This window comes from Lytechinus pictus, chromosome 3 (genome assembly GCF_037042905.1).
Source record: "Lytechinus pictus isolate F3 Inbred chromosome 3, Lp3.0, whole genome shotgun sequence".
Taxonomy (NCBI): Eukaryota; Metazoa; Echinodermata; class Echinoidea; order Temnopleuroida; family Toxopneustidae; genus Lytechinus; species Lytechinus pictus.
In genome coordinates this window covers 23,556,367-23,628,455 of record NC_087247.1, presented here as the reverse complement: position 1 = coordinate 23,628,455, position 72,089 = coordinate 23,556,367, and the positions used below count along the sequence as shown (strand labels likewise).

Here is a 72,089-nt window from a genome sequence, read left to right as displayed (position 1 = left end):
TGATTAGTTTATCCACAAAATATTGTGTAGTAAAGTTGTAGGAAATTTCATACCCCTTATAATGGTGTCCTCATTATATGGATTGGTTATTATCTTTACCGCTAAAATATGAGTTGTATCAAGTAGTTCCATTTTGTGGAGTGTTTTGTATGGATCAAAAAACCTAGGTCTCTTCCCTCTCGGAGGCGGAGCCATATCTTGTAAAAAATGTAGAAATACTCGAAAAAGTCGAATGTAAACCGCGTGAGTAAGTTGATCTGTCAGAAAGCAGAGTTCGCACTGCACACAATAGTGCTAATTACGGCGTGCATGCGATGCGCAATACAATGCAAAACGGCGTAACAATGATTGTAATTCCGAATGTGCGCAGTCATGCACGAAGCAGGCGAGGGTAGGAAACAATGCAAGCACAAAGCAATCAATAGTAGGCGTGCGAGCACGAGTGTGGCATGTTATAGTAGGATACGTAGTGTGCACGAAGCACTCAATGAGTTAAGAAAAATCTACAATTTATAATACATGTATTGTATTGAATTGATTTGAGCTCCTCAAGGAGAGCGATTCTGAGGAGCTCAATTGAGCTCCTCAAAAAAATAAGGAGAGCAATTTATTGTGCTCCACGAAATTATTAACGTGAAGGACTGCACTTGATGTGATTTTGAATCATTCGTCTTTTCACATTTCTGCTCCAAATATGTAAGAATTAATTTATGTAAATCCATTATTTACCCAGAGTATATAGCTATCTAATAAAACTGTATAATATTTGTAAAATTATGGGGGTTTTTTTTAAAGGAAAAATTTAATGATTAACCAAACTTTTTATACAATTTGATAATTTTGCTGGAAAATTAAAAGATTTTTGTATTTGAGTGCAAGAACAGTTTTGAGTCTTACTTTTTTATAGCCCTGAAATTTTGTTGATTTACCACACTTTTAATAGAATTTAAAGAATTCTGCAAGGAAGAAAAGAATTTAAAAAAAAGGGAAAATGAGAAGTACATGCATAGTATACTAGTTGCTACATGGTAAATCTTAGATTGAGCTATTACCATTTTTCTTTTCTTCATTAATTGACTTATTAAATAAATATATTACTTGAAATATCTTTAAAAGTGATGGGGAAATGTTTGCATATTTCATGTGTATGACTATGACACAATGTATTTATTCCTTTATTAATCAATGAACGTGACATTCTATTATAGCCTATACTCACATTTACAATTTATATATACATGTAATGTATATGACTAACGATTCAACAATGATGATATTGAATCTTTGTAGTAATCTTTAAGACTTTTTTTATCATTAGTCATTTTAATTGAGATGGCCTATTATAACAAGTGTATTGTAACATGTTATGCATTTATACCCAAAATACTTACATGTAGACCTGATTGTAAAAGAAACGTTTTTGCATATTTTCTATTATCTTATAATGGGATCAGGTTCACTCTTTCATCTTGTAATCCCGGTTGCAAATTATTCACACTAGAGTAAACCAGATAGAAATTTAGATCCTATATCTAATATCTGTAATGAAGTGAGCCCTCTCTTGACTACTTCCCAAACCAGTACCTGTTTCACTCTGTCTGTAGATCGTTAGAACGATGAAACTGACTTTGCCAAATAATTCCTCGAAAATAAAACCTGACCATTAAAAAAAAAGGAAATCCAAAACAAGTGCCATTGAGGCCATAAACCTGTAAAGTAAAAAAAAAAATCACTATAAAGCAACTTAAACTAGAATTTTGATTAAAAATATACAAATTTCAAATATTCCTGTTTGGAGGCTTTGTTATGTTAATTTTCATGTGGTTACAGCATGAGAATAATAAAGGCATGGCTAACCAGTTTATAACACATTAAAAAAAATAATATTATTCACTCTGAAATAGAGGTGAACATAAATTGTGTAATAAGTTCTTAACAGGAGAGAGGTTGAAATGTTATTGTTTTACTTGTTCTTCCCTGGCAAACAGACTGTTGATGACTGAAACCTCTCTCGTCCTCTCCGTCTTTCTCTTTCTTTGTTACACTAAAATGTAGGTCAATGCATCCATTTCATTTATATTATCCTCATACTTTTTCCCCCACCCCAGTGACACCACCCTTATTTAAGATTTAATAACTCTATGTTATTTAGAAATGCCCCTTCCCCTTTCTTTGCTAAAATAGTCATATACATGTAGTCACATTTGTTTTGTTTTTTTAGATCTAATGAATTACTTAATCATGATATATGGGGACAAAAAAAACAAATGAAAACTTGTGTCAAAAAGGTAGTATGAAAAGTAGGTCTTTGCCTTTTTGTCCCCTAGTATAAAGCTACAGCTATAAATCCACAGTACATACATGTACATTAATATTGACGTGGAAACAACTTTCTTGAGGCTCTGATACCTGCCAAAGTCGAAAATGGGGGCTCAAGAACTAAAGATTGGTCGTAAAACGGGTATTCAGAATGCGGAATAGTTCTTGGATCTACTATCGCTAAAAATGCAATGCTCCTCTAGAGGCGTAATTGGTAGCAGCTATTTTAAAACGTGCACACGTCTTACTAGATTCATATCGAGCTAGCACAAGCTAGCTACGGGTGCTGGAGCTTCAGCGGCCCGGAACTATGGCTATGCACTGATCGAGCTCGCCGCTCTGACTGGTGATATGCACTGTAACAAGAATTCAAAAATTTGAGGGTCTTCAGAACGGGAAAAATAGGAATTTCTATGACTTATTGAATTGGTGATGCTCTGGTACGGAAATTTAGGCTGAAAATGGGGGTCTCAACCATGGCACATATGTATCATACATATATACTAAGTACCCCTCCCCCCTCCCTGCCTGGGGCTCTGGCCCCCAAGTACTACTATCCTACTCTTAAGTCTTTACCTTAAAGCTACTCCATGTCAGTCTTCTGCAAAAAGCCATTGACTCACTGTTAACTTTACACAGTGTCTTCAAGGCAATTAGTTCAATTACTAATCCCCCTGCTATGTCCCACACATTCTATCTGATCCTACCTTGGCGCAACCTACATGAGCATGTGTGCCTCACGAGCTCACGCCCTGTCATTGGTAAGCCCCAACAATTATCGGGAATCCAAAGGACAGTGGCTGGTGATTGCACTGTTCCCCCACTTTCACTTTTGGTGATTGTGACCAAAGGGAGTGTTACTCAGGGAATTACCAATGGTGTGCGGTACAAGGCTCTGTTTCCCCACCAACAAGGACAAGTGGCATGGGGAGTTCTACACCCGTTGGAATGGCCACCTCCTTCCCGCCATCAGTATGGTGAGAGTCGATCAATTCTTATTTCCGTTGAACAATATACTATGTGATATTTTAGTAATCGTTGTGCAGTCTGTTTTCCCATAAAATGGTAGAGAGAGAATGTCAGTGTGTGAACCAGAGATGGATGCTGAGCGTGTTGGGTTACACATGCAGCAAAGTGCAACTAGAATGGAAGTATGGAACACACATAGAAGTCTGCTGGAATTGATGAGATAGCTTCAGCTGCAAGGAGAATGAAACCCTATGAATAAGTTAGCTTGTTTGTACAGTATGAAATCAGAAAAGTAAAAAAATTATTAAATAAAGATCAATGAAAGTTTGAGTATAGTTGAACAAACAAAAAGAAAGTTATGAGCATTTGAATTTCATAGTCAATATGCTTTGGAGATCCTCCCATTGGTAATGCCACCAAGAGTTATGGTGTCACAGAAATAATACAACTATTCCCATTGTACACTTAACTTTACCCCCATGACATGTATTTTTTTCTCATTCTATTTCTAATGATAGTTCAAACTCTTTTTCCATGATTTGATGAAACCTCTGTTACAAGTCCTCATTTGAAAAAAAAAATCACACCTGATCTATTGACAGACTTGATAAAAGTGACAATTGAAGTAAAATCATTGTAGGGAAGTAATTGGGGAGTCGTACAAGTGTGACATCACACAACTTGTTGGTCGCATTGCCAATGGGAGGATGTTCACATCATTTGTTATTTCAACATTTAAATTTCTCATAACTTTTTAATTGTTTGTTCACTTTTTCATCCTTTAATTTTGCTTCATGGTTTAACTTCTTGATAAGCACGTGAAATTAATATAGTTTAATGATTCAATTAAATTATTCTTCATTACTACATGTATATCTACAATAATTCAAATATAGGTATTTAAATAGAATAATGAAAAAAATTGTGAGTGTGATTTTATTTACTTTCTCATTTGCAAGTTTGGATATCTGTTTTATGATAATGCTGTGTTTTAAATTGATTTAAAAAAATGTTATGAATTCAATCCAAATTTTATGAAATTTCAGCATTTTTGCTTGTTTGATTCTTTATTATTCAAAGTCCACTCATGCTGCTGAGCAAACTTGGTCTTTACTCAAGATAATTTGGTCAATTTGGAATCTGTTTCTTGTTATTTCAGGAAACTTTATACCAAAGTGGTTGAATTGAGGAAAAACCTGACTTAAACTTTAAATCAAGGATTCTAATTTGTTTTCAGTGAATAGGAAAAAGGATCCCTTGAGAAGTGTGCTGGTTTCAGTGATTCCCTTCAATTGTGCGTGCAGCAGTACATGTTATCAAGAGTAGGGGAGACACATTGCAACTTGGAAAGTATTCAATGAAATCTTTAGATTACATATAAAATAAATTCTAATTTGTCTTCTACTAGGCTTATTCTAATTCGATCTTTGACCCAATATCCATGCAATTTCAAATTCCATGTGAATAAGTTCAGGTAATGACCTAAAAAAAATCAAGGACCAAATATAGAATCATTAATAGGAGCTGATATATATATATATGTACATCAAATATATAGATTAATAAAAACATGCCAAAGATTAAGATGAAATACAAACAATATTTGATAATAATTGGGCCTGTATAAGAAATAGAATAGGATTTCAAATTTCAAAAGCCAATAGTGGCCTTGCGGGGGAAATATTTGACAATGTCTTTTGCAAGCTTAAAAAACAGACATACACTTTTGTATTCAGTATTCTCATTTCACAGGGATGACAAAATATATTAGGAAAAAACAAAATTCTTTCGTTATTTTAGTTGGAATCTCTGATGGTATTATGTAGACACTGTAATGATTTCAGGTTACTGCAAGGGTATGAAGAAAGCCAATAATTTTGTTTTGTCATGTTTCCAAGTCGGTAGAGTCATGGAGGTAGAATCAGAAAGAAATGCAGCTCAGAAAGTACGGATCAGGGACATGGCCTACATCTATTCTTGGTTTTTTCACTATTATGAAGCTAAGAAACCCTGCTTTTGACCCATAAATTTGACCCCTTTTTTTATGGTTTCCTTTAATTAAAATGACCTCGATTCATAAGATTTCAAACATGTTTGAAAGAAAGACAAGCAAATTTGCTCTACTTGAAACTGTTTATCTTTCTATTTTAAGCATATCTCTTTATTAAAGCTTCTTTAATATGCTATTTTAAGCGCATTATCTCTGTAAAAATGCTAAATAAAAATCTGCAATTTATTTATAGCAGTGTATGCATGTACAATTTAGGTTTAGTATTTGACAAAAAGATTATGAATCACAGTAACCCAAATAGTTTTCCAAGAACAACCTGCAGGCTGCAGATATCTATTTTAAATAGAAACTCTATCAAAATTGCAAGCTTTTCTTATCCAGAGAATGAAACAGTCCTGAGTAGGCCTACACATCCAACAAAGTTTGGTTATGAAACACAGAAAATTATATCATTAAAAGAATAAAAGATGCGATCAGAGTTCCTTTAAAGTGCTTCATTGGACTCATGTTTTTGTTGGTTTTTTATGCATTTCTTTCTCCCAGGGCCCCCTGGGTGGGTGTTTAAGGGTGTATTCAGTATAAATATACATGGACATTTACTTTGTAAAGAAACAAAATTCATTCATCATATATTTCCCCCTGCATTTAAGTTTTCAGAATTATCTAAAAATGATTCATCAAGGAGGCCAAGTATGTACATGACATGTACCATGTGAGGTACTACACACTTCTTCCCTTTGAAGCTCGGAAAGGTTATGATTGGCACGGTATGAATGGAACTGGGAAAAACTTCCTTGCTGAAATTAAGCAGTGAACTTCTCTACCCCACGAGAGAAAGGGACAAAGTTTTCTTTTAAGGGGATTGGATGATATTTTTTCAACATCAATCATTCACCTCTATTTTTATCATCTCTTTTTCATGGCTTTGGACACAGTATATGCTATAAAATTGCAAACAAATACTTGGGACAATATACATGCATGTATATAGGGTACAAGTCACACGTTAGGTACACAGGATTGAAATACAATCAATCAGCTTGGAACCTGATAAGCCTATGATGATACTTACTCAATTAATGGTAAACGTGTTAATTAGTTTATCATCGGATCCCTGGGTCCCTCATATTGATGGAGAGCTGCCAACAACCCTAAGAATGACTTTTTTAACAATTCACATTGACCAATAATTGATACTACATGTATGTGGGCTGATGTAAGTTCAGGATTGGTTACAAAAGGGCCAGGGGTACTGCAGTTTGATAGGCCTGTTCTCATCAGTCCAAGATTTCTTAAAGACATTATGAACCATCAGCCCCCCCCTTAAAGCATCACCTCAAGTACTCAGACAGTGACCTTGAGGTGATTACGCAACAATATTGTTAAATGGATGGATCAAGATAACTTATATGCTTTTGACAGTGGGAATGAAGGTACATCACATATGTTGTGTACATTTACACTATGCACATTTTTAGTCAGATGGAATATCAATATTAAACTTTGTTACATTTGAGGACTTCGTAATTTGTATGTTTTCTAATGATTTGTATTCCCACTCCCAAAGTTCAATGCGATGTATGGCCATTGGAATAAAACATTGATTGTAATGCAGGTTAGAGTTCATTCAAATTATCTAACCCATCCTCATTATGGTTAATTAGGAAAGAATGCTATCTCGTACAGTTGCCTAGATCCTGCCAATAATTAGCCTTTCAAAAATTGTGAATGAATAGACAAATAAAAGGAAGGAAATGCAATACGTCTTCAGTACTCAATTAAAAGAATTACTCCAACCATCCATGCTCCAACTGAGTGACAGTGCTAGTGACAAGAATTACCGAGTGACTAAATATAGGCCTACAGTGCCTCTTTTGCTTTGTATTTGTGGTTGGTTTTTATTTAGGAAAATCTGTTGCCATATCTTGCAAAATTTTATGCAATGCTTGGTGTAATATCAAGGGATAGTGAGTGTTTTAAATCCAATACTATTAAGAGAAATGCTTTAAAATAATCTAATAGCAGTAGATTGCAATATTACTTATATTGCAATGTATAAGGGAAAATTTACAGAGATCCACAGTAGACTGTTGATAACTTCAGTAATAGTTGGAATAAATGGCATGAGTAATACCTTGTGATTCTTAGTTTTTGGACTTTAATAATGCAAATCAAACATGGTTGTTTCTATTGTCAAATGTTCACTTTTGGCCATATCTTACAAGGTTCTGTGTGCAAAGTGTGAACATTTAATATCCTTCAACTGTTTGACATACATTTAGGTCTTCAAATATTATATTCAATTTCAATGCGAATGAGTAACATTGAGTTGGGCCACTTCCGAGAGTGCTGAGAAGTTTAAAACAGATTCTCCCCGTGTTTTAGGAGACTAGTCAATGATTCGATAACGTGAGAAAATCTTGTAAACAATCCGGTGTCTGGTCCCAACTTAGCGCAGACCACTTCCTACCTGCAGCCAGCGTCCTGTTCAAGGAAGTCACCCGGACATAATCAATCTTTAGGGATATCTGCAAGTATTTAATACAACTCACCTTGAATGAGCTCCTTTTCATGCCCTTTGAAGGCTCTATTGCAGAAGTGGATTAGAAAAAATGGTAAAATTGAGATAACGTCATTCAAACAGTAGGAAAGGGATAATTTAATTCTTCAGAGCTCACCTCGATGAAAGTTTGCTTGTAAGAGACCGATTCTTCAGTTATCAGTTTGGGTGATACATCAAAGCCAGGAGAGCAATGGGTTGTAATATATTCTATGTAATTAATTAATACAGTCTTTACGATGATGATTTTACATCTTTAAAATATTGTCAGATGAGACTGAGAGACACATGTAGAAAAGATCAGGTTTCCTAATATCTCACCTAAAATCTTCAATCCTGTTGCATGCAGGTTCTAACTTTAGTTTCTGTGAAATCCTATTCTACTCATTGCCAGCCCATCAGTAAACATTTTCTTCTCTGTAAATGCAATAGAATAATGGTAGCTGGACAATAATCGGCAAGTTTAAGATGCACAGTGTACATTCATGTATGAAACTTATCATTGCCATGAAAAAAGGAAACAACTCAGATCGTATGTTGTTGACTCTATTGCTATGTATGAAACGCATTGTAACTTAAGACTTGTAGCTGATGATGTAATGGACAATCTTACAAATAATATTTTGAAAAAAATTATTTTGTTTACAGATAAGTCATAAACTTTTGACGTCCTCAGAGAATGTCAGTCTACTGAGACACGACTTTTGTGAATTTTTGTAAACTACATGTAGACATCAATGTGCTCTTCAAAACACAATTTACAATCGTGGGTCTTGTTGTTTTTTATTATTTGAACGTAGACGCGTACCTGTGCTAGAAGCATCAATTAAAAATGAGAACTGTGACATCAGGTTAGCCAACAAAACAGGAAAGCTATCAACAAACCTTGTGAACCCACATGTTATTGTCGACGTCAATACGTGTGTTGGGAAATATACAGGGACATGTCTTTCCTATTATCTTCTAACCACAGGGTATTGTTTTTGTGCAGGAATATCTCATAAATTTTGGGTTGATTGGTGGTTGTTATCAGCAGTGTAGTGGGTAAAAGTACTTCAATACCACCAAATTGTTAAAGGACAAGTCCACCCCAACACAAAGTTGATTTGAATAAAAAGAGAAAAATCCAACAAGCATGAAAATTTCATCAAAATCGGATGTAAAATAAGAAAGTTATGACATTTCAAAGTTTCGCTTAATTTCACAAAACAGTTAGATGCACATACTGGTCAGTATGCAAATGAGAAGACTGATGACATCGCTCACTCACTATTTCTTTTGTATTTTATTATATGAAATATTCCAATTTTCTCCCTGTTGTCGTGTGAAACAACGATTAATTCCTCCCTGAACATGTGCTATTAGCATTGTTTAATACTATATGGTTCAATCAAGTTGGTTCTTATTGTCAAATTTGTAAAAAAAATGAAATATTGTATAAATCAAACAATAAAACACAAAAGAAATAGTGAGTGATGGACATCATCGACTGTCTCATTTGCATGTCACTGAGTTGTGCATATCACTGTTTTGTGAATAATACGCGAAACTTTAAAATGCCATAACTTTCTTATTTTACATCCGATTTCGATGAAATTTTCAGCATTATCCTAGCTTGATTTTTCTCTATTTATTCAAATCAACATTTTTCTGGGGTGGACTTGACCTTTAAAGATTCTAACCACTGTGAGGGTTTAACTGGTATGCAGATAATCTGATTGCCTTCAAGTGATATTTTTTTTTTACCCAGAATCATGTTTTGAGTATTTTAATTAGGTGAAATAAAAATATGATTTTGGCCATTGTTTTCATGTACATGTAGTCGCCACAGACACATGAATCACCCTTAATTGATCCAGGCAGATTTCCTAATGATGTTTATATTGAATGAAACATGGTGTCCTTCACTAGCAAGCTTGGACCTTATTAAAACATGGTGTAACAAAATTGACTTACATAGAGGATTAGAGGTACATGTACATGTACATACATGTACCATATGTTAAAAAAAGAACCATGGTAAAACTTGCAAACAAATTAAGAATTTATTTAGTGAAAATTACTTAATTTGATCTGATGAATTAATAAACATTGTTTTATTCCGTGATGTATGTTTGGGCTCAATATTTGTATGAATGCACCTTTAAGTTTATTCAATGTTGTTTTAGTAGTTTTGAGGGCTATTAGGCATTAATGACTTAATTGTCCTGCATGGTGTAAACACCTTTATGAGGTAGACTTTAAAATGAAAGTAAGTGATTTATATGTGAATGACAAGATGGGGGAATTTGATTGGTTTTGTATCAAAGAAAGACAATCCAATGCATATTTCTAGACACCTTAAATTGAGTTAGCTAGAATTAACATTACAATAGATCTTAAATTTTGTTAGAGGATTGATGCTACATGTATCTAGATTCAGTAGTATTTTCTGAAACAACTTTTGTCCTTTTTTGTCTGATATTGATTTAGATTAGAAGAACAGAGTAATATTTCTAGAAATTTATTTAAGCCAGAAATTACTTTCTGGCACTAAATAATTGATTGCATAAAAAACAATTGCCTGACCTTAGCATAACAATTGGTACAATTGGTATTTCAATTTTGATCATTCTGTAAATTCATAAAACAAGAATTTTCCTGCAATTTAACAGAACAGGTCTGTTTAAAAAGGGGAAAAGGGTGTTTCATTTAAAGAAATTTTTTAGGTTCCATACACCAAATACCAATTTCCTGTAATTTGACATGATATAATGTAAGATTACACAATCTGGTAAGATTACAGGTGTTCTCGAGACTCTGCTGCAGGAACTTCTTTTATTTTAAGGATACATTTTCTAACAGTGTTGGGTCAGCATTTTCATGGCCTAGTTACGTGCGGATCCATGTCTTTCTTTCCTCTTTCTCATTCAAAATCCATTTATATAAATTGTATTGTATTATATTTGCCATCTACAGGGGAACAAACGGAACCGGTCCCTGGTCAGGGTCGGTTCTCTGGCCAATATCCTCTCACCTGTGTCATCGGTCAAGAAAGTTGGACAGGCCATCCAGGTAAGCATCTGTAATGGCTATTTCATGTAAATGGTGGATTTTTTTTTAGGAGGGGGTGGGGCTGAGATGGAATTCACCTCATTTACAACAACATATATAGAAATCTTATGTGTTTTAATGTGCGTTCATGTTCTTCTGTCATAATGCTTTGATGTCAGTATGACCGAAATCATAGTCTTTCCTAGACCTATTCATGCTCGACGATAGGTCGCTGCAGACAGAATTGCATTTAAGCCCAACTAAAAAAAAATCAAGCACAAGTCCTTGATATATGCATTTCATTAATCAAGTTACATTTGAATTTTTGAGTTGCATTTTTAATAATCTGAAGTATTTCTGTAACTGGCCCCTCTTTCATCAACTGATCTAGATATATAGTTGTCATAATTAGGGATCAGTTGCAAATGGGATATTCCAGATCTTCTAACACTGCTTGTTAGAGCGACCATCTGATTGTACATTCAGCTGACCTTTAAATTATGTTTTAATGATCCCTCCTCTGCTCATTATAAACTTTTCATGAGATGTAAGACACCGTTCTCATTATACTTTCTAAAACTGGCTTACTGAAACCGGTTCAGGAAACCAGTTTGGAAGATAGCTTTGCTAGCGTTACCATTTGATCACCTGAAAGTAGTTTTCAAAACCACTTCACGTAAAGAAGTCTTGTTGCTATGGGAACACTTTCAGTGGGGTGACATGTTTCCGCGAAATATGAAACCGCAGCGTAGGCATTCCACATACAGTGTGTGGAGTAGCGCGCTCAAAATGTGTGAAGATCGCTGTGTCCTCACTTACGCTAAAACCAGTTTAATGAGGAAAAGCGATCTTGAAAACTACATCGCGAGGTGGTTTTCTAAATAGGTTTTGAAGATCGCTTCCCAGACCACTTTGACCGTTCTCATTACACGTTAAACTAGTTTCCACCAAACTAGTTTTAGGACATTAGTTAGAATGTTGTATATCTATTTGACACTTTCGAAAGTGTTCATCTAAAGTTGTTTGTCAATATCCACAATATCTCATCTTATTGGGGAAAAAATGTATGTATATGTCACTGGAATTGATAACCAATAAAACCAATAAAACTGGTAGATCTACATGTATAAAGTTGAACAAAGTTTTGTACAATCGTGTTTGAGTGCTCTTAAATACATGTACAGTGCCTCCCTATTTTATGATTATGGTTGAGTTAACTTTTTTTGTCATGTTAAAAGAATAAGAAAAGGGCAATTGATTGGCAATACAAACCTTGATCGAGATATCTATTTGTCAGGTGTTTCTTTTTTATGCCCCCCCCCCCAGACGAAGTCCGGACTCCGGAGGGGGCATTAAGCGTTGCCCCTGTGCGTTTGTCCGTCATTCCGTCTGTCCCCCACTTGGTTTCTGCGCAATAACTCGAAAAATATTTAATGGATTAAAAAAAATCTTGGTGTGTAGGTAGATGACACCAAAATATAGGCTAAGTTCAAATATGGAGTCCGTAGGTCAAATGTCACAGCTCATTAAATATGCGAGTTGGTTGCCGCGCAATATTACACGAAAAATATTCAATGGATTTTTAAAAAATTCGGATGTAGGTAGATGACACCATTATACAGGCTAAGTTCGAATTCAGAGTCTGCAGGTCAAAGTTCACAGCTAATTAAATATTAAGAGCGAGATGGTTTCCGCGCAATAACTCGAAAAATATTTAATGGAATTTAAATTTTTTGGTGTGTCGGTAGATGACACCAAACTACAGGCTAAGTTTGAATTCAGAGTCCACAGGTCAAAGGTCACAGCCCATTAAATATGCGAGTTGGTTTCCGCGCAATAACTCGGAAAATATTTAATGGATTTAAAAAAATTTTGGTGTGTAGGTAGATGACACCAAAATACAAGCTAAGTTTGAATTAAGAGTCCACAGGTCACAGCTCATTATGCGAGTTGGTTCAAAGGTCTAAATTTGTTCATTATATGCATATTGGTTTCTGCACGATTAAAGTTCAATCATATTGAATGAATTTTTGATCACGTTAAGTGGGGGCATCTGTGTCCTTTTGACACGTCAAATTTCTAAATTACCTTGATTTGAGAGCATTCAAACTTATCTCCATGTCTAATTGACCTCTATCTTACCTTGATACAACATGAAATCCTGCAAGATTACCCTTCTCCATGTCAAATTAACCTCCATGTCAAATTGACCTCTATCTTACCTTGATCAGTCAGACCGCAGGTCCCTATGCTAATGAGCAAAATGGCCAGATTCATCCAAATCATCTCGTGGCTGAATCCTCCTCCTTGCAAAATCTCGTGATTCGTGAGATTTTCTTTCTCTAAGAATTTACCTGTTTTAACCTCAAGTTAAATGAAATATTATTGCACCATCAGATAGAGTAAATGTTACCCTTTCATATTGGTCATTTATTTTGTATATAATATTTTGTTAAATAAGTAAATTTCTGGCCTGAAAATGTGCCTCAAAACTGAATTTTCTTCCTCTGTTTTCTTTTGCAAATTGTGCAAAACTTTTTATTTTGAGCCTCAATGATATTTATATCACCATAAAGCTGAACTTCTGTACTTTCTCACAATGCCACTCTTGATATGCGGCACCTTTTAATCGGGTCAAGATCACACTTTTCCCACCAAGGTACAAGACGAGATTTCTGAAATTTTGTACTTGCATGAAATCCAGAGTTCTGATTGGCTGGATAAGGTTCACAGAACAACAGGCGCAGGGTATTTGAGGAGATTACCACATGGGAAGTGTGACCTTCCCGTGAACCCAGGCACTGGAACCTTTGGAATGCGCCAGTGTGTGGTCTCTTTGACCAATCAGAGTACAGTATTCTTGTTTTCAAGCTGCTTTATGTACTTGGCAAATGAAAAGTGTGATCTTGACCCGATTAAACCAATTCTTATTTTGAAACCTATATCATTTTAAAGCATACATATTCAGCTTTATCATGATCTAAAAATCATTTGGGCTCAAACAAAAATAAAGTGTGAAAATAGCAGCTTTTGTCAGGTGAAAATAATTATTTTGTAGCATATTTTAGATCAAAATTTTAACCTATATTACAAAATCTTTGAATAAATTCAAACACATGACCTGAAAGAATGATTCTTCTTCTTTACAATGATACCAAATTTCATGAAATTCGATGCGCAATTAGAGCAGCAATGACCGAATGAAAAGAGGTATTTTGGTCCGCATCAAGCTCATTAAATATGCAAAACATCTCAAGTCATGAATATCACTTGGATGAAAGAAGCCACTTTCTTGGGACCTGCCATCTGACTGTGATATGACTTGAAATCCTGCAAGTTTACCCTTCTCCATGTCAAATTGACCTCTATCTTACCTTGATACGACATGAAATCCTGCAAGTTTCTCCTTCAACAGATTATCTATGGAACCCTTACAAGCCTTCAGGTCATTATGGAGCTTGCAGGTTTCAGCAAGAAAACTTAGAAAAATCGGCAAGATACCATATTCAGTATTCAATAGATATTGTAATTTTGATAAAATGAAAAAAGGAAAGAAAAAAGGAAAGAAAAAATAATGGCTTTTGGTCAATTCCAGCCAAAAGTTGCATTTTTCCATTTAAAAAAATTTCTTTTCTGAGCAATTTTGTTTATACTGTTTATAAGTATACAGTTTAAGGTTTACAAAAGCACATTTATATTTACTATACCCTGATTCATTCATAAAATACACAATGTGCACTCTGTTGCACTTTGGTACTAAGATTTCATAGAAAGTGTACAACTTTCACCCATCTCTGGCTCCTGGCATGCAAAGGGTGCTGATGAAAAATTCCACTGTCCATGTGACCTCCAAGCAGTAATTTACCATTAGCTGTATTGTTTTACATGCTGCAGTGAAACGGTGAGGCACAAAATACATTTCAATTTGTGTATATTCGATGTCCCATAAGTCACAGTTTTGAGCATTAAGTTTACCTCATATGCTGCCATAGACTCCTGCAGACAAGCATTGGACTTTTTTATCTACTACAGTACATGCTTGCATGAACAAATCAAGCTGCATCTGCATTGGACTTGAAATAGCTCTACTGGGGGGACATACATTTAAGTCCCATAAGTCACAAGTCCCATAAGTCACATATACAGTTCGTAAACCATGCCACCTTAAAGCTGTCCATGACAGCAAAGAGAGAGACACGAATGCTTAAAAGCTGGAGGGCAGTCTGCTGACTGTCAGAAAAAACAGTCGGAATATCATAGGCAGTGCATGGGAACAAAAAAAAACTTGCAATGTGTGCACAGCCCAGAAAGAAGGAGAAAACTGAATATGATCGCTAAAATGCAAAGCTGAGTACAGGTGAATTGGGTTTGTTTCACCCTAGCTTTTATTCATTTTTTTAGGTCCAGATCAATCTCTTGGTTTTCTTGTCCCTTAGAGTATGCATCTACTGTTTTACATATGATGTGAACTTGGTATATAGTTCCATGGAAACTTGACCTATTGCAATGTCCCATCAGTCACAAATTTTGTACAGTAGTTGAGGGACCCTCTGGATCCTGTCAAAATAAGAGCACCAGTCCTCAGATGCATAAGGCTACCATGAACAGAGCTGTTAAAAAGGCACATACAGCACTCCCTACCAGCCCCTGTAAATGCCAAAAAGTTGTTCAGAAGCTTGCAATCAAGTTTTCTCAGAATCATTCCTGCCGCCTGTCAATAGAAAGAAACATGCGCATATAGAGTACCGAAGTGTGACGTCACGATGTCATGACATCGAATCGGCTGGTTCTAAACTGAGTTGCAGCTGCACAATCGTCTATACACATTTGTATTTGCAAAAATGGTGATGTGTGTTGTCCCTGGTTGTTACCATCATTCTGAGAGTCGTAACAGGGCACCGTTTCATAAAGCTATTCGTAACTCAAGATCGACTTTAAGAACGACTGGTGATCCTTGTGGTAAATGTTATCATAAATTGGCAATGTTTTAGCGTGCATAAAGAAAGGATCACCAGTCGTTCTTAAAGTTGTTCCTAACTTACGAACAGCTTTATGAAACGGCCCCCGGGTTCTTTTGTTTAGAACCAGGCCGCCATGACACCATGGCCCTCGTGTTCTTTTGTTTAGAACCAGGCCGCCATGACACAATGGCAACTGACGTCATTGCTTCAGTACTCTATAAATGATGATGTCCTTATAGGCATTCTGAATTTCTATGAAAGAGATGACATATCAACTCAAGCAGCTCGCAAAAAAGAATTTGTGATAGGGTTCACATGCACCCCCATGATATATTTTTTAACCAACTTTTTTGTATTGCCTGAAGTGTATAATTAATGAATCTTGATGTTCCCTTTGCCAAACCGTGTCCCATGGGGTTCCAAATTGGCAATTTTTGGCGGCCATCTTTGAATTTAATGAAAATCCAATTATTTTCATATTTTTTGCACAGACCATGGTAAAATCTTCCATGTAAATGAATACGCTTTTTACTATACAAGTATAGATAGTAAAAATCAATTGCAATTGTTTCTAGACAGTTCAGTTAATAATTTTAAAAAGGGTAAGAATTTATGCCAAAATATTCATGTTTTTGTCAAAAATTTGCTTGTGCACTGATATCTGTTTTATCATAAACATCAACAACTAATGAAAAATATCAGCATTCGACACGAAAGAGAATATATTAACGAGAATATTGATATGCTTCATGGCAGTAATAATGTGTTAATTTGCTTACATGTAACACACTGAAAAGGTAACTTTCTTACCATACTGTACGAGACGGATAGAGAAAAGCAACATTTATTTGTCCCATATCTGTAACAATTATGTCCTATCATTATGTCCCATCAGTCACAATGGAAAGTGTGTACATTCTTATTCTAATTGTTAATTGTTCATCTCTTTGCTAAATATTTATGATTGTAATTGTTTATTGATTATTTTGTACTTGTTTGATTACAGTTCTTAAAGCCTGCTGACAAGTTGAGAAGCTTTTTTTTTTTGGGGGGGGGGGTTAATGTTCCCTTTATATACATGAAGTGCATGAAAAGATGTTTCTGCCCTTTGTTTAATTTATTTTTGACACAATGGCATGAATTATTAAAGGTGTCATCTTATTAGGGAATATTTTTTCATGCTGAAATTAAGTTTGACTTAAAAAGTCATTGAGAGGAAATGTAAATTCCATGAAATGAGATAGGGTCCCATCAGTCACATTCACTTGTCCCATAAGTCACACACGATTGCACACAACTACTGAAACAAATGAAATGAATCAAGTCCAATTCAAGTACAGTTAGTGAGCCCTATCACTGGTTAATCTCCAAGCCCAAATCTAAAAACATTGTCATAAAACTGAGATAGTTATGGCACTTTGAACAAAAGAGCTCAATTTGTGTGGTCCATCGATGTCCCATAAGTCACAGTGACATTTCTGAAGATCTAGCACCCTATGCAACCAAGCTGAAAGCATACATTTTTTTATATAGTAAGTTTCAGCATTCTTCTTACAGTTTAATAAAGTAAATCCATGTTTGTGCAGCTACTATTCCAGATATGCACTTCAGTTACGTGGAAAAAACTATCAAATGTCCCATAAGTCACAATGGAATTGACCTTTTGATTGTTCTCAATCATTTCACATTAAACTGGTTTCCACTCAACTGGTTTAAGAAAGTACATGAGAATTGGGGGCTAAGACCCGTGTTCCTTCTGGAAATCGGTGCCCCGGGGCCAGCCTGAGTCCAGTTGCAATCTTGACGAGAAAGAGGATTAGCTTCGCGAACGGACCTGGTCTGTAAATGTGCCTGTTTACATCAAAGCATTTTTCCACCCCTCTTCGCATTGCGGATGGACAGGTTTAGCTACAGAAATGAAAGAGTGGGACATGGGACCGACAAGATTTGTTTGTTTGATAACACGATTTTATCAGTTTATTGTCTTCTCTCAAATCAAATAAGTCTCCTAAGCAAATCACTGTAGGCCTACAATCACTCATCTAGCTTTTTGGATGTATTGTAGGTTGGTGATTATTGTACAGAAGTAAATCTTATGCCTTAATGCAATATTATCTTATTCATGATACTATTCCACTCCCTATACTTCTCTTTCCTCTTCTTCTTCTCCTTCCTATTCTTTTTCTCCTTCTTCCTTTTCTTTTTCTCCTTTTTCTTCTTCTCCTCCTCTTTCTTCTTCAACTTTCTCTTCCCTTTTTTCTTCTTCTTCTCGTTTATCACACTTTTCCCCTCTCCTTTATAATAATAATAATGAATAATATGAGATTTATATCGCGCGCTTTCCATTTGATTAGATGCTCAAGGCGCTTCAGAGCAGAACAACAACAAAAAGTTTACATATAATACATGTCTGGACAATAAGTCAATGTCTATCAAAAAGCACTCTTTATTAAACAGGTATGTTTTCAGGTTGCCCTTAAAGGTGGTCACTTATGTAAGTCTGGGTTTTCAAACTCTGTGGGAGAGAATTCCACAGGTTAGGCCCAGCATGAGCAAAGGCCCATTCCCCAAACGAAGAGATTACATGTAGATGATGAGGATCGTAAAATTATCTGGAAATTTGCGTGCTATGACGTGATTTGCGACAACTGGCGAATGGACCGAGATGGGTTCAGGGTAGGTTTGCGTTTACATAGACCTGCGATTCGGTGGACCGGGGCCTGCCTGAGAATACCTCTTGAGGTGGTCTCGGGTAGGTTCGCTAAAAGGTGGCCTGAGGTTTGTTTGGGATGTTTACATCTGATTTCTTTCCTACCCGGGGCCAACGATTTTCTAGATATAACAGGGGTCTTAGAAGGTAGATGAGTCCGGTAACAAGAGATGTGTCCATGCAAACTGTGCTTACATAATTTTATCATTTTGTACATGTACACTTGTACAGTACATGTTCAATAATATGGACATAGAGGCTAGTCGTGTAGGACCTTCATGATCAGGCTTTTGAGGTTCTCATTATCGACATGAATGTATCTAAGCCTATTTTGCATCCACATTCACACAATGCAGTTGTTTTTGTTTTTTTAGTGTTTCTATGCGACTCAATTACTCAACTCATATTGTAGTTGGACGTGGCCTCTAACATTTTTTTTAATTGAATTTTGGAAGCTTGCTTGTAACCATTTTTGACCTGCAGTTATACATATTGAATGAGCTTTGACTCTATTATTAGCCATCATTGGTAAGGTCTTGCCCATTAAGGGGGATCATGTGCTGGCAGATCGCGATGTTTCTAGCTTAAATAATGAGAAATGATCGCTAATGATACTGTGGCTGGCTGTTTTAAGAATAATTAACCTACATGTATAGCTGGTTTTATTTGAGTTCACTTTGCCATTGACAGATCTTTGTGATATCTGTCCAAAACCCAAGAAATGGTAAGGTCTATTTTTAAAATGCAAAGGGATTGGGTGTGAAGATAATCGTTAAGCTCATTCAGTCGATGAGCTTGCCATGGCATGATGTCTGGTGTCCCTGTTTAATCAAAATTAAACTCCACAATATGAATTTCTATATGCCAGATTATAGTATTCATCTTATCTTATGGTGAGAAACATTCCAGTATGGCTTTTTCAGAAATTCAGGTTTTGATTAGTTACTTATTCAAAGATGAAATACTCATGGAAAATCCCACATATTTTTTTTTTAATGTAAAAAAGTTGTTCAGGCACAGAAAAACAAAAAGGAAAGTCAGATTAATAATAGCAATAATAATGTGATATAAGAAGTATAATGCTAAATTTTCAGAGTTATTTGAATAAATGCAGTAGATTGTAAATTCATCACTGTACACACATACAACCAGTAATTGCCAAATGGGATATACCGCCCCCTATTTCAAACTGCACGCAACCCCACTTTCACGAAGTAAAATTATTCAAAGCTGATAAATCTAAAAAGAGCTGTAAATTGATCAGCTGTCCGTACGATATCATTTTAAATTGCTCTCATTTCTTTATTTCTGCATCATTTGTGTTTACACTTGGTTTCAAATAACCATTAGGTAATACCACACGTGAGGATGGTAAGGTCAAAAGATTATATTCATATTTTATCGATCGTGATATCAGGCAAGACTCGTGGTTCGTGAACCACCTTGTTATCACATTTTGCCAAAATAAATGCTTTCATAGCAAACTTAATTAATTTGTTTCTTTGAGTTTACTGAGCAGATTTGATGCCGCATCATTCGAAAATATCAAATAACATTACATGCATTTCTCATTTAAAAGAAACAAGACCTGGATGATCAACATGAATTAATTCTATGGAGCTTGATGTATGGAAGAAAAAAAAAGAAATGGGGGGGGGGGCTTGGTAGGAAATGGGATTGAATGAAGATCATTATCACAATGTCATAATAATGCTTAATTGTAGGTCATTGTCTAGACTAATCCAACCACTTAAACCCTGTCTTCCTGTCTTCTGCCATAATATTTCCAGGAACCTTGATACTACTTTCATTTTTCAATCAAGGCCTTTGACTAGAGTAGACCTATATAGGCCTGCAGTGTGCATATATGTCACATGCTTTTACTTGTTCTCTAATTTAATGTCAAACGTTTTCAGTGGACCCTACCCTCACCCCCCCCCCCCCTCCAACCCAACTCAATAAAAAGTAAAGGGTATAAAGTTACATTCATGAGTCATACATAAAATTTAGGGAGCAGCTCTAGTGCAAGTAATTTTGGAAGGAAATGTGTGGTAGTATGACCCGACAATGTATCACTTTTTACTCCTACTGTGAATGTATCTGTTTATTCCAAGGACTTTGAAATTCATACAAAAGCATGCGTCGTTGACAATGATAACAGAAAGAAGTACATGTAGAGCTCAACATGTAGGCCTAGATTGTATGGTAGATTCTTCAGAGAGTACTTAGAGTTGGGATGGAATGGAGGCCGTGCATGCCATGCTTCATAACTTCATATTACTTGCAATATCAGGGATTAAATCAATTCTTTGCCATCCAAATAAGCCCACATCCCCGGGATATTTCTTTTTCACTTTTTCCCATTTGTGCTGTATAATATTCACATTTTTAAAGTTACCTTGCCCGAAAGGTGGTTGGCTTTTCAAATTGGAGAGGTGTATCTTCGAGTGTTTTCTTTTAAAGGACAAGTCCACCCCAGCAAAAAGTTTATTTGAATAAAAATCCAACAAGCATAACACTGAAAATTTCATCAAAATCGGATGGAAATAAGAAATTTATGACATTGTAAACTTTCGCTTAATTTCACAAAACAGTTATATTCACATCCTTGTTGGTATGCAAATGAGGAGACTGATGACATCGCTCTCTCACTATTTCTTTTTGTATTTTATTATATGAAATATTCCAATTTTCTCCCTGTTGTCGTGTGAAACAACGCTTAATTCCTCCCAGAACATGTGCAATTAGCATTGTTTAATACTATATGTTTCAATCAAGTTGGTTCTTATTGTCAAATTTGTAAAAAAAATGAAATATTGTATAATTCAAATAATAAAACACAAAAGAAATAGTGAGTGATGGACATCATCGACTGTCTCATTTGCATGTCACTGAGTTGTGCATACCACTGTTTTGTGAAAAATAAGCGAAACTTTAAAATGCCATAACTTTCTTACTTTACATGCGATTTTGATGAAATTTTTAGCATAATGATTGTTTGATTTTTCTCTATTTATTCATATCAACATTTTTCTGGGGTGGACTTGACCTTTAATTATTATTAAAATATTCCTGTCCCTTATTACTTGTCTTGTACATATACATCTCTTCTTCTCCATACCCCCTCCCTTTCCAGTGTTTCATTTTTCAAAGATATTATCTGGTTGCACCTAATCATTGTCTAAAGTTCATCCTCTTTTTATTGGGGTCATTGACCATGAATTGTGGTAATACAGTAGAAAGTGCCAAATAGATTACTTTCTCATTTTCATGCCGGCAAATTTCCTTCACAAAAATAGCACAGTGTACTGATTCTTCATTTTTTTAATACAAAATACAAGTTTATTATCTTGTTTTCAAAAGCAAGTCTTCATTATTTTAATACACTAATACTCATAGTGTATCAATCAACATATCTTGTTAGCACATTAATTTTTGCAGCAGTTCAAGTGGTCATACCAGGGAGCTGGGAGGTCATGCATGTCCACTCATATTTATTTAGTATATATGTCTGTTCAGGATCTAGTAACAAATTACTGTGCGGATAGCCTACAGATATTTTTTTCTATTTATTTGTAAAGTTTTTTTTGTGTGTAATTTTATTTTTTGTGTGTGTAATTTGTACTTGCTGGTCATTGGTCAGTGTTATTTAGGTCATGTATGGCAAATACTTGTGATAACGCTTAAAAAAACTTCTATTCACCATTGGTAGGTTAAATACATTAAACTTCAAATGGGCTCATTAACATTCTACAATAAAAATAAAAATCAAATTGCGATTTATTTTTACTTTTTAAAGATATTCTATGACATGTTCATTTGAGATACTGTAAATAGTGAACACTGGCGCTGGCAGATTGAAGGTAATATCCAGATTGGACATGAGTGAGCAACTGATTCTACAGACTGGTCCCTCAGGAAATGTATGATGGGATAGGAAGAATTTATTTCAAAATAGGATTTATTTTGTGCTAGAGCTGTGTTAGGCCAACACATGAGAGTTTCCACCCCAAAAATGATAGAAAATAGGACAGTTTGAATTGCTATTGACTTCATGTACATGCAATTACCTGCACACAAAAAGAAGTTATTATGATTACCCTTTTCTTTTCTTGCTGTTAAATTACATCCTTGCAATTCACTCCTCATCGACTTTAACAAATTAGTTTATTACTTTATTGTTTCGCTTCTATAATGCCCCATCCTGTTACAAGACTCGACTAATAAATTAAACCTAAGTAAAAAAAAAAATAGGCCCTATTAAATTGTTAGATTTCCTTTCAAGTTGCTGATTTATTGCTACTTGAGGCATGTCTGGAAGTGATGCAATCTTTCTCCTGCTTTTATCAAAAGAGCTGATAGAATGATTCTTCCTTCAATTTCAAGTTTTATTTACAGCATTTTGGGGGAATTGTGACTGTCTGTCTACATTGCTTTTGATCCATTATTACCAATTATGTTCTCCACTTATACTGGTTTTGATGTTATTCCAGTGAACATTAAAAACCTTTGATTAATGTTCCACTCTACAAAATCGTTCCCCACTTCTTCTGGTTATAAAATGCCCAGGGTTCAAAGTTACTTTTTTATTATTAGGATATCCCCAATTTAGGCTTTATAAATCCTGAGATCACAGTGACAATTTAATTCAAACTGAATGAAATTTTACAAAGTTAAGCATTTTGGAGATTTGAATTTTTTCCCAAAGGTTGTGCTTACTAAGTGTTGAAATTTTGATTTGGGTGGCAAAATTGTTGCAAAATGCTTGAATGTACCCGTTTTTATTTCAATTGACTAAAAGTGCAAGGGAAATGTATGAGAAATGTTTCAGAGGGTAAGTTTAATTTTGCTTTTCCCCTGGACACAAATTTCGCTTTTCCCCTTGACACAGCATGAAACACGAGCATTTCTGCGAGCTTTAAAAAAATGGACAGTGCTCACTCAAGTGAAACATTCTGTCAAAACTTTTATTTTCATTAGATAGATGAGACCCAAACCCAAGATTATATGTGATAAAAATACCCATATGTTGTATATTTTTTAATTCCCAGGGCTTTTTCAAAGTGTTAACTTTTTTTGATATTTTTTAGATGTGTCTTAAAAAACACCAAAAAATTAATTTTTTTTTTCCTTTTAGTAACTGATGTCGGGGCTTTGAAAGAACAAAAGAAAAACATTTCTTGTCCTTGGCATAACAAAAAAATTGGGGAAGAAATTTAGGGGAATAGTGAGCTTTAAAACCTTTTTCACCATGAAATGTAATCCCCAACCCCCCCCCCCCTCCATATATTTTCCGAAGAATTAGAGTCGTATCAAGTCGAACTGATGCTATCATTCAATTCATGTCCAAAATCGGGTCGCTGTATTTGAACAGTCAAGGACGGTCCTCTTTGCTGAGAAATGTACCTCATTAGAACAGCACTGTCAGGTATTCCTTACATGTTATAGAGGAGAGAGCGCACGATTAGTGAAAAAGATTTGAAGTGTTTCTTGGGAATGTTACAGTACCTTGAGAGTACTTGAAAGTCAACATGCCTTGAATTGTCTCCTCTCTCTCAACTGTCAAGTGTGATTATGATGCCAGTAACGATGATGGCTTTGTTGGAGTCTCTGTAATTGACACTGGACTGAAACTTCTCTCTCCCTCAGCATCCGGGAGAGGCAGGTTCCTCCAGGGTTTCTTTTTCATACTAAATCTTAATTGGGGAAAGAGAGTACCAAGAAGTACTAGTGAGTTTTATCCCTATTTTTTTTATTAACATTTATATTTCTGTACTAATTTACATGTAATTCCCAATTGTAATTTTAATCTTATTCATTTATTATTCAAAATTAATATCTTGTACATAAATAGGCTTAATTCTGTCTTCTGCTTTCCTATATTTTTAATGTTGTAGACCATCTGTCTACAATGTAGAATTGCTGAAATATAGAGGCTCCTCTTTAGTAAAAAGGAGTACTTGAAATATTGTTCCTGATTTCAAGAAGTGACAGACGCAAGTGCAATCAAAAGAAAAGAAGTTAATTTGGAGGTTCTCACTTTCAAAGATTCATGTCTCAATATCAAACTCTTGAAGGGATGCTCCGGGCTGAAAATATTTATATGTAAATAAATAGAGCAAATTTCACAGAGTAAAATGCTGAAAATTTCATCAAAATTGGATAATAATTAACGAAGTTATTGAATTTTAAAATTTATCAATATTTTTTTAAAACAGATATGCACCTCGTCATGAATATTCATTAGGTGGGCTGATGATGTCACATCACCACTTTCCTTTTTCTTGCATTATTACATGAAATAATAATTGTTTCATTTTTTCATGTGTAAATGATGTGTCTCAATTATGATGGAATAAGTTCCAGCAAGAAATATCTAATGCACTTAATCAGTTGTCAATCCAATTGTTTAAGTTCTTGGTAGAAAATTTTTGAATAAACCTAATTTCATGTCATAAAATACAAAAGTACAAGTGGGGATGTGACATCATCAGCCCACCTAATGAATATTCATGAAGACATACCCAGAACTGTTTCACCGGAATAATGCATATCTTTAAAATAAACCTTTGTTATTTGTTATCCGATTTTGATTAAATTTTCAGCATATTGCTATTTTACTCTATTTATTGAGATATAAATATCTCCAGCCTGTAGCATCCCTTTAGTCCATAAAAGTTGAATGAATTTTATGTCATGAGATTGGAAGTATTCAACAGAGCTCTATTTTCACATGTGTATGTATGATGCGCAATATTTATGGAAGTAGTGAGCTGATAGGGAGTAGGAAGACACCAATCACTTTGCAAACATATGTAATTCAACTTCACACTGCATTTTATTTCTCACAAAGTGACAGATTATAGTCAGTTGAACCATGGAGGTAGAAAGAAACATGCAAAAGCGTATGATACACACTAATAGCTGCTACGACATCATTGTGCATACCGTATGCCAGATACATGAAGCAAAGTGGCTCAGTTTGGGATTTCCATGAAGTTAATTCAGTGGTGCTCTGGAAATGTATGTGAAATTTGTCAGCTGTCAGGTTGTGAAAACAGAAAATCCTCTTTAGCTGTTTTTTCTCTTATCAATTATTATCATTATGGTCTAAAACTCTGTGAGGTAATGTTAATGAAGGATGTCCAAAAACTGAAGAAAAATAAAAATGAAAAAATACATGTTTTCATTTTCTACTGTCACTTCTTAAAATGAGGGACGGTATGTGACAATCATCAGAATAAAAATGAATGTCATCTTTCTGAAACCACTTACAAGTTGCTTTTTAGCAACAATGTATAGTCCTCCATGCCCAAACATTACTTGTCCCTAGCTGGTACAATATTTTCCGATATGATCCAGTTTCTGGAAATTGGCCTATATATGATTGAGTTGTAATATGTATGAGTTCAAGCTGTTAGGTTTCAATGAAACTACGTGCCAAGATCATTGGTCTTCTTCAGTCCTTTCCCAATTCCCAGAAATAAAACCAAATATAACCGAGGAACGAAGAGGAGCTATTTGGTTTGTTCAGGAATGTCAAGATTGGGATATTATTTCATTAGCTATCGTTCATCCATTTTCTCAGTGCTGATCGCAGTAGGGAGTTTTGTGCTACAGGAAAAAAACAACTATATTTAGAGAGGTTCAGTCTGAACCATGCCAAGTGGTCCAAATGTCCAGCAGGGATTCATCTTACGCTTTGAAATTCTCAGGATTTTACCTTTTAGGTCAGAAATTGTAGGTCAAAAATGTGTCTCAAATTGCGAGTGAATTTGGCATTTGAGTGGCTGTAGATGTAGAGAAAGTCTCTTATCTAGCAAATCGCATAGGATATTTTGTAGCCACAACAATACAATGCATCCTTCGATCATCAAATTCAGGATTTGCCAGCAGAAAAAAAAAGTTGTTTGTGTTATTCTTGATTTTGTATTAATCCCTGACTATATTTCAAGCATTTGGCACAATTTTCTTTTGTGGATATTTTGCTACCTCTACCTCTTACATGTATGTATACCTTCTGTTACAACTTTGCAGATTCTGATGAAAAAACATGGAATTTGAGTAAAGTGCAGCATTTTTGTCAATTTTGGTGGAGATTTCAAAATGTAAGGGTTTTAAAACAAATTTTTGCATGTTTATTTTTTTATGAAAGCTCTACTGACTTAAAGAATTCATTAGCACCCAGTGTGAATACCTTCTCCATGTCTCTCTTTTATACATGTATTTACATTCCTGAACTAAATTGGAAAGTTTGTTAAAAACTACACTGTACATGTTGTACATTGGTTTTGGCAGAAAACTGGGAATTCTCACTCATTTCAGTGATTCAGTCTTGTTTATGTCATTCTACTTAATTGTAAATTTAACAAACTTTATAAGGTCTGATATACAAAACATGATCTCATGAATCTATACTGTTTTTTTTTTTTGCAATGTAACTTGTGCATAGTTTGATGAAAATGGCATGGGTTCCATTTACGTTTATAAACCTCTCTTTAAGAATGTCGAATAATCCGTTCCTCTGATTGGTCAAAACTGAGGTCATGTCAGCGACCATGCCTTCAAAATAACAAACTAAGGTGGTAACCAAGGGCAATAGGGATAGTTAACAAGATTTCTGCCCGTTGCCCCCTGACCCGCCCCTTAACGACGGGCATAGCAAAATTTGGCTGAAATCCCCATTTGATTGCATGCAAAATGTTGCTTTCTGTGGTGATTGCGGATACCATAAATATCCGCGCGATTTGATCAAAAGTTTTAGACAGTTCGCGCACTTACGCGCTTATTGCGCAAGTGCGCGCAATGGATATGACATATCGATGGAACGATGCTGATCTTTGACTTTTGCTTCTTAATTCCTGTTAAAATATATGGCATTTATTGAAAAGAAAAGTAACTTATTAAGGACATAACGGATGTATCAATCATCAATTCTTGTCGCAGTTCGCTCAAATGCATGCTCGCAAAAGGTGAGTCGGGTGAAAAGATTAGACGGTCACTGCACTTTCTAACAGTAAACGTTACTCGTTCAACTTAACGTTAGGACAGCTAGGTATGACAAACGACAATGTTAGGATGGGTACGGTAGATCTAATGTTAATTGTTGTTAGTTAGCTTAGAGTAGACTCTAGATCTAACGTTAGGACGTACGTAGGTTTAGTCGACTAGATTACACTCTAATGGAGATATAAGACTGAACTTTAGATCTAGCCTAGAGTCACCCTATTCAGAATCAGACCCTACTTTGGTTCCTAAAGATATCTAGCCTAGGCCTAGTAGGGCCTATCGGTATGAACTGCTTTGATATTCGATTTTGAGACCTAACTTCAGGGTCAGGGCTAAGTTAGGGCCTAGACCTAACGTTAGCTTGGGGCCTAGGCCAGGGGCAGGCTTTTAGATCTAGACCTAGAGGCTAGACTAGGCCCTAACATTAGATCTAATGTTTAATAATTCTGTTCATAGAATATATATGGACTGCTTTATATTCGAGACATGGTTGTTTCAATTCGGCTCGCGGGTACCGCATCGGCCAGACCATGCCCGAGGGCTTTCGCGTTGCGGTCCCTTTGAGCCTCTAAAAACAACCATGCCTCTCAAAGCAGTCCATATATCTATACTGTAACCTGCAATGTGTGCGTATTCCAACATGAGTGGCAAATAAGGTGTGTTTCACTTCCCTGGTCAAATCTAGGTACATGTAGTAGCCCTCAATGACCATGGTATTAATCATTCGTCAGACAGGCAGACTCCAAGACAAAACCCCACCCTGTCTTTAATTATGCAAGTAAGCTAACGCCTCTCTACTCATCAATTCACTTCATGACTGATGAGAACATTGATATCTCTGGCTTCCTGTTGCCATGTTTCAGGTATTTTTGTCTGTGCTTACTACAGCATTGTTGAGGAGCGTGACGCCAAGTTGGAAGATGCTAAGGCAAGCCTTTGAGCGTTTTTTTTTTTTTTTTTTTTTTTTTTTGCAGCTTCAACTTTTCTTAAGGATTGTACTTTAATGATGCTATTATTGTCAGCTATTTTATAATTGACCTCCATACTGTATGTAAGTTTTCCAAGTAATTATTATATTTTTTTTGTCACGATGCAAGTCATGCAACACACATATTAGATAGTCGTAATGCCTTGATTTTGAATCTCGCTGAAAATTGTTCTCCTGCATCTACAGTCCTGCTTTAGATCAGAAAAAGGTATCCAATTAAAATATATATATATATATGTGGTGAAGAACTACAAGACTCCCTTTTCTTTTCTTTTCTCTTTCTTTTCGCTTGTAATTCTTCCCCCATGGTTGCTGGGGGCAGTATATCATTCTATCCCGTTTTTGTTCAGAATAAAATATAGATAGAGAACTGTGAGAGGGATCGACTTAAAATTTGGTCCAAGCATTTACAAACGATTGACAATGATCTGGTCACTTTGGAGTATCAAGGTCAAAGGTCACAAAGTTCATAAAATACATTTAAATATCTTGTTATTTTTTTTTATAAAGTGAGGAATTGATTTGAGGGATTAATTTCAAACTTGGTTCATTTATCTAAAGGAAGGATAAAAATCTAATTAGGGTGGGGGTCACAAGTAGTTAGAATTTTAAGTTTTTGATTTGTGATGTCATATACAAGCAGCTGCCCATATGTTATGTAACATAAATGGATACATTAAAAAAATTTAATGGTTCCTGATTACTAAAAATGTTCTCCTTCAGGAACGGGTGTGATAATGATGTACAGACTTCAGGTACAATAAACCCCATTTTCAATTTTTTGAGAAAATGAAATTTCATTGATTTTTTTTTCATTCACTATAGGCCTACATGTATACATGGGAAGCTGCTCCCATATGACTTCACAAATAAAAAAAAATTAAGATAACTTTTTGAATATTTGACAAAACACTTAAATTTTTGCATTTTTTCATGTACTCATTTACTGTTTAAATATATAAACCTCACACTCACAAGGAATTTCAGATATTTAGAAAATGCCAAAAGTACGGATATTGTTTCTGTGTTTATTTATTTTAAGAAACAATCAGACAGGTCTCTATTGTTTGATTTTGCATAGTGGCGTATTAGTGTGTATGATAGAGGGAATAGTGGCTAATCTTCTTTAAAGAATAATCAAATTTGGGGATTAGATTGATACACAAAGTCTCCAAATAGTCAAATATTGGTTTTCCGCTCCACCCCAGTGCAGAAACACTGGAATCACATGTATGTTAGGAATTTCAAAAATCCTTTGTTTGTGCCTGGGATGTGCAAATAGTTCTCTTTCAAAGAAGAAAATCAATCCGTAAACCATGGGTGAACTCCCAAATGAGGTATTTTTATTTGTACATGTCATGCATTTGCTGTACATAAATGTAAAAAAAGTTCTGCAAAATAAAGCACAAGTTTACATCTCTTAAAGGTATTGTTTAACTTTGTGAGCAGCCGATTTAAAAAATTCTCAAACCAAGATGAAACATGTGTACAAGTGCATGTATTAGAACTAATAAACCCTGAAAACAACCATTATTGAGAATGAAAAGCTAAATCTACAAGGCAAACCCCGATTTTGTAAAAAGGCGTCTTATAGACGCCTAAATAGTACACATAAGTGTATGGGATGAAATTAAGATGGTGTTTTCGGTCACTTTATATTTCAATTTTTGAAGCACTAAATAATTATTTTCGAACGCAATTTTTTCTGGGCTTCATTTTTGTAACATATCACAGACACAGGTGACAAGTGTGACCTTCTAGCTCAGATTTTTAAAAAGTCAAACCAATGTTAACCAATCACTTTAATCTTAGATTTTCCTTTCCCATACTATAATATTTTCCTCTTATTTTATATTTATTTATGTATTTATTTATTTTTATTTTTTTGCTTGTTCATTAAAAAAAATTAGTCTAGTTCTGATCATATCTAGCTTGTTCTTATATTTAAAAAAACCTGACTGTAGTTTTTACTCTTGCATTTTCTATTTTACTCTATTTACTCTTGCATTTTCTATTTTCCCTGTACTATTAACATTGTCTCTCTTTGACTGGCCTCATAAACAAACTTGATGGCTGCCCTCGGTGCCTTGTACGTACATCACTGTGCATATTTATATCATATTAGAAAGATTTATTGTGTTTGAAGAAAATATGTACAGTGTAGGCTTATGCCTAATAATTATTAGAAATATATACAAACTATGAAAAAATTCTTCACAACAATGTTAAACCAACAATGTGATCTAGAAATGAAGTCTCAATTTGTTGATAAAGAATATTGCTTTGCCATTTGGCATCCCCCCTTGAATAATAATAATACAAAAAAAAAAAATCAGCACCCTAACTTCAAAAGAAATGAATGTGAGGAGAATTTATAGAAAAGTGTACATGATTAATTCATTACATGCTAATTCGATGGCCACTATAAGATATACTTTATTAGAATGCAATTTATGCAAATGTGAATTTTGTATTATGGCATATGGCTGCTGTAACCATCATTCCACTTCATACTTGATTTAAACATAACACTATCATGAACTATCATTACATTTTGGTTTCCATGTTTGATGTAGGGTCTTGAAAAGGAAATATAAACATGAACCCCTTGCTTATTAAAAAAAAACCTGCATTGATCCTCTGTATCTCATCATCTGAGATAGATGGTCCCTCAACCTATTTTCCTTTCATACACCCCCGCCTCTATAATGAACACAGTCCAGCATAGTTTCCACCATAGATTCTACCAATCACAGTACAAGGATGTGAGGCTCGCTTCTCACACTGTGCTACTACAGTATACAGTGCAGGGATTCTCCCTCCATCAGTCCATTGCGCTCTGACTTTGTAGAAGTAGGAATTCAATCAGGAAACTGGGAATACCTTTTCTGTCATAAACTGTGCTGTCTGTCATCAACCAGGCGTAGTTGTCAACAACCTGCCTGTGTGATAGGTAGTCATGCAAAGTTTCTTTGTCAGTTGTTGAAGTGAGGAGTCTACCAAAGCAATTATACACACTCAGGGATTATTTATAAGGATTTTTGTCACCAGTATTCATAATTTGTCTTCAGTTGTATTCATGATGGCACCACTCTTTCTTCTTGCCGAGGTATGTTGAATGTGATGTTCTATGATATTTCAAACCATCGACACCTGGATCCCGATGGTCTGTGTATCATATTCAGAGGAGAGATAGAATTTATTAATGATAGTTAAATGCATCACCAACATTTTTTTTCAAGATGCTGCCAATACGGGCCTATGTATATTTATTGATGTTTTGGAAGTTAAGTTATAGATATGCCTACCATTTTTTTATAATTATTAATGACTGTGGAAAATGTATTAGCATGATTCTGAATTGTTCATGATATTACCCCCATAAATATGAAATTGTGATTCACAGGGCAGTGACTGATATGACAAGGATTTTTGTTGGCACTTTAATATTGCAAGTCAAAAACACCCAAAACATTTAGGGCTTTTTGTCTGATATATTTCCTATGACGTATTATGTTTGTAAATTGAATTGATCAGTTTCATAATTACTTTAAAAATTGGACATCACATTACTGAACTCTTTAGGACATTGTTTCTTCCTGCTGTCTGCAATTGTCTTCTTAAAATGACAGCGTGGATGAATGCACATGATAACTGAAGATACACAACTCATACTGTTTCATGAAGATTTTTGTATGGTACTCTTTTTTTATCTCACATTTTGCCTGTACCTTTGTTTCATTTTATTTCTTGCTCATTTGTCATCTGAGCTCATTTACTCATTCTCAGACAACATTGAATTATTGAACATGTGATGCCTAGAGCTATCATTATTCCATCCTTAACTTAAAAAATCAAGGGATACATAGGCACACTATTCATGCTCATATAGACAGATTCTGTGGCGATATTGACACATTGTCATGGGACTCTTTTGTTTTTTGTATGTTTCAGCGCTCCATGAGCTTTAAAGGTAGCCACAGAGGAGCAGTAACTATCAAACCATACTGTAAGCCTCCAGCCACACCCACCAAGCGACGGGACAGCAAACTCTGGTCAGAGACGGTCCAGGGCAATATCAACGAGGCTCTCACCAAGATTGAGATCAAGAAACAAGAGGTGGGTCTCTTCACACTCTTATCACAATATATCACAACATGAAAATGGGGTAATTCCATAAAATGATCAACCTTTTTGTACGTCCGACCCCCATTTACTTCACTTACTTACTTCATACTAATTCACTTCATAAACTGACCAAGTCATAGTCATTTGAGAACATTACAGACTGTCAAAAGAACAAGAAATCAGAGACAGAAAATTTCATGAAGGTCCCCCATGTACACATCGTATGGAATTGCCAAATTTTTAAAAGAATGATTTACAATAATGTATTGTTTGATATTTCCAAACTTGCACACATAAAAATCAGGAAAGGAGGTATCTCACTACATTAAGTACTGCTACTTAATAAAAACCTTCATTGATTATTCTGATAAAAACTTACACCTGGTAATAAAAAAAGAGGGGGCATTCAATGATCGTTAATGAACGATGCAAGGTATTGATGTCTTTTCCTCTTTTCTCTATGCAGGCCATATTTGAGCTGTTACAGGGTGAGGTGGACCTGGTGGATGATCTCTACCTTGTAATGAAGACATACAGAGATGCTATGAGATCCCTTCAGATCCTTACTGATCAAGATCTTAACATTATCTTTGGTTCTCTTGAAGAACTCCGCATGATACATGAAGGTAAGCAATGGATCATGTTTACCGTAAGTAACGGTGTATTAACCGCACCCGTGTATAAACCGCACCCCCAACTTTGGACTAAAAAAAAAAAAAAAAAAAAAAAAAAAAAAAAAAAAAAAAAATCCTCACATTTACATGCATATTTGAGGTACGAAGAAACAAAAACTAAGTTAAAGATTTCAAAGTATTCAAAGAGATTACCAGTATGCAGAAATCTGCTGTTCTTGATCAATTCATCTACAAATGTTATTAAGAAAGAAAGGTCCCGCCAATATTGGCAATTTACACACTCACTCACCTCACAGTCACAGTGTACACACACACAGCACTGCCTTTCTTGTACATGTACATTTCAAACTTCGATACGGTACCACTACCAGTACATCTTATCAAATTGTGATCTGTGTCTTTCACATTTCTTGCATCACAACCTCACAATCACTTTTAGAATTTGTCTAGCATTCGATGTCTTAGCATGAATTTTGGATACGGGATTACAGGAAGGTTCAAGAAACAAAGAAATTTGTATTTTTTCCAGTTGTTTGACGGCTTCGTGCCGTCTCTATCGTGCGTGGTGCACGGTGTACATGGTACAAACGGGAAAGAAAAAAATAAGCTGGCGCGAAACGGGACTTTGAGGGGTTAAATTAAATGAATAGCGCCAGCTTAAGTCGCACTAAAACCAAAATACAACGCAAGCTAGCTCTTGGCTCTCGCTCAGCTGTGACAAATTATTACCGAGAATGCTTGGCGTCTCTATGAACTTAGCCAGGGAACTTCGCTGCTTTGAATCGAGAATAAAGTCGAAATTAGTGTCATGAAGGTGGGTGCATTTGTTACGACAGTATTTGATCATAAGATCATAATAATCGCTACCCATTACCCGCGGCTCATACCCCTCTAAACGACATTGCACTGGGCGGCTACGGCCGGCCACTCGATGTGTTGTGAACTGGCAGACTTCTTACATGTTCGGGAGTGGCTACGCGGGCGGGCTCAGACCCGTCACCGTGTATAAACCGCACCCCCGACTTTTGCTTATATCCCGCCGAGAAAAAGGTGCGGTTAATACACCGTTACTTACGGTAACTAATTGAGTACTTCATGTAAACAATATGGAGAGAAAGTTGGGGTCATATTTCACTTCCCTCTCTTAAATGGGCTTAACGTTGGTAAATACTGTTACAATTGTGGTTTCTCTCATATTTTTTATTTCAAAAAATCCCTTAGGAGCATGGGAGATTCTGTCTCTCAACTTTTTTTAAAATAAGCAATTATTATTCTTGTCTGACTGCATTTTCCAATTAGATGTAAGTCCAGTTATTCACAAAGAAGTTTTTAGACAGAATGGTTGCTAAGAAGTTAGTTATCGACTTCACCTTTTTTGTTAGTTTTCCAGTTCATGCTTCATTTGAAACAGTGAATAGACTGTAAACATGCCAATTATTTATGTGTTTTGGGTTATGAATTGAAGTAACTCAAGCAAACCACACTAATACGTGGGCAGTGATCCTAAATGACTTCAGTGTGAATTACGAGTGTAATTATTGTGGGTGTGGAACGTGGTTTGCTACGTTTGATTACTGTAAATAAATTTGTTTGGTTGCCATAGAAATATTCCATTCTTTCTACTCATTAATAGGATGTGTAGATATTATAATGAGGAAAATATGCAAGAATCTGTGTGGTTTGATATATATTTTTAGAACATTGAGCACTGAATCACACACAAACTAGTAAATAACAGGAAGAAATAAACAGTATGGGTATCACTTCCGTTCATCCTGGTCGATATCACTGCCACTATGTTTGTGATTCTCACAAAAAACGACATTGAAGTTTCCTGTGTATTTTTTTAGCAGGAAGGAAATTAAGTTGTATTTTACTCCTCTGAATGGTCCAGGGTTTCTTTTTTTTTTTTGCATGCAACATAGGATTACATGACGTGGGAGGCTAGACCTTTCATGTTGACTCAAACTTTCCGGATAAAATTTAATGTCACTTCTTTGTTAAACAGTGCTTGATGGAATTTCAATAGAATAATTGTTTTCATTGGCATTTTTCCAAGATTCTTTTCTTCTTCTTTGGAAAAGTTATTAATGTTCAATGTGACAAATGATTTAATGACTGTCTAAAAGTTATCTAGACAGAATCTATAAAAGATTAATACCAATTTGAAACTGAAAAAAAGTCAATGCCCACACTAATATAAGAAATCAATGTTTACCTTTAAGTTCTTAATTTATATTAATAAGTGTTTTCACTTCCTTTGTTTCTTAATCTGTGTGTATTCTTAGTGACATATTTAAGAATATGCCATAAGAAAATATGAAATAAATAAGCTAATATTTAAAAGGGTTTCTATGCCCCTTATCAAATGCTTAATATGGATGATAGAGAGATGGATATTTGATTGATTGATAGTTTATAAGAGAAAAATTTTAACATGATAGACTTTTATATATCATTACATTATTCATGTTTTGTGATGTCCTACTGATTTTGAAAAAGTATTGTATTTTCTCTCATTTTTCTGTACACTTTCCTGATTGTCATATTGTAATATACATGCTTATCAAACATGTCTATTAAATGGCAGTTATTTCAGCTTTAATATATGAACAAGCAAATTGTAATTAATTCAGTAGTATTGTGTATAGGAGGAAACCACATGGTATGCAATGCTCATTTCCACAGTTTTTCTAAATGCTATGTGCTGTAAAACTCTCCTTCCTTTCATTAAAGATCACATAAAATGCAAAGAAATATTCTATCGAATTAAAAACAAAACAGACTAGACTTCCTATAATCCTATGTAGCTTCCATGTAGAATTATTGATGGCGAGGCCCAAAGGGAACCTTGTAGCAGTTCCTGCATGGTATTGATTACGTTTGGGCCCAGCATTACTTGGTTTTTAATTGTGTCTTATGTCTTCAGCCAAAGGTGCCACTCGATTCCTAATCAGTGTGACATCCACCAAGGATCATTACTGCCTAGAGGTCTGCTTACTTTCTCCGGTCATTAATTTACTTTCTTCTCTATTGATTAATCATTAGCAGTTCTAGGAACGATTTGCATCGTGTTGTGAAACATGAGAAAGCAAGGCTTAGAGCTGGAAGCAATATACGCCAGGCTGATGATTTTTTTCTCTCTTTTCCTTTTCTTTGTAGAGCTTATGTGCGATCTTCAAAAACAGAGGGGTAAGAACGGTGCGACAGAAGAAGTTGGCCAGGTGTTGTTGAAGTGGGTAAGTATCACTGCTTTATCCTCTTTATTAAGGGATTCATTTCATTATCTAATATTCTTCCTACATATATCTCAGAAAGCAGAAGTTATTGATTATATAATATGTGTAGGTCTAGGATTTATCCAGATTATGTTTAGAAATGTATTATGTATAACATATCATAAATGAGCTTACATCCCTCATTTAGACACCCTTATTAAACATGGAATCTAATTGGCAAATTTGTCCTTCACAATATCTTGGTATATACCTGTGTGATTGTGAAATTGGGGCAAAGTATCCTCATTACCGTAGCTAATACTAATGAAAAAAACATGGAAAGTGACCTTCCATTCTAATGCTTGAAAAACATGCTTTTGTTTATTTCGATTCCAAATATCATTTTCTTGTTCATTATGTGATATTTGCAGCTGCCCATGGTAACGGAGGTGTATGTGACGTACTGTACAAACCAACTTGCAGCTAAAAACTTACTGGATGAGAAGAAACAGGACTCCAAGGTATGTTATCGCATGCGTTGTTATTATAGTTCATTTTCATTTTTTGAAAAGTATTGTTAAATGTCCCTCTAGTTAACATGATTTAACTAGTTATTACTGTAACTACTACCATCACCATTTCAATATCTTTAAAATTGTTTTTTTTGTTTTTTTTTGTTAGTAGACCATTCTTTATATTTGTCTTAATTGAAGTCTTTCTTTCTCTGCCTCTCTCTCTAATTCTTTTTTTTTTCTTAAGTATTCCATACTTTATATCTATCTTGATTGCACTGTCTTCCTCTCTCTGTCTCCCTCTCTTTCTAATGATTCCAATTATTACAGGCTTTAAATAGACTGGAATTGACTATGTACTGTGCATCTAGACTTAATTACAGCTCCTCTTAATACAGAAGATGATCACATTCATTCCTTGTCTGAAGAGTTTCCGCATTCCCTCTCTTTCCTAATTACTGTAGTAGGGCCACTTGTAGGTGCCTCGTGTGGTTATTACTAATTGTATCAAATGGCTCGTTTATATGGGATCTCATTAATTTCTCTCTTCCTTTATTTCTTTTTTACCTTCTTTCTCTATATCTCTCTCTGTATTCTATTTGTGCATCTGATTTTTCTTTGCTTCCTTCTGTTCATTCCTTCTCTCACCATCCTTTCTATCCCTTCATCTTTCTTCTGTCTTTTTTTCCATGGCAACCAATAGGTTAATGACTTTCTTGAGAGGTGCATTGAATCTCCGTTCAGCCGGAAACTGGACCTTTGGAATTTCCTTGATGTCCCTCGCAGTCGACTTGTGAAATACCCTCTCCTCTTTAAGAATATCCTCAAAGTTACACCCTCGGACCACAAGGACAAGATCAATATCACTCAAGCGGTAAGACTATCAAATTTTAAATTCTTTCTCAAAGAACTTCTGTTACACTGCTCTCGAAGTATCTTTTCTATGGGACATCAAACAAGATTGCACTTTTATTAGTTTGCTTGTAGATTTTTAAGAAGCAATGAATATCCATTCTTTGTGAATTGTTGAAATTACCATTTGACCACTGTGGAGACTCATTGTCAATGCATTATGACCATTGCTCTCTGCAGATTAAACTGTGTAAGGAAATCATCGCTGAGGTAGACAGGAGAACAGGAGAGACCAAATGCAAGAACTACATCGACATGTTTGATTATTTGGACGAGAGACAACGAAACCACCTCATCGCATACCAGAAGGTCCTTCTCTGTGGGGGTGTCCTCAAGAGCAGCAAAGGAACGGTGAGTTGATTTCTATTGCCCTTTTACAAAAAGATAGTGCAAACAACTTCGTGACTGAGAAAGAGGCAAGCATCTAACTTGAATTTGACAGTTGAATACATGGTTAAATATTGTACCTTAATATTCATATGTTGATATTTCAATTGAACTCTTTATTGCTATAAATTCATTCATGGTCATTGTATACATTTCCTTTTACCAATCAAAAAAAGTTTTATGTATTATTACAAATGAGGCTATGAATTAAACTCAGTCAATTGAGATTTCTTGTGTGGAATCGTGAAATAGTGTTTCTGATTTCTTACTTCAGTGGTGTCTTTTTAACCCCCTCTCTTCATGCAGAAACTTCATGTATTCCTATTCGAAGACATCCTGGTGGTGACGAGACAAATCACGAGAAACAACCGTAAGTGTTACCAGGTGTACAGGCAGCCTATCCCCGTCAGGACCATGGCGCTGGAGGACATACCAGAGGGAGAGGTCAAGAGGTCAGGTTCCTTTAGGGGAGCACTCTCACATGGGCCTTCAGGTAAGGGATTCAAGCCTTGCTCTCTACTCTGGATTCAGTACTCTATTTTGAACTTGATCTGACATTAATCTCTCCATGCCATCATGTTTTACTTTGTTTTGATACCCCCACTCCCATTTATATTCATATATTTCAAAAGTAAAAGCTCGTATTTGTAATGAACATGATCTCTCCATGCCTTCATGTTTTGCTTTGATGTGATGCCCCCCCCCCCTTTATATTAATATGATTTCTCAAAGTATCTTTCTTATTATGGTATGAAAATAAGCATAAACATAAAAAATGAGTGGAGATTATTAATGTCAGAAAAACAAGTCCCTTCAATTCAGGGTTAATAACCTACATCATGTGAAAAAACAAATTTTTGTCATATATTTTATGCATTTGTCTTGTTATTGGTTGATATGTTTTGACGAAAGTTGTTTGGTAAGAATTCAATGTATGTGAGAGGGAACAGAGAGAGGTTCGAGAAGTTATGTGGAATGCTTGAGGCACTCGGCTAGATACACCTTTGATACGAAACAATAAGCAAGTTGATAAAATCCATCTTATGTAAAGTATGAAGAATGCATGAAATGTCACCTTTCGCATTTGGGGCTACTCGCCTATCCCTGATACGTGTTGTCAGCCTGGTCAGAAAGTGTGGAAAAACATGCGTGGAGATGCGAGTGTGTTATATGTGTCTTGCCTGGATTGTTTGTGCTTAGTCACTCTTGGAGCTTAAGAGTAGGGTACGATTGGGTTACTTGCAGGCAGATTGCATTCCCTAATTGCTATTAATTACGAGTTGCACACCCTGTTATTAGTTCCATCACACTATCAAGTCATCTGGCAGGGATTAGGGAGTGAAACAAATCCCAGGGGTACTGTTTTGGTTTATAAATACAACCGCTTTCAATGATAGCGCTGCACCGCTATTCCAAGGGCAACCCCCTTGTAAGTCGAGGCGTTGCCTTCTCTTTCTCTTGCACTCTCTCTGTCTGTCTCTCTCCCTCCCACTCCACTTATCCCCCATTTCCTGTCCTACCCTAATCAAACGACCGGAGAAAAATTTCCAAGTTTGTAACATGGGTTGTACTGCTTAATGTCCAGGGGCTCTTTCTCTTCCCTTGATTCCCCTCACCCTTACTAACCTTCTTCCTGAGCCTAGGCTAATCCTAATTAGACTGACCCCCTCCCAATCCTAGCTCTAGCAAGGTAATAAGCCATGGAGGATTTTCAACCATGCATGCAACAAGACTTTCATACCCAATTAAGAGCAGCTCACTCACAAAGAATCATGTTTTTAAGTCTTTTTTTTTAGAAGTGAATTCATAATTTAATTAATCTAGATTATATAAATCTGTCTTTATGAAGGTCACCAACATGTTCTATATAGCTACAGTGGTACCTCATGACATGATGTATAATGTGAAAAGGAAAATGAAGAATCTGTTTCAAATTGTTCACACAGTGAACACTGAGAAATGCAATAAGACAGAAATATATATGTATATCTCCCATTCAACTATTTTCTATAAACACCCATTGTGATAATTTTTTATAATGTAAACTAAACCTAGCCTCAAGCCCTTACACTTCAAATCGCTCCCTTGGTCAGGTAGATCTTGACCTTAAATCATCCATCCTCATTCAAATATCTTGATTCTTTTAAGAATTGAAACCTACGTGGGGGACTGCTCAATGTGAAATACAGCCTGAGGGATGAAAGTATATCTGCACAGATCATGATTACTTCTCTGCTTTTTGCATGAACTAAACTCGTGTTGCAAACAAAAAAATAGGTTTTTTGTCACGTAGACATCGATTCACACTGTCCACATTATGTATCACAGCTGATTTCTCCACACTATTTTTAAAAAAGAATTTACTTTAAGCACTTTCTCTTCCTCACCCCCCCCCCCCTCTCTCCCTCTCTTTCACTCTTTCTATTCTTATTCTTCATACTGAGGTATGACTTGTTTACCATCTAAACACATATTCCCCCATATATTCTACAAGATCCAAGATGAATTTCTTATTTTTTTTACTTATAACCTATAGTTATTTTACTTTTTGCTATTAATGGAAGCAATAATACTAATGCCGAGTGTAGTTAACAGGGTGGGAGGTGATTCAGTGGGTGTTTTGACATGTATGCATGTCCTCAAGTTACCTCTGTTGATTCTAGTATCAAATTACTCCATCCTGAAATTACTGTTTGGGATGATATTTTTCTCTCAGCTGGGAATTGATACTTTGCGTGACCATGAAACCTTTTCTTCATTTTTTTTTTTTACTTTACTGAGAATTTTTATTAACTCATGTGACCTGAATGGGCAGATGACCTTATTTTAATTCTAATGTAGTAATAGTGATCTATGGGTTAAGTAATTTCAGCTTTGAAAAATTGTTGTTCCAGGGACTTGGCACTCATTGTGTTCTCTTCTTTCTCTTTGTGATTGTTTTACAGTGAAATGTGGTTTCAAGGTTCGTTCAACAGACCCCAACCTCTCGCAGTCCTTCACGCTGCATTCGAGTGATGAACACGACAAGAAACAATGGGTTCAACTCTTCAGAAGTGCCATCAGGAGAGCGAGACAGGATGAGACGTGTGTCTGAGCCCCGCCCACCCGACCCCCTTCCAGCAGCTTTAAACCCCTAATCCTGCTGCAGAGATGACCTTTGATCGGTCCTGCTTGCACTCTTCACCGTGCTATCACCTATGAGAGACGTTGCCATCGTGCCATCTATGATAAAAGAGAGCAATGAGCTTAGTGATGATATGATTCAAAAGACAATGACCATACCTCTACAAATATCTGGACTGAGGACATTTAAAGCAATGGTCGCCAGAGAGAAATCAAGCAACGGGGGATAAAGCCATCTTTGCCTCCTTTCCACAACATCTTGCCATTCTCAGAGAGAGGGAGAGAGAGAAAGAGGAGAGCCGGCCGGCGGAGTGAGCGATAACCGAGTAGCGAAACCATGCGGGAAGAGCGTGATTTGTCGCACCACCATTGGACACCCTTGGGGCCTCAAAAGATTGTGACTTGTGGCACGAGCCGGCTTCCACTCCATTCTAGTCACTACCCTGGCCACATTCCATTCTAGAGCAAACTTCTGAACCCTAGACATCCTTTACTCACATTGCCCTGTGTAGAGGAGCACCCATACAAATTATCTGATATTCATTTAGTGTTTAAAGCTGTGTCAGTGTTCATCAGTATGTAAGTACTCGAGTCACACCTGTATTTTGCTTGTGCACAGACATACCGAGGTCCAAAATATGCCTGATTGCAACACACAATCTCTGAAGACAAGCATTCCATTCATTAATGGGCAGGAATTTGTGAAAAACCCTTCATGTATTACCTACAAATAGATACTCTCCTCTCTATGCCTCGTGGTTCAAAGACAACACTGTTTAGCACACAGCTATCTCTCTGAGATTGTGTACTGCCATATTCTTTGTCTGCAGTATTTCAGGACTTGTTTTGTATGAGTAGCATATAGGCATAATCTTATATGAATATATTTTGTACAATGCTGAATACTCATGCCTAATCAGGAATTTCCTTACTTTTTTTACATGTAAGTTAAAATATTTTATACTAATGCAATGCAATGTATTCGGAGGCAGTTAGAGATTCTGTCGTGGTCAACGTGAAAAAAAAGAGAAATTGATAAAAAATTTATACGTATAAATATTGCACATTTGAAGCATGAATTGATAGATGAAATAGCTCTTTTCTTACATTCCTTTTGATGCGCTCATATTGATAAAAGTCAAAAGTACAGATAACATTTTGTTCTTTTATGTCATTTTTTAAACATAATTGATTCTTGTAAATGAAAAGAAATGTACGTCCATGAGCAGAAACTCTGTATCAAGGCATGTATATATACATGTATATACATTCAGTGTTTTTCTTGTTGTATTTGTTGAAATGCAGGAAATCATGCTGATTTAAACTTATCTTTAAAAACAGTTTGCAGAAATGTAATAACTGACTGGACATATATGAATACATGATGTTTTGGTCATGCCCTTTTCTCATTTTCACTTTATCGTTAATTTCTTTTAAAACATCTTTAATGGAAAATAGAAAGATATACTGGATTTGACAATGTCTCCCAAGATATTAATGTTTTTGCTCTTCATACACTTTCTGAGGCATGATAAACATAGCACTTCTTTTCAAATATTCCGTTATTTCATGAAAATAATGCTCTCAAATTCATGCTTTCCATAAAAATAGACACTGTTTTTATGCCATAAACAAACCCCCCCAAAAAAAATTAATAAAAAAAAATGCAAATACAATGGATACAACTCAAGATATTAGATCCTTATGAGAGAAGAATTATACATATTTGTGTGTATTTTTGTCAGTCTCTTTGGATTCATTTTTATACCTGACAAGTCAATAAAGCATTTATGAAGTAATTATTGTAGTCGATTTTAATTCATCCAACCAATGAAAAAAAGAAAGAAAAATAGCAAATGTCTGTATCTTGCCATCATATACTTCTAAATGCAGTGTTAATATCTTACATGGTCCTGAAATAGTCCTAGTAGATGTAGTTTTTGTTTTGTTTTATGCATTATATGTATTTCCTGTAAATTTCAACACATGTATAGGTAAACTAGATTTTTCCATTTTAACTTTTTTAACTAAGACATTTTTTCTCAACCTTTTCATGCACGTACAGCATTTCATACATAAATAACAACTTTTGTCATTAATTATGCAGGAAAATTGTCAATAATTAATACTATTTTTTCTTTCTTAATCTCTCACTCTCTTTTTCTCGCTCTCTTTGCTATCTCACATTATCCCGTCACTGCATCTGTCACGTGTTCTTTACACCCGTTATATGTTTAACCAGTAGATTAACTAAATGACGTTCATGGTGAAAGGACCAGACCCTCTACTGTTTACACAGCTTGCCTTATTAAACTCTGAATAATTAATTTTCCAACACATTCCATGTTCACCAACTCAACCAAAGCCATCAATAAAAATATTCCATTTGTTGTATCTTATATGAGTACAGCACCCACTGGTACATTAAGGAGGCATGAAGCCTCTTGCGGTGATGTCTCAACTTAAACAACTCAGTATTTATGTTTCAGAAGTTTATTTGTCAAGGAAATGATTTAGATTTTTTAAAATATATTATTGTGAAGGAGAAAAGGTTGTATTGAATAAAGAAAGGGCTTCATTGTGCAAATGAAAAAAAAGTATTTGTTGAATTCATTTTGTATTTCATAGTATATTTGATGAGAACAGGGATTCAAAAGTCATCATTAATTTGTATTGCAGATGATGGTGGTGATGATAATGATGATGATGACGATGATGATGATGGTGATGATGATGATGATTGATGATGATTTATGTAGATGATGGTGTTGGTGGCAATGATCAAAATGATAATGAGCTTGGTGATGATGCTGGTGATGGAAACAATGTCTGTGTCAATAGAGATGAAAATCCATTCAAATCGAGCCCCTGTTTCTTCATTTTGTATGTTTTGTTGTGGTTTATGTAGTGATGGTTCTGTGAGATAACATGGTTTGAAATACCCATGCACGTTTGTTTGTTTCTTATGTGTTTGCTTGTGCAGGGGTATGTTTGATTCCATGTTAATGTTGATGCTAGATGCATAAAAACAAAAGAAACCGCTGAGAAACTCGCTCATCACCACGGAAAAAAGAACAGTGACTTTCAATATTGTGTCATTTCGCAACTTTTGAATTTTGACCTTGCCCCACATTTCAAGGCACTGCACCTCCATGTGAACCATAATCATATCATGTAGGGTATCCTGTTTAAGAGAATTAAATGATTCGTTCATTGATATTAATTACACATTGATATTTACTAAAACCGAGGAGGGATTATCGATCAAAGTCAGATTTCCAAACTTTTTTTGAGGAGTATATATATATATATATGAGAGGTACTCTCCGAAACGAAACAATCGGAATTTTTCAGTCACTAACATATTATAGGCTTCGTCTCATCGAGACTCCGACAGCAACGCTATGAGTGCGCATTCTCCCCCAATTTTTCCCCAAATCCTGGAAATGTACCCGGTTATCTTCAAATCAAGTTTCCCACTCGAACTTTGCCCAGGGACGACTGAGAATGCAACTTCAAACCCGGATTCTCATTCTACATTGTTTATTCCAACCATCTACCCATAAAAATAATATAGAAGGGCATCAACAGTTTCTAAATCTGAAGAGGATGGGGGCTCTAGGCGATGGAGGGTGTGGGATGGGGTTGCCTGGTTTTTTTTTTTACATTAAAATATGCCACAAAGCCGAATTAATATTATTTTTTTAGTATTATTTTTTAGAAATTTATATTTGAATATTTCTCAAGATCGAAGAGCTTTCGGTGTTTCTGTTATCATGGTAATGGGTACGGCCCCCTAAAGGATGGGTGGTATGGGGGGCACAGCAAAATACGATGTCCCCCCCCCCCTGTCCCAGCCTGCTAACGCATTTGAAGATGTGTCAGACTCTCTTGATGTTTCACCATGGTCTCACCAAGCACTCGATGTCGGGATGATATCACCGTACTTCAACTTGGACGTCTAAATTGATAAACAACCCAAGTCATTGAAGTGTCATTAAAACAACAATAAATTACTTCGAGTCATCCGCCGTGTCCCATGAATGATGATTTTTACTGTAACACGAGTTTGATAATGTGTAAAAAAAGTTTCGTTACGATGAATGTTATTTGTCTTAACCAAATTAGCATTTGCTATTTATTGTATTGATTCTATTCATTTCAATTCTTACGAATACAACCCATGTTATTTTCAAATGTAAAATATTGTTTGGGGGGGGTGGGTGCGTGTGTGTTTAACTGCATTGATAAAGCATTTTCTAAGTCACTTTCATGCTGACTACGCAACGTCTTATTCAAAGACCAACCAAACATTAGCTTGTACCCTAAACAAATTGCATAATCTGCACATAACCCAGTAAAAAGGGCAGTATAAAAAATTAGCAACCCAAGATGTCAAGTCAGAAAAGGCTAACTTCCTTCGTAGATTACCAGCAATTTTTAGTGGAAAAGCAACCCCTTTTCTGAAAGACGTCGATGACGCCAGTGTGCCTAAAACGGAATCCTTTTCGACGCTTTATACTGGCCACAATGGCCCGAATTCACAAAGGTGGACTAAAGTTATACCGGGGTTAACTTTAGTCCAACTTTGTGAATTCGGGCCTATATACATGTATCTGAATTTGAAAATTCAATACTCATGTTGGCATCAGGATTAAAAATCGAGGCAGTGCAGGTGACAACCAAATAGATAGAAGCATGCATCTTGATTTAACACCAAACCCTCGTTTAGTGTTAAGACTCCGGATGGTCTTAAAAGTTAACTGCTTACACCTAATGAGACGGGGGGCTAGGGGTGCTCCCCCAAATAGGAAAAAAAATCACGACCAAGAAAAAAAGGAAAGAGGGAAATGTAAAATAATATATTTTCTGAACATTATGTCAAAATTTATCACAAATCTGTGTAATAAAAAATGTCGAAATTTTTGCTCGCAACTGAATCTGATTGGCTGAAAGGCACTGTTCCTATGGTTGTCTGATAAAACAGGAATTGTCAGATAAAACGCCCGACAGATGTTTTCACGAAATGCTCCCCATGTGACATAACCTGTAGGTTACGTTAATTGGGAATGTTTCTACTACAATGTCCCCTTTAAAGTAATTTGTGATCATCAGGACCAGTTGCCAAAGACAAAACGTGACTGAACACTTTGGTGTTATTCTTTAAATGGGATAGGAAGCATATTTGAAACTAACATGAAAAGTCACGCTTCAGTGTTTAGTAGCTTGAAAATCAGTATTCCTGTTTACGGCCAATGACATTCATACACCCTTTGTTTGGAGTATTAAATTGACCTTCGCCATTGTGTTATGATGATGATTCGATGTTGCAAGCGCAAAGTTTAAGCGCGCCAACTTGTGTTGGCCTCTTGGCCGTAGTTATGAAAGACAATTACACGTAACCTCAAAGTTGCTCAGTTTATATTTTCTTTTAACATTAGTTGGCCCTCATTAACCCAAGGCCCTTTTTCAATTTCGGGGTCACAGGCCTTCGAAATAGCGAACCTAATTTGAATGTCGGATTCATACACCTTGAATAATAATAACCCTATTATTTTATAAAATGACTCCTGAGACATTTTAAAAAGTGACGGTTTTGCCTGTATTATGTAAACGTTCACTCGTGCATTCATCGACGGGATAAATGCTTAATACTAGGAAACCAGTATAACATAGTTAGGTAATAGAGGCACATTCCTCTAAATCCATTTGCTAAATCATATTTCTCTTTATAAGGTATTTTCAAAATGAGGGATTTATACCCCTTTTCTTGTCTTTAAAATGCATTATAACGCTTTTTCGTGATTAATTCTCTAACGAAAAAAACATTTTGCCCCCTCCGCTCTATTGAGGGATGATAAAATGAGTGCGAAAATTTATAGCATTTTAAGTTCTTAACGATTAATACCTGTAATATTAAAAACAACAATAAAACAAACAAGAGGGCTTGTTAATCCTCACTCACTTCGCTCAATCGTCTGATAGTGATAAATGGGACAACATCGATGCAAGATCTTAGAAAGAAAATAAACTGCAAATTAAATGATCGTTCATACAAGCCATTCTTATATTGTAGTATATGCATGTAGCGTATTTTTCCCGGGGGGGCCACTTACATTGACGAGTGGATACCATGCGCGACCAAAAAAACACGTAAAAGGGATGTCTTTTTCAAGATAGGGCACGTTACGTACGTAACGTGATAAGGGTGTCAAAAACACAAAAATATTGAAAAAAGGGTATCTATTTCGCTCGGAAAATATACGTGTTTAGGGTCAAATATGCGGGGATGATAAAACAAAATCAAAATGTTTTATAAAGGATGTCCTTTTTGCCCCAACACTACGTGTTTAGAGTCCGATTTGTGCGAGGTGTGAAAGGTGGGGCCGTACTAAACCAAAATAATGGTGTGTAAAGGTAAAACCGACGACCGACGGACCCGTGACATAACAATAAAATATCGCTGTATTGCATGGTTTAGGGGTTCATTTCAGGAAATACTTGCCAAGAGTATCGTTTTGTTTCTAATACTTGTTAAGGGTTGCATTTTCAGAATATGGAAAATACATCGCTATACTTGTTAAGGGGCTCAAATCTGGGAATACTCGCCAATAGTATTTGTTTCCAATACTTGTTAAGGGTAGGGTTTCACACGCCAATACTTGTTAAGGGGTGCATTTTCAGAATATGGAAAATACGTGTTTAGGGTGCTTTTCAAGACCCCATGGTCGCGCATGGTATCCACTCGTCAATGGAAGTGGCCCCCCCGGGGTATTTTTATGATGAAAATATATTTCCTTGCTCACTCCGCTCGCGTGGCATGAACAGGACGATGCAGTTGATTTCGAAAAGCAAGCAAACCGACATTTTAAGCGACTGAAATACATATTTTGTCCTAAATCGTATTTTTACAATTGAAGACTATCTTTTTCGAAGGATTCATGTCTGTTTTTCTCCAGAACACTGATATTCACGTGACTGATTTCCCGCCCTGCATGGGGAACCATGCAAGTGACGCTACGGTCTACTGACTGATGCGAAGTCGCTTTGAAAGACTGATAATCTCATAGCGGTCGGTGAAACGTTGCAACCACACCCTCTTTACTTTCCAATTTCACGGGTTTTCAACAATGCCCATAATTATAAAGATAATACTCTTGCTAAGAAGCCGCGTCATGTAAGTTATGTCACAAATCTTTAAGCTGATTATTACTAATGAATCCCAATAAAATTTGGGTTCAAAATACTATTTCCCCGGCGTTGGAGCCGTCTGTGTAAATACGAAAATTGTACTCTGTAAATTTTCGGTCCGTTCCATGCCCGATTCCGGCATGCTTCAGAAGTGGTTCATAAGAAAAATAAGAGGCAAAATTAACGAACTGTTTTGTATTATTCTTGACATTTTAATTGTAAAACTTACCCACATAAACACGTATACTATATTTAAGATGAAAAATCCCTGATGGGAAGACCGTGGATAGAACAGCTTCACACACTGTGCCCTCCAAAGTGTGTGAACAGCTATAGTGTGAACCACAAAGTGAATTAAGCTTCACATTGTTCATTATGAATATTTTCGCAGAGTCTACCATCATGTGAACACAATGTGAACACCCATAATGTATAGATGTGTTCATATGGTGTGATGTCAAATAATGAAGCTGTTTAAACATTTTAAAGGGAATTCCAAACGTGGTCATAAAATGTCGTGTGGGAAAGGAGAAAATAAGTTTACCAGTATGGTGAAAGTTTGAAAGAAATCGGACAAGCAATAAGAAAGTTATGACTGATTTAAAATTGAGAACCCCAAACTTTGGTTAAATTTCAATTGGGTAAGTAAATTATGACAAGTGAGAAGGACAACTTTCTCATAGGCCGTACGTAATTATAAAGGATTTGTGGTTTTTTCTTAAGTACTTATTCCCCTGGGGCAGTAATCCAAATAATGCTTTATATCTTCATGAAAGAAAAATATAATTTGAAATAAAAATTTTGAAAAAAAAACAGTTTATATCACCATGACATCACAAATGCGACCAATTTGAAGTCTTTATGGGTATAGCGATTGCCAATTTTTACAACTTTTAACAATTCAGAACTTTCTCATATAGTTTGTCCGATTTTATCAAAACTTTCACCCATAATTTGTCTGATTTACTTCTTCCGATAAACTATTTATTTGGGTTGGATTCCCCTTAAAGAGTATATATCATATCTTCACATAGACCACTATGTGCATACATTGTAAATACCCACACTGTAAACTGTAAAGTGACCACAGCCCGGGACCACAGAGTGAAATCATCTTCATACTGGGATCCTACTGCCACTGTTTTTTTCCTGCAAAAATGATTAAATGATTTCCAAAACTAAATATGGGTTCGATAATATACCAATTCCGACAAACACTTAACAAAAAAAAAACCTTTTAAGACTATATTTCTACATCATCACCACCACCGTTCGCTTCATATTTATAACAGCCTCTCGCATGCTCAACTACACATGGCTGAGAAACTTCAGCATGATTACACTGCAAAAACACCGGTGTTAATTTGATACCAACCTGGTATCTATATCGGTCCACACCAGAGAGGTGTTGAAACACCACCGGTTTGGCATTAGGCTAACACCAATTTGGCATTTTTAACACCAATTAGTGTCAAACCATATCGGTTTGATTTCTTAACTGGTGTTGTTTCAACATTTCTCTGGTGTGGACTGATATAGATACCAGGCCGGTGTTGAATTAACACCGGCTTTTTTGCAGTGTACGGTGGACATATACACCTTAGCTGAAGAAACTTCAGCATGATTAGTGGACATATACACATTATCTGAAGGTTTCTTCCCTTCATTTTTCTGCTTTTAACTAAACATGTTAAAATTGGCCCAATGTTGGGGTGAACTTTCACTACATTCAAACTATAAGAATTTTCTTTTAAGTTGAGTCTATACCAAGTCAAGAATCACCAACATTCAACAAAACGTTTTCGTATAAAAGGTAGAAAAATTGCAGCAATCAAATGAAATTACACACTCTAAACAATCTCCTAAATTCTAAATAAATAAAATTCTTAGAAATTCCCTTTTACTCTATAATAGAGCAAATGCAGAAAATACTACTAAAACAAAATTCATCGTTACGATTAAATTGAGATGTTAAATTTGATAAACATAAACAAAATGATACCTGAATTATTTTTTTCAACTGCCTGAAGGTACATGGTAATATAATATTTTTAGTCCATGATTAATTCACCATTAATTTTTTTAATATTTTGTTATCAGTTTTAGTTTTTCAACGGATATGACTGACTTTGTACATTTAGAAATACCTATATAATTACATTTATACCGCATGTATAGTTAGTTTCTAAGTGCTTTACATTGCATTTATTACCCGGTCATCGGATCATGGCATTCGCTCACACAATATATGCACTTTCTCATATCCGTTGAAATGCTGAAATCGAAAACAAAATTTTAAAAAGTACTTTCTCCACTCCCTGGGGAGCATTCCAATAAGAGTTCAAAAACTCAGTTAATAAGCATACTACATAATTATACAGGCTTTACAGCCTACCGCCGGGCACACATTTAACAGCTGGGTGGAGAGTGGCAAAAGTGTGAATTGACGCCTTGCTAGAGGACGCTAGACCGCGGTGGGGTTCGAACACACGACCCTCTGATTGCAAGGCGAGCGTCCGAACCGCTCACATCACGACGCTTCCAATAGTACCATAACACGATTAACACGAAATTCCATGAAATATCGTCCTTAATTCATTTCTACGTTAATTGTAAGTCTACGCAATATTTTCAGAGAACGGAGAAACTGAAAATTTATCCTTTGAAATCTCATATAGACAGAGGTAGGCGAGCCATTGATGTCTAAAATTCTCTTCAAAATTTACGAACTGAACTCATGTTATGAATTTCAGTTTGATTTATATATGATTTACACTACAACTACATATTTCAGAATTATGAAGATAAAGGAAGAAGACCAAATAGGGAAAAACCTGAGATTATAAGATTACATAGAGTGTAATATTGCTTTGAATGGCTGTATCGATTTTTATATGACACACCTCTTCATTGTGCTCATGTTGCCATGATTTAATTTGTATACGTATTCCGTACAAAATTACAACTAAGAGACATTCATAAATTTATTACAAAAAGAGCATTAACCCTGTAGTCTTTAGAATAAGAAAGAATTGCAAACCATAACCATAGGAGGGTCATAAATAGCAGTAATATATGCAATACATCGTCAATATGTAGCAGTAATATAAAACAAAATATATTCATAGTATTACAATACAATTTTTGCCGAAACAGTCTCATTTTCTCCTCTCTTTGCGGCGCAAACAGGCATGATATTCACCCTCAGTACAAAAAGGAACAAAATCTGACAAATAGCTGCCAGCAGCGATAGAAAGCCTCAAAAGCCACGACTTGATATAGTTGAAGTGGTCAAACTCCCAAGGAGCATTTGCATAGTAGATACTTTTCAAATTATTTAAAAGGTAAGTCTGCATGATAATTCTTATCTAACAAGTAAACCATACAGCTCATAAATGTTTAACACAAATAAACAAAGTATATAAAATAAATTCGCCCGCTAAAAGAAATCCTTCAATATCTGAAATCCGACAGGATTCTGAAAACAAAAAAATTAATTAAGATTTAAATTTGAATAATATGTCTGTAAGCAAATTGAAAAAGCAAAGAAGAAAGCACCAGCGGCTTGAGAGACTGACTACTCTTTAAAAAAAATAGCTATTTAGTACCAACTCGGAGGGATGTTTCTTCTTTAACTTATTATAATGGTAATGATAATAATAATATGAAACATTTAACTTTTTTTTCAGAATCCTTTCCGTACGTCTATATACGGACTTCACTTGGGACTTGCATTGCCTTTTGTCTTTATAAATGACTTGGATCATGTCAATATTTTTCCATTTCATGGGCCTCAGTGTAGTAATCCTCAGTCTGTGGTGTTATTGACGGTTCTATCAAAAATTTTATTCTCTGAAAAGGAGAACAAAAAGACATCAAAGAAGGAAATAATATAACGGATATCAAACAAAACTAGGGAGAAGCAGAAAACATTACTTGCAAAATGCAAATACAAGTAAAAAAATCATTTTATATTTTGGCAAGGTTTATCTGACGACATTTCAGTTGTTTGTGTTATATAACGGAATTTCCCGTTGTGGCCGCCCACGAATAATAGCCTGATCAAGATACAGAGATGATTAGCTTTAATGCTAAATCTTTTCTATTTCTTTTTAGCAGGGATGCACAACAACGTAATTCGTGTTTATGACTATTGTCATGATTTTCCTCTTTATTCATAATTCCAAATACTGGAACATTTTCGGGAAATGGTATTTAAATCATTTATAGTTGCACTGCCCTCACTACCCGTTACTAGAGGGCAAATACCATTCAAATCCGAGAAGAAATAAAAACCGTTGGTGCAAGAGCCAGAAAAGGGATTCAGTGTGTATAAAACATGGTGTTAAGATCATGTGCTGTACATGTAATCTGTAAACTGATAAAGTTATGGAGCAAAACAAAAAGTTTTTTGTGTTAAATATAAGGACTAAAAAAATCTTATTAAATGATGATATGGATCCACATCAAATGATTGGCGGAAATCTATCTGGTGATCAGAGTTTGCTGCTGACTGGTAATAATGTCTAGTTCAATATTGATCGGTTATGGTTTTGAGATCAGGATGGTTTGTCACATAATTAGGATCCAGTCCACAATGACATTATTATCTTATAAAACAAAAATAATCATTTCGCTTGGGTATTAGAATAATTACACACAGTCTCTAACATTGGAACAGTCCACACCCCCTCGGCTGTACCCCAAGTGTTAAAACTGTTCCAAAAGTACATTTTTTTTGTAATCCCTCGTTATTCCTGTGATGATGTCTATTATTTACACGAAGACCAAATTTACAGAGCGTCGTAGAAAAAAAATGAAACCAAAGATTGTCATGACTTATCACCAATTAACAATGATTAAAATTAATAGATATTAATGCACCATTGTGAAGCTAAGATAATTTTTTCCCATTGTTGTTTATACTTCACACATGTGAGAGTAAAAGAGAAAATTTTAAAGAGGGTACAAAAAAGTGATTTCGAGAAAGATAATTTGTACCCTTAAAATGAAACCTCAAACAGGCAATATATCCAAAGATTGTTTAAAGCAATGCTCTTTGACAAAGACTTATCCTTGGTTTTTTTTCTAGGACGCATCCTGCTCTGCCTACTTCACTTACCTCTAAGAAAGTACCATCAGCTGTAAATATCTGATAGACCATAACAATCGGAATACACACCATAGAAGAGAGAGCCATAAAGAAGCCTATAGCTTCAGCATATATTGGATACTCGTACTTATCATACGTCATGGGACCCCAAGTCACTATGCTGAAGATCCAGATAACCTGTTCATTCAGAAAAGTCGAAATAAAATTTTTAATTAACATTCTCTTTCTTGAATAAAATGAAAATTACAATTATAAGCATATTTATATGCTTTTTATGCAAAAAATAAAAAGGAACGAAGAAAGAAGAGAAAATACTATACATAATTATGTACTCCTGACGTTTCAAAAGGCCTAAAAATTTACTTTCGTTGTAAAATTATAATGATTTTTATGATAATTAACCTTAACTATCATTATTTTATCCTGCAAAACAAAATAATGCTGATGATAATGCGATTGCCAAAGTTTTTATTATTCACTCGAATTTTCGACGGTCCTCCATCTTCTTCAGGAGTTTACAATGTGGTATCAGATCAATCAGAGAGTGCATCCCCAGACTGATGTCTGACGATGTCTCACACATCTGTCGGGGATGCGCTCTCTGTCAGGCATCTGTCTGAGGATGCACTCTCTGATTGATCTGATACCACATTGTAAACTCCTGAAGAAGACGGAGGACCGTTGAAAATTTGAGTGAATAATACAAACTTTATTGACAATCAAATCATTATCAACAGCATTATTTTGTTACATTACTGAAGCCAATACGTGAAGCATAATATATAATATATATATATTTATATAAATATATATATATATATATAGAGAGAGAGAGAGAGAGAGAGAGAGAGAGCTATATATGCTATTCATACACATAAATGTATCAGTTATATATATATATATATACATGTATGCATCATTACCTGATGAAGCCCTATGGGCAAAAATTTAATTACATTTCTTTTTCTCCTCGATGGTTTCATTCACCTTGTATGTTGTTTTAAATATACATAAAATCTATATAGAGAGAGAAAAAGAGAGAGAGAGGGGGGGGGGGGAGAGACGATTAGAAGAGTAGAAATATGTACATACCACTGACATAATGGGGAGGGTTATCATCCAACAGAACTTGAACCATGGAATCGGTCGATAACCGATCATATCGACAAGGTTGTCATAAAATCGATTGGCACCTGTAAGGTTACAAGAATAATGATAATAATAATAACGATAATAATAATAATATGATAATAATAATAATAACAAACAAACAAATCAGACCCAAACCCAAATCCATATAAATGGAAAGTAGAAATGGTTTTGCTCAAAGATGGGAAAGAATATTATTTCCCAAAAGATTGTGCAGTAAAGTTATCAAGACAAAATTGTGGAATCATATTGAAACAAGAGCACATAATGGTAAGAAATCATATTTTTTCTTCTAAATTCGGAATGGTTTAGAGGTTGGTTGTATGTACTTGACGTTCTTTGGGGAAAACATGTCAAAATATGTTGTTGTTTTTACTTATTCGTAATTACTATCTATTTATTTCCATTATAATATAAAATCATTACACAATTTTTATCTGATAGCACAACTGAGCACAACGTGTACATACATAGATTAACATTTTGTTTCGTTGACAATAATTCATAATACACTATGTAAAAGAGAACTCCTGAAACATTTTTATCAACCAATTCAGTGGGTCAAGTGATTTATTTTTGTCATATAGGCCTATAGTCTACATGGAGAAATACTCAAATCTGACAGCGGATAACTATTACCAGGCAATTATTTGTTATGTCATTAATGTAAAGGTTCAATAACAGTGATTTAAACTGACAATATGTGAAAGCTACTACATCAAGATTCGGTATCAATTAACTGTATCAGAACTTCTAACTTGGTATTCTATCCAATCTCCCAAATATAAGTAACAATAATTTGATTTCAGATGAACATTTAACACTAGCTAAAAGGGGATAAGAGTATGATGGGGTGACCATAATTTGCGCACATTCAAAAAATTATCATGAAGCTGATTTTCAATCAAAAATATCTCACAGTTCACAGAAAATTCATTAAAATCATGAATACCAAACGGAAGGCAAGATCCTAAAGTTAAGTTCGCTTGACGGAGTTATAAAGTAGGTCAAAGGTTTCGCTTTTTCAAAATTCCATGGCGATCGACGAGTGCGCGCTCGGCTAAAAAGGAGTCATAAAAAAGTGTGACCTCAGTTTCCGCACAAATGTTTTGCAAAGCGTTAGATAAGAAATCAAACAGAAAAAAGTAAGATACTAGCAATTGTATCAGATGGATGTTAGATTGCCATAAATTCGGTTGGTATAGCATTTTAGTTTACTTATTTTGGAGACCTCTGCTTGCAAACTGGCGATTTCTTGATGCTTGTCGAGAAGTTCGGATTTTCTTGGAGCGGATGCAGAAGGTAACAAAATTTGCCGATATTTTGCCAATATTTTCACAAATTGAGACCTTACCTTTAAGAAAATTATCATACTGTGTAATTTGGGGTCGCTCTTTCTGTTGGTGATATCAGTTGTTTTTTAAGATAGTATTATTGAGATATTCGACCGTGCGCAATATTATGTAACGCGCGAATTCAGGTCACACCATCATACATACTTGGAAACTTATTTATAAATGAAACCAACAAAACTATTACGTATCTACATCCACGCTCGCCATCGAGCAGGGATGATGCTTGTTATATTATAGAATGGTTAGTCCCCTCCCTACGATGTGTTTTGTATAAAATAAGGGTTGTATTTGACTGAAAATACGATTTCGTTATACAAAGAGGTAAAACGGTTACGTTATTTACAAACAGTGGATCAAGTATAATCTTGCTCACCATAAACCCAGCTTACTGCTATTCCTTCAAAGAAAGCAATCCAGAGTAGAGCGATGCCACTCACCGCGTAAGTATCAAAGATTTGAAAGACATACATCCCGCCCTGTTCAATTGTAAGGGGGTAGAAGAAAAGACAATTAACCGAATAAGGTTGAAATACTGTTTAATAGAAAGACGGACGAATCCAAAATAACATTTGGCCAGTCGAAAACCAATTATTTATCCAATGCAGATTCTATTTTGATGTAGTGAAACCATATTTATGAGTTCATTCCTGACTTTGCCAAGATAGACAACCGATATCGAAAGCCCGTTTCACGCAAAAACTTTGGTAACTTTCATAGAATGGTGGGTAGTATTTGACACCGTTGATGGCACACACAAAAGCGAAACTGAATAAGTGTTAAACGACACTTTCTTGTGAGTTATTTTCTCCCTCCCTGATATTTCTTAAGAATGCCGTATACTTATAACCATACCTTTGTAGCTCAACTAGTAGTTTTGAGAATACAACGGTGTCAAAATACTATTTTCGGCCTCTCAATACACCCAATGGGCAACTTTTGAATTCACTCGCTCTATATAGTTCTCTGAAAGAACATCCAAAAGATGGCATTCACCCATTAGACATGACACTCCTGTCTGTCGTTCACTTGGTTTGTCTTAGTTTGCATATCTATATCAAAATCTGCGCTTTATTCATCAATTACACCCTTTCTTGCATCTGATTTGCCAGTGAAATTCAGCGAGAAGACGCATAGCGAAACACTCCCCAGGAGTCTCAATCATGCTTTGTTTCTGCCTTCTGTCAGTTATTGGCAACCCGCATGGACAGCGATGTACCATCCGATTAACGGCTCATTACTTCCTCATGAAAGTCACGCGTGAGGTCATTTCAAATATGTATCCGTGTATAATATAGATCTAGGTCAATATCAGACGACCTATGTATGAACAGGATTAGCTCCCAAGTATGTGTTTTGCATGTCTTACAACCATTACCGATATGGTACATATTATTGATTGCAAGATAACCACATTGAATCAAGATATGTATGTAAATGTAGAACAGATATGGCGGTTACTGAAATACAATACACTATAAAATGACTGAGATAAGTTCTTCTGGTAGAAGTGCTGGTTTAAGATACTGATGATAAACGCACCGTAGATGGTTCCATGCCGTCTTTTATGACAGAACCTCTTTGCTTTAAATCACACAATAGTACATGTTTATGGAAGACGGATGAGGTTATTCTTTAAACGTAGTCGGAAACTTGGAAGAATAAATTTCTTGCCAAATATCATCGATTCAAGTTAAATTCATTTTAAATGACATCCACATCTCCATACCTCCATGACCATGATTAATCCTATGAGATAGGAAACGATGCAGACAGCGAGCACGAAGAGTTCACGACGATACCGACGACGCATCCACGTAGGGAACAGATCTCCTAGCGCAGTTACAAAACCTTCAACAGCAACAAACTGTGTCACAGATACACAGAGATATATCAGTGATCAAAGTATTTTCAATCATATTCTTTATTGCAATCATACCAAACACTAGTATCCCAAATCACAGCCGGATACAGCCGTATCCTAAGCCGTTATCATAATCAATGTAAAAAATAATTACTGTTATCATAATCATAATTATAATCAACCTATGATCAATGATTAATAGATAACTATTTGCAGTAAAGTATATTAGGAGAAAAAGAATGCTTAAAAAAACAGACAACTATATGTGGCAGATACACAGAAATATAACTGAATATTTTGATAATATAACAATGATCAATAAAATAATCAATGTAATCATAATAAATATATTTGCAACAAAATGCTGTAGGTGGAGAATTAAAATCCCACTAGTTGTAATTTTGATTAAACTTAACTGAATTACACCACTGAAAATATGAAAGGACGAAATAAAATGTAGGAAACACTTGTGTCTGTTGTACAGTACATTCACATCTTTCTTAGATGTAGAAAAAATGTTTTTTACTTGCATATGCCACCTCTCTCTCTCAAACGCACACACACATAATAGAGCATACAAGTACTCTATAGCCGTAACAAAAACATTCATAATCGCAGTCATAATTGTATTCATAATCAAAATCATAACCATTCTCATACCCAAGTATCACAGAAACGATCCCAATCACAGTCACGCCCATACATTATTTTCATAATCATAACAATAATCGTAATCATAACCATGATGGAATACACATTCACCAACATACTTACTCATTCAGCATAGTTGTATAGATTAAACAAATTCACAATTTTTCTAGTTTACCATAATTTAATACACAAAATTTTACGAAAATGAAAACATATCACGGTTCTGTTCTTAGGTAAGAAACCTAAAAAGAAATCCGGATGATTTTCCCTTTTCTTCCATAACACTCACAAAATCTCTCGCTCTCTCTTGCACCCCACATTTCCCTGCTGTAAAAAGAAGATATTTACACTATCATACTTACTTGACTATCTAATCCTACCATCAGTATCATGACAAAGAACAGAATAGCCCATAAAGGTGCAAGAGGCATCAATGCGACAGCGCGGGGGTAAGCTATAAAAGCTAGACCGGGACCTGTGTTTGACAGAGAAAGGAAGAGAGAAAGAGAGAGAAAGACAGAGAAGGGGGGGAGAGAAATGACTTGAAAGGGCAATTCTGCACGGACAAAACATTACATAATTATTACCTAACTCGAAGTAATGGCAATCACTTGCGCAGTCCGGAATAGCCCCCCAAAAATCAAATCAACGAAGTCGAACAATCAAGAATTCCAACAGTTTACTCAGTATTGGTAGAAATGTGCACCACAACATCATGAATGTCAGTATAAAGTTTATAAAATGAAAGAGAAAATAACATGTACAAAATATATATTTTTAAATCTGAGCTCAGTGATAAATAAGAACACAAAGAGACAAAGTTGCATAAGAAATATATTCTAAATATGATGATGATAAAAAATAAAATGATAATAATGAAATGATAAAACAATGACAATGATTAATAAAATTATTATATCATATCATAAATATTCATTGACAATGAAATAACAATAACAGTTTGATTAATAACCTTTAGACGCCACCTGGTCAATAGGAACACCCTGTTCATGAGACATGTATCCAAGAACTGAGAAGATTGCTATTCCGCCGTATAAACTCGTGAAGGAGTTTGCTCCAGCCAAAATCATACTGTCCCTGTGTAGAAAATGATGAATAGGGGGAAAAATGAGGAAAAAAATGAAATAACGAAAGAGATTAATTCTGCTTGAAAACAAGTTCCACTGCATGACTTTCAAGACTTGGCCATTTGCGAAAAAACTCAGTGGTACAAAACAAACATTAGAGAATTCTAGCAATTGCGACGGGGACGGACTCTACAACATTGAAAAATCTATTGAAAATGCCTGTCAAATCACAATGTACAGCAAAGAGGGCTTTGTCGAAAATTGGTGAATCGAGACAGCTGATCGTCTTAAAATTCGGACCGGACAAAAAATAGCCAAATTGTCGTTTGCCCAGAATCCAGGACGAAACTGTCTCTTGATTCACAGACTTTCGACAAAAAAAATACCTTATGTCATGGAGGCGTGTGGTATGTGGACGAGGCATATGAATAGAAAGTTTTCGCATTTACGACGGAGACACTCTCTACAACGCACCGATTCCTTTGAAAAATGCAATTGAAATCACAATGGAGACCTGAGAGGCTTTTGTCGAAAGTTAGTGAACTGGGACAACAGATTATCTGAAGATTTGCACCGGACGAACAATTGCAAATATGTTGTTGTCTAGAGTTAAGAGATTCCGATGCTGTCCCGGTCCATCAACTGTCGACGAAAGAGTCTCGGTAATTGTGATTTGACTTGTATTTACAAAGGAATTTGTGCGTTGTAGAGAGTGTCTCCGTAGTAAATGCGACAAATATCGGTACCGATTACCGACGTGAGACGGCCATGAGTCATGGTAGAGTTCCCCATTCTCATCAGTCACATTTTCTTTCGTCATCCCCAGGGGAGATCTACCTTTTATCAATAGGAGGGGGCGGAAAACTATTTTCATTCACATTTTATCGGCCGCTGCCGCCAAATTCTGATTTTTTTTCTCGTTTTTATTAAATGATTAGTCCTAACTAAATTTTAATTCTTAGAAACAATATAAGGTAATTCATTTGTTCTAAATATAAATTACCATAAGAACGCGAAGCACGCTTTTTTTTCTTAATATTTCATTTATTAAGATCTAAAACTAGACATTTTTTAGCAGCTTTTCATGAACTAGTTGCATATCAAACTAAAAAAATTATGCGAGCGCAAAGCGCGAGCTTAGATTTTTAATAAACTGACCTGCGAAAAAAACCTGTTGAAGACTGTATGTAGTGATCCATGAATAGAATACATATCTCACCAATCCAAAAATGCGTGCGCGATCTGAAAATGTTGACATTTCGACCTGAAAAATCGATTGTAACTATGAAGAGGATGAATATAATAAACATTTGATGCGAGCACGAAGCACGAGCTGAAATTTGTTATTTCCAACCAGAAAACTGGATTTTGTACGAATAATATGCGTATACATAAGCAATTGATGCGAGCGCGAGCTGAAACTTTAAACTAATTTGAAAAAGGGACATGCTAGAGACTCATGAATATAAAACATTTAATCAAACAAAGCGAGTGCGAAGCGCGAGCTGAAAAGCTTTGATATTCGACCTGAAAACTGGACTGGTTAAGTACGTTTTAAATAGAGAACACAGATAACAAGCTGAACTATTCTTTAGATTAAGAACTAAAAACAGGACATTCAAAGCAATGTAATCATGGAGATGGTGGAATAGAACTAATCAATCGTTGTGAGCGCGAAGCGTGAGCAGAAATTTGTTTATTATACAACCTGAAAATTTGACATTCTGAACACATTTTGCAATCATGAACACGATGAGTGTCCTATGATCCTATAATTTTTGTAATCGTGGAAATAAAGGGTATGAACGATGCGAGCGCGAAGAGCGAGCTTAAAATTTTTGATTTTGCAACCTGAAATTGGACATTCTAAATACTTTTTGTAATAATTAACATGATGGATATTCAACCAAACAAGTAATGCGAGTGCGAGCGAAAAAAATCGCAAGTTAACGACAAGAGTATGCAAATTGACAAGAATCAACAAAGATAATGGAACTCAAAGACCAAGCAAAAGCAAGGTACATGGTGCAGTGAGTTGGAATAGCCTTGCCAGTGACCCGACAGTTTGTCATATTCCCGACAGGCGTCAATCCAACAGCCCTGCGCTTGCATAACAGACAATTTATCATTTTTCAAACATCTCAGACTGAGACTCCGAATTTTCAAATACACCGACACACAGGTTTACCCTGAACAAAAGCTCGTCTACTTCGTCCCCTTCCCTTTCTCTGATTTTCTCCTTCCTTTTATTTTCATTTTTTTCTTTCTCTTCTCTCCCTTTTTCCTTTCCTCTTTCTCCCTTCTCCCCCCCCCCCCCGACGGCAGCGCAGATTTACCAACGATATCCAGAGTAGTGGGGGGGGGGGGGGGTTCGCACCCACATCCCTCCTTAGCGACGGCCCTGGATGGGGCACCCCTTTTCTCTTCTCGTATTCCTCCAGTGACAAGAACTTTGCTCTCGTCTTAACATGCTTAATATATCACATGTCATAGGGTAACAGTTAGGGTTCTATTAGAGTTTTTGGTTCACAATAATGTAAACATAAGGATAAAGTTTTATTTAATTTGGAGCTTAGATTTTAAGATTCGCAGATTTTCCATTGGAGCAATTGTCGCCGGAGCAAATGTCATGGTGATGGAAAAATGTCTCCATTCAAACTTACTTATACCTATTGAACCTTGATTAGTTGAAATAAGTATACGCTTTAGGGACTTTTACGGCTTCGCGGATCGCAACACTGATAATCCCAGTCGTCTTTTGGGCGGTTCCGTAAATGCACACTGCCATGAAATTATCAATGTTCAACCTCAGAATACCACGGATTCAGATGCAATCCGTGAACGTGTAAAAAAGCCCCTAGTGATTTATTTCCAATTCGTCCAATTGGCAACTCGTCTACTAACATTTGGTCTACCATCAGTTCGTCCACTATCCACATGGTCTAATTGCCAATTCGTCCACTCACCATTTCGTCTAATAATCAGTTGGTCCGATAGCCATTTAGTCCATATACCATTTGGTCTAATTGGACTAAGTGTCCATTGTGCAAAATGAATGAAAATGATATGGATATTAGACCAACTGGTTATGAGACGAAATGGTGATTAGACGAAGTGATGAATGGACCAAATGGATATTGGACTAAATGGTTAAGTGAAATGTTGATGGATGAAATGGTATTAGACTAAATGAAAGTAGACCATGTGGTGAGTGGGCGAGTTGACAGTAGCCGAATAATTGTACCTGTATACGTTGTGATGATACTTATTATAACTACCGAGCGATATACAAGCTCCTAAACCAACAGCATACGAGTAGAAAATCTGAGTTCCACTGTCCATCCATACCTAAATTCAAAACAATTATAAATGAAAAGTAAATAATGGGGACTATTTAATGATCTGTCACCGCTTTTACTGATGAATCGCTCTCAGTTAATTTATTGTAAATAAATTCAATAAAGTATATTTATTTGTCAGTGAAAATGGCTTACATATCATTTCATAAATTACTCCCGATCTCCAGAAGATACCAACTGACTCATTATTTAAAAATCATAAGACTGCCGTGGTGATATATTTTTAGAATTCATAATTAGTTTTTTTAAATGATTTACCTTTGCCCGGAAGATTTCAATGGTTGAAAGCCAGACTGCGTCTAATTTACTCAATCACTGTCGATGATATTTAGAAATAATCGAAGCAATATTCACATGGCAGATTCCTACAAAAATCAAATTTGAATTACGTAATATTTTCCCCTTTTTTTTTGTGAGGAGAAATGCTTAAGCATTCATCCGTTCAAAAGTTGAGCGATTAAGGCTCCACATCCGATCCGACCTGGTCAGAGCGGCATATGGGGGCCCTATGTCTGCGTGTGCAGGGTGGTCATTGTTGCAATATACCACAAGAATGCGATATCATATAAGTGACTCAAGTCTCTTAAATATTCTGAGCTCTTTCATACCTGGCCATCTGTAAGGCGCGATAGATCGGGCTTGACGTAAAACAAAAGGCCATCAGCAGCCCCGGGTAAAGTCACACCTCGTATAAGCAACACAGTCAGCATCACGTAAGGGAAAGTTGCAGTAAAATAGACAACCTATCAAAATACAATAAACATTAGATCGATTTTCGAATGCATATAATCGAAATTATACCATCCTATGCATACATTTACCCAAATTTGAAAGTAATCACTCAATCAGCTTTAAGCCACTGATTTTTTTGATTGTACAAAATCATAACAAATCATCTACCACTTCCACTTTGGGAAAATTCATCCAAAAGTCAGAATGTTATATATCATCTTTTTTCATTGCATCTACATGAAGTGAAAACGCAGTTGTAATAATGCTATGTGTGCAGGTTGGAAGTTTCTATTTCCTAAGCATTTTGTACTTATTTGCAATATTCCGACTTGGTTCATATATATATATATATATATATATATATATATATGGCAGGGTTGATCACCATTTTACCGAAACTGGTATTAAAAGAACGTGAAAGGCTGGAACAAAATTTTCATGCCCCTATATTTCTTTTTGCTTAAAAAATGAATATGAAAAACATAACGCCCCATCCTTTTTATGAAGTTCATTTATAGCCTAATTGCCTTTCGATTTGAAATTACGATATTTATTGAAAGCCTATTTTATTCTGAGTTCCCTGCAAAATATAAAGATTAGCTTTTCTGATTGGATTCTCAATGATCACTATGTGAGAAATGCCATGTAGCCAGACAGAACTTCTGTAGATCGACGATGGAAGTATACGATTTGGGTTTGGGGTATCAAATGTTCTATTCACAATTACCATGATTAAGTTGAACCTTTTTTTTTACCTTTTCATTAAGACAAGTTATTTTATGCAATACGAATATTGAGTAAAAAAATGTGTGGAATCAAATATATAAGACAATTTTTTTTAAGAAATAGCAAATATATGGGATATGATTGTCACCTTTCCTGTCCACTTGACTCCTTTCCAGATACAGAAATAACAGAGAATCCAAGCTACTAGAAGAGAGACAGCAAGATGCCAAACCACTGATCCCATCTCATCAAGACCAGGTGATAAATGAAGTACATTATGCCTATCCATATCACAAACAATGCAAAGTGTGTCATTTCATCTTGAACGGGAATGGGGAACAGGAGAGCATTCCATCTTTATGTCACAGACCAACGTTCGCTATTCTAATTTACCTTCAAAACGGGGACATTGAATTAAAGAATATTAGTATTAATGATAATAACAATCAGTGGGATACTTATTCTTCTTATACTACAACTACGACTACGACTACTACAACTACTGCTTATTCTTCTACTCCTTCTACTACTACTATACTACTGCTGCTGCTATTACTACATGTACTACTACTAATACTACTGATACCAATACTACTACTACTACTACTACTACTACTACTACTAATACTATACTATCACTTCTACTATTTATAACGCTACTACTATTAATATTAACACTACTGTATAAAAGTATGGTAATTTTTCTTGATATATATATATACTGCAAATCCGAAATTTTACTTACTCCCAGAATTCCTGGACTGGTGACGTCCTCTCAGCACATGTAAAATTTGTACCGACCACCATCTCTTCAAGTACAACCAGGCTGTCATTCGAGAAAACAGTCTCATTTACACAGGTAAAATTAGACTGAAAAAACAAGGATATGCAAATTTAGCAATCTTAAGGTTTCTAAACATTTGTTAGTATTATGAAAGGAAAAAAAAGCGTCCTGGTCTCATGGTTATGACACTCGTATTTTAATCTGAGGGACGTGTTTTCATACAGCAAGAGATTTACCGACACTGTGCTGCACTCGACCCTGGTGAGGTGAACGGGTAACCGGTAGGAAGAAATTCCTCGAATGCTCGATCGTCCGATCAAGGTAGCCGTGCTAAAGCCGGTGTCATGTTAAACAAGGCCCGCTGGGAGAACAGTTTTCTGAACTGAAGTGGCTACCCTGGGTAACATATGATGTTATTATTATTAAATCATTTGAAAACAGTCCTTGAGCTGGTATGAATACTTTTCTTTTTTGTAAAAGACCTCATCCGCCCATTATATAATGCCATCCTTTCTCTTCTGAGTGCCCTCTTCCACCCTTTTATAAACGTTCCTTTAAATCTTAGCGTCAATTTGTCTAAATTGTTGCATACGTTATGCTCTAAATTTCAATGAATCAATATTATATGTATAGATTATGTAGGGTAACTGTTACCATTTCCTTCCCCTTTTTCTATTTAATTTGATAATCAGTTCTGCTCTCAAACTGCGATACTTTAGTTCCCGATGATGGTTTGAAACAATGAAAATCGAAACGACTCGTATCACACTTATATTGAGGAACGTGTGGAACGCCTCTGGCAGTCTCACCTGCATTACGCGATTTGATATAGCAGCAGTGCTGACTTTGCGAACAGCTATTGAGTAATCATTCACAAAAGAAAACAGTCATATGATAATAAAATTTTATGTCCATTGACCCGAAATGGCATTTTAAAGTTATGATGACAAATCTACAAATACCCCAACATTACCAAAGTTTGTTGACCCTAAATGACCTTTGACCTTGGTCATAGGACCTGAAAATTGCACATGATTTTCAGGGATACTTGATTGCTCGTAAATCCAAGTTTCATGAACTAGATCCATAACATTTCAAAGTTATGATGACAATTGGACAAATACCCCCAACATGGCCAAAGTTCATTGACTCTAAGTGACCTCTGACCTTGGCCATGTGGCCTGAAACTCGGACAGGATGTTTAGTAATACTTGATTACCCTTATGTCCAAGTTTCATTAACTAGGTCCATATACTTTCTAAGTTATGACATTTCAAAAGCTTAACCTTGGTTAAGATTTCGATATTGATTCCCCCAACATGGTCTAAGTTCATTGACCCCAAATGACCTTTGACCGTGGTCATGTGACCTGAGACTCAGGCAAGATATTCAGTAATACTTGATTACCCTCATGTCCGAGTTTTATGAACTAGGTTCATATTTTCTAAGTTATGATGACATTTTAAAAACCAACCTTGGTTAAGATTTCAACGTTGTTGACGACGCCGCCGCCCCCGTCGCCGACAGAAAAGCGGCGCGCCGCCTAGTCTCGCTCTGCTATGCAGGCGAGACATTAATGAAAATTACAAACATTACAATGATGTAACTCATGTCTGTATCTATTTGAATTAAAGATTATACGATACAACCCCTGTAATACATCAGCACATTTCCTCTTTCCAAAACTCTACCCCTCCCTCCTTCCTGGCCCTGTAAACGATTATTTTAACCGGGTGTGCTGATTTGACAAGGAAAAGAAAAATGATTTCACTACTATATGAAGGTTATTTTTGGTCCAGAGAAATTTTACAAGCAAAAAAAGTTTCACTACTAAAGGTATTGTCACACATACTACATACAGTATACCACAATTCAAGGGGGCGCTGGCTATGGAAAATAGCATACGCACCACCCCCATCAGGGCCAAGCCTCCCTACCTTCCAGAGGCGTCGATCCTGGGGGCAGGGGCGATCGCTTCACCAATGAAAATATTGGGGGGGGGGCAAACATATCGTTTTGCCCCCCCCCCCCAATAATTCCGCATGTGCAAAAATAAAATAAGATTGTAATGTTACACAAAAATCAGCAAGCAACTCGTTCTTTATTTAAAATCGTGCTCAAAATGTCCGCTTTTCAGATTGGAATATAAAAATTTTCAGCTCGCACTTCGCGCTCGCATCATTTCTTACATAGCAAAACCCGATACTTTTCATGATTAAATAGGTAAATAGAATGTCCCTTTTTTCAGTTCTAAACCTTAAAAGAACTCCCGCTTCGATTTGCAACAATCTTTTGTTGGATATATATCTTGTTCTTTATTAAAAACGTCCATTAAACTGTCAATTTTTTCAGATCGAAATATCAAAATTTTCAGCTTGTGCTTCGCGCTCGCATCAATTGCTCTTTTAGATACCAATCTTAATCACTGGTACCAAAAATGCTTAGAATATCAAGCTTTCAGGTCAGAATTTAAGAAATTTCAGCTCGCTCTCGGCACTCGCATTATCTGTGTAGTGAGATACATGTATGTATCCTCCTCATGAGTTACTACAAACAGTCCTAAACAGGTACCCTTTTCCTGTTTTCAGGTCAGTATATTAAAATATATCATATAGGCCTGTGTGTGTGTGGGTGAGTTTGTTCGTTTTGTGTGATCGAGCGCCTTTGGAACGTTGATTCATGATTTTGCCCCCCCCCCCATATGAAAAATGGATCGACGCCCCTGCTCCCTTCTTATCACACTTCCTTTTTTCCATTGCTGGCTCTCGTAATACAATATTATAAAAACCCAGCGGGGGAAAACTACTGTTCAGACACAAAATAAGCGTTAATTGAATAGTTTACTTGGTACACGGAAGAACGCAGGTGATTGTGGTGCTTAATTACCACGTCACCTGGTGTTAACTCTACAAAAAGATGGCTCCAGCTACTATATAAAATATGCAATTTTTTATTTGTGGTCTGGTCTCCCTATTTCTTTAAGAAAATAATGATGTTGTTAAGTAAAATATTGGATTCGGGACGAATAATCAGTGGGGCTAATTTTTTTTAAGAGTAAGAGGGGCAAAAAGTGTCAAATCAAAAAAGGGCGAGACCAGCTGGTTATCTGCACCAAATGGAACAAGGTTTCTTGTTTGTTCCCAATCACTGTGGTGTCATAAACAACCTACAGTTGATACTGATACATGATCACTGATACTTACTTCATAATCTACGCAAAACTCCGTATTCCAACTATTGCCACAGTGTACCCATGGTAATTCACTGGTGAAAGAACTGACAAGATAATACAGCGCCCATGCGAGGATAATGATGTAGTATATATTGCACCACCAAGCGATGATGCAAGATGAAATACCGATTCCTGCGATTGAAACAAAAATAAAGATAATCAAGAGAGTTTGATATTTTATATAATCGTTCCAAGTTCTTAAAGTGCTTGTTCAGACATCTTCCCTCCCGCAGGCAAAACAGAATGTATTTCAGCCATTGTGCGAAGAAAAAAATATAATAAGGTTTTTTTTTTACTTCGTACACTTCGTCAAACTTGTTGTTTGTGTCTAATGACTATCAGTCAAAATGTATGTTTAAACAGATCATGATTTTTTGTACCTCACTTAGTTTCGCGAGATAAAACGAAAACAAGTGGAGCTAGCGCCTCTGACAGTCTCGCCTGCCGCCTGCATTACGAAATCCAATACAGCAGCAGTTCTGACTCTGAAAATGACTATATTTAATTATTCACAAAAAGCTTCATTCATATGATAATGAAATAATATGTCCATTGACCCTAAATGACATTTGACCTTGATCTCGTGACCTTGTGCAAGGTGATCAGTGATACTTGATTACCCCTATGTCCACATTTTATGAAATATATATCCATAAACTTTCAAAGTTATGACAATTCAACAAATACCCCCAATATAACCAAAGTTCATTGACCTTACATGACCTTTGACCTTGTACATGTGAACTGAAACTCATGCAAGATATTCATTGATACTTAATTACCCTTATATCCAAGCTTCATTAACTAGGTCCATATACTTCCCAAGTTATGATGACAATTCAAAAACTTAACTTAATGTTAATATTGAAAGATTTATATAAAAAAAAACATGTTATCGTTGCACCACTTATCAATTTTACATTAAGTTTCTTCATACAATGAAAAAAGTACAATGACATTATACACCCATACACGCACACCCTATCAACACACCCACACAGATACATAAACATATACTATATACAAAAACTGTTCATGAACAAGCGAACTAATACAAAATCATCAACACTCACACCAAAAATGACACTCGCATCACACTAGACCCATCCTACCTCTTCACATTCAAATCTCTTTTCACCTTCAGTTCATCTCATTTTTGTATATATGCAAACTTATCGTACACACACACATACACACGCACACACAAAGTAATGAAATATGTTTTCCGTCAAGGAAAGAATATAATGAAGTTTCATGGGTCCTAGTATTTTGAATAGTCTACCCAGCAACATCCGTTCATGTCATCCAGTACAATCATTAAAAAACAAACTAAAAACCTACGTATTCACTTTCTCCATAACATTCTCGTTATTGTATAAGCACTTATAGAGAGCCGAACTCTTCATTGTTATTTTATACTGTAAAGAGTTTGAACATTTTAAATGTAAAAGCGATACGAATGGTTCTTTTTTTCTGCATAAAGCAATGCATATTACAGTAATCAGAATGATTCGCTTTTTAATATTCAATTCAAAATATGTCTTCCCGATCGCCTCTGGCAAGCTTGCAGAAAAGCGTTATCTAAAGCCCCGTCACACTTTCGGAATCAGCAGGAATCAAACAGAACCAGCCGGAATGCAAATTTTTATTCTAGCCACATTCGGGAGGGAAATTCGAATTGATCTAAATTTGTAAAAATGCCGTTCGATGACCTCAATGCTCCTCAGTGCTGACTGACGTTGCAGCAACAGCTAGCTATGCTTTTATGCGATTCGATTCTCCCATGAATGCGATCGGAATGTTTCGAATGTTGTCAGAATATTTGGAATGATGTCAGAGTGCTGTTGGACTGCACTTTGAATGATATTTTTCCAGTTCGAATGCACCTCGAAAGTTTTGAGCATGAGCAAAACATTCGGGCCGTACACAAGAATGGACCCGAATATTTGGAATGCACTCAGAATGCAGTCAGAATTTTTAGAATGCACTTCGAATATCCATGAATGTGCCAAGAATTTTCATTCCGACCGCATTCCGGCTCATTCCACCTCTAGTGTGACTAGGGTATAAAGTAAGTAAAATTTGTTGAATTATGAAATCCAACAAAGGAATATGGTGCAAACAAACTGCGGGTAACGTTGTAAAGAAAGGCCGTACAATAACTGGCCATGTGAGGCGTTTTGGCTGAATGATGCAGCCTACAAAAACTTGTTTTATATGTGCTAGTCTTGTGTGAAGACCCATAGGTCTGTTTAAGTTTTAATCAGGTTCTGTGTATGGCTATTTTATGAAGCGCTAAACCTCATACAACAAATTTTTTTGGGAACTTTCGGCCGAAGGTTGAGTCTAAAAAGGAATCAAATAGTCAACAGGGGAAACTACAAGCCTTGTAATGGGGACCCTTTGCTGCCTTATGGATTGACGGAAAAATGAGTTCAAAAGAGTGATGTTGCAATCAACCATCGAACCGGGGACCTTCGGCAGATTGGCAGCCTTTGTAAAGACGTAGGAGGCTTTGTCTCCTGTGACACACATGACATGTCATGTGTGTGTCACAGCATATATATATAAAATCATACCTCCATTTATCAGGCTTAACCTATTCAATCAGGCCTAACCCCTGTTACAACCGATAATGTCGCAACAACGCATAATGTCGCAGATTGCGATATTATGCCAAGAGCGTCCGACGCATAATGTCGCAGTCAACGCATATGTAGTTTTTTCTAACGCATAACGTCACAAGTCACGTCGCAACGCATAATGTCGCAGCAAATTTCTAACGCATAATGTCACAGCGGTATTTTCTTCAGGACTCGAGGCTACAGATAAGATATAGAGTATGCTTTCACTAAGTATTTTGAGACACGAGAAAGAGAATTAACTGATATGGATATCAGGATTAATCTTTGTATGGATATTTATCGGTTTATTGCCATTTCGTCTACTGCCTTCCCCCCCCCCCCCCCCCACTATCGCATGGTCTGATATCATTTCGTCTACCATTAGTAGTCAACTAGTCTTGAAATTAAGATAAATTTATCCTCCTGTAGCTTCAAAATGAAGATTAATTTATCTTTGTATCAGCAGGATGAACTAATCCTTATAATTGAAATAGATTTGTATGATATATTTATTTGATCTGTTATTCCTATTAAATGGTTATATAAATTGAAATGCTGTTCCCGTTTGTTTCTTTTATTGTTAGTGACTTGCAAACATACATTGAATTGCCAATAGCCATTAAATAGAATTGGAGAGAATGTGTAGAAGAGAGAACAAGTGATACAAGTGGTTTTTAAGTGCAAAAATGTGAAATAAATATTATGGAATGAATATGATGAACATTTGAAGAAAAATGAACAAAGATTCA

At 35.7% G+C, this 72,089-nt stretch overlaps 2 protein-coding genes across 3 annotated transcripts; one reads left to right on the top strand and one right to left on the bottom strand.

Moving 5' to 3' along the window:
- Positions 1-31,389: 31,389 nt before the first annotated feature.
- On the top strand, positions 31,390-43,945 carry LOC129257590 (rho guanine nucleotide exchange factor 3-like). The gene is made up of 9 exons (XM_054895960.2): positions 31,390-31,669; positions 32,515-32,679; positions 33,155-33,314; positions 36,486-36,562; positions 36,973-37,062; positions 37,757-37,927; positions 38,146-38,316; positions 38,659-38,845; positions 41,298-43,945. The coding sequence occupies exons 1-9, from the start codon at positions 31,640-31,642 to the stop codon at positions 41,444-41,446; spliced, it is 1,200 nt and encodes a 399-aa protein (XP_054751935.2). The 5' UTR covers positions 31,390-31,639; the 3' UTR covers positions 41,447-43,945.
- Positions 43,946-48,855: 4,910 nt separating this feature from the next.
- LOC129255770 (sodium- and chloride-dependent taurine transporter-like) lies at positions 48,856-68,844 on the bottom strand. Of its 2 annotated transcripts, none has more exons than XR_010292999.1 (12): positions 68,688-68,844; positions 65,446-65,570; positions 64,849-64,981; positions 63,851-63,985; positions 63,128-63,231; positions 59,769-59,893; positions 59,158-59,270; positions 58,010-58,147; positions 56,657-56,759; positions 54,872-54,972; positions 53,600-53,956; positions 48,856-52,387 (listed from the first exon to the last, which is right to left on the bottom strand). XR_010292999.1 is itself a non-coding variant. In XM_054894099.2 (12 exons), the coding sequence occupies exons 2-12, from the start codon at positions 65,505-65,507 to the stop codon at positions 52,435-52,437; spliced, it is 1,266 nt and encodes a 421-aa protein (XP_054750074.2). In that variant the 5' UTR covers positions 65,508-65,570; positions 68,688-68,844; the 3' UTR covers positions 48,856-52,434. The 2 variants fall into 2 exon arrangements, 1 of the variants encoding a protein (XP_054750074.2); XM_054894099.2 differs by having other exon boundaries at positions 48,856-52,518; positions 53,789-53,956.
- Positions 68,845-72,089: the final 3,245 nt, after the last annotated feature.

What these genes read in the sequence shown, in the direction of transcription:
- LOC129255770 (XM_054894099.2), bottom strand. Translation starts at nt 65,507, where the DNA reads ATGGTGGTCGGTACAAATTTTACATGTGCTGAGAGGACGTCACCAGTC. An exon ending in GAGTCAAGTGGACAGGAAAG is followed by an intron (nt 63,986 to 64,848) that starts GTGACAATCATA and finishes GTATTTTGATAG; the next exon opens with GTTGTCTATTTTACTGCAAC. An exon ending in GATTAATCATGGTCATGGAG is followed by an intron (nt 56,760 to 58,009) that starts GTATGGAGATGT and finishes ACAATTGAACAG; the next exon opens with GGCGGGATGTATGTCTTTCA.
- LOC129257590 (XM_054895960.2), top strand. Translation starts at nt 31,640, where the DNA reads ATGATGGCACCACTCTTTCTTCTTGCCGAG. An exon ending in ACTCCGCATGATACATGAAG is followed by an intron (nt 33,315 to 36,485) that starts GTAAGCAATGGA and finishes TTTTCTTTGTAG; the next exon opens with AGCTTATGTGCGATCTTCAA. An exon ending in GCCAGGTGTTGTTGAAGTGG is followed by an intron (nt 36,563 to 36,972) that starts GTAAGTATCACT and finishes TGATATTTGCAG; the next exon opens with CTGCCCATGGTAACGGAGGT.